The sequence below is a fragment of the Phymastichus coffea genome, unplaced genomic scaffold (assembly GCF_024137745.1).
Source record: "Phymastichus coffea isolate CEN01 unplaced genomic scaffold, Cenicafe_Pcof_1.1 PCOF00009, whole genome shotgun sequence".
NCBI lineage: Eukaryota > Metazoa > Arthropoda > Insecta > Hymenoptera > Eulophidae > Phymastichus > Phymastichus coffea.
In genome coordinates, this window is record NW_026706820.1 from 5,150,000 (window position 1) to 5,222,088 (window position 72,089).

A 72,089-nucleotide genomic window follows, 5' to 3' on the forward strand; every position below is an offset into this window, starting at 1 on the left:
CGGCGAATCCAGGTGGATTTCTCGGCGAATCCAGGTGGATTTCTCGGCGAATCCAGGTGGATTTCTCGACGAATCCAGGTGGATTTCTCGACGAATCCTTTTTCATCAGAAATCCAGGTGGATTTTTAAGCTAACCCCGGTGAATTTCTTGGATAATCCAGGTGCATATTGTATCGAGTTCAGGGAAAATCCAGGCGGATATATGACTACCCTAGACGAATTGTTTGATTAATCTATATAGATTTCACAATCATTCAGGTGTATCGTATGGTCGATAACCTGGATTATTTGCTTTGATATTCAGGTTGGGGTCTCTTTGAAATTAAGCGTCTCAAATAATATTTGTTGAGTTTTCCGAAATGTTAGATACATACTTTTAGATTATAAATTATTTGTAACTGATATTCTACCAAATTAAGTTAAATGTTCATGAGGATTTTAATGTAGATCCTTTCGTAAATCCACATAGTTTGTATGGAATTGAATATAATATAAAAATGAATGTTGAAGTCCACTATTAGAGAAAATTCTTTTGTCTATCTTGATCATTGAATGGATAATCATAATGCGATATGAAAAAGGGACATGATATCTTAGAGAAAATGTAACTTTGTAGAGTAATAAATATAACTATCATTCGCATGAAATCATAAAGGAAATGGTTCAATACTTACTTTATATTTAAGTGTGTGTGTGTGTAATATTCGGAAGTCAATATTATTTTAATTATAATTATTATTAAAGAAATTTATGATAGTGAAACCACAAGTTTGTAAAGCAATAAATAATTATGATGTGTACGAAATTATAAAAGGATTGGTTCAATATTACTTAATAATATAATATATATTAATTAATGTATTATAACATTTTTTAATTCCAATACATATTACAAACGCTAGAAATGTAATCGTTGCTATCAAACTTTAAGTACACACAAGTTTTATCAATATTTTCTGTAAATGTCATTTCGATGTTTTGATTTATTCCTATAACTTGCTTCGTACAGTGTAACTCATTACTGATTACATCATCACCGATCACTTCAATCTTTTTGTATGTCACATACTCTTGTCCATTTTCCATGTTTACAAGAAATTGTTGAATCTCTATATAATCCCCATTTTTTAAAGACGCAAAGGAATTGTCTGATCTGTATAACACTTTTTCAGATGATTTAAATGGACATCCGTTCTTTACCATTTTTTTATAAGCTCTTACTTTCTCTACAGGAAGTTGTAATTGCCTAACAATATCTTCATTGACTTTGGTTCGTCCAAAATATCTGTATGCAAATTTTACACTGTTCTGAGTAACATTATTATCTAAATACCTTACATATTCTAAACAAGGTGACTTTTTTTTCTTTTCTATGTGTTTTCGTATTTTTCTGATACTTTCGTCGAAAGATAAATATCGACACACTTGGCTCAAGACACCGTTAGCTGCATAAATAGTTTTTTTTATTCTTCCATTTCCTGATTCAAATACATATCCGCTATGTGCGTATAAGGGACCCCAGTCTGCAACACTCTGTGCTAAGTGCAATAATTGATGTACGTTGTACGTCATTGCATCAACAGTGTACAGCTTCTCTGTAGTATAAACGAAATCTTTCAAAAGCAAATCTGCTCTTTGTAATTCCATTACAGTTATTTTAGTTTGCAATAGTATATAATAGGCTTCTACTAACAATGACCAGTGATTCATATACTCCTCAAACGCTGGAATTTCTTCAGATATATATTTTAATACTGGTACGCTGTAATATAGAATCCAATTACGCCACTCTATTGCTTTCCAGTAAGCTCGATCACGTAACGAACGTGACAATCGAGTTAATTGTGTAGGCACTTTGATATTATTCAATAGTTGATCAATGTCTTTTATTTTATTTTTAGGAATTGAATAAGGTTTATTTGAAGAATTTAACCAATAATTAGTAAATTGATTGCCGAGGCCTCGATCAACACAGTGCAATGAACATGGAACGAATCCGTCAATTATATTGAAAGGATATAAAAGCAGCAAGGGACTAACATTCTTTACACCAAACTGGGGAGTATTTGATTCAACCGATCTCTGCATTAATATAAATGTAGCATCTGCCGTTCGTCTTTCAGGAAATTCATCTAGTATAGGATATTTCATAGAATAACCAGTATCATGACGAATCAACGAACCGGGATGCAAGCACCAATTACATCCGTAATAACCGTTAAACTGAACCAAACCTTGCATCGGTGCTCGTGCGACGGAATCCACACAACAGCACAATGCATATACATATAACTTTCTTGTTTCATTATGCAGTTGCACTTCAAATCCATTTTCTGAAAGTTTATTCATTTGGTCAGTAAAAGCACGTAGAAAATAGGTCATATTGGGTTTATTACGCCCGAACCACAATGCACATGTTATTGTTTGCGTGGCACGAAAATTTTGGGGAGTTTCATTTACAACTATTTGTATAGGCCATATTGAATATTTTGAACTTTTAAATACTGGGCTTCCGTCGCTATTGAAAGTTACAGTAACGTAAGATTCTTTCCGATCAACCGGCAATGATTCCACAAACTCATTATATTTCTGGCCATCATATATATCTTTATACATACCATAATTGAATTCCTTGTTTCGTCGGGAAACAATTTCGCTATAAAAGTCCTTATTACTTTCGATATGACATCGTAGTTCACTTTCTACATCAAGAAGAACGAAATAGTTACTGTACGAAGGATCTTTCAAGTTAATGTATTTATCACATGCCTCACAAAATATTGTTCGCTGTTGTTTAGTAAACGTTCCGAGATAGACCTGACATAGAGAACAAATAGCGTGATACTCCTTACAGCCTTTTGGACTGAAGATACTATGAATTTGATAATAATTGTCAGGAAAAATATCCTTATTTAAAAACATATTTAGCATTTTGAACAAATCAATTATTCCCTTTGTTGGTACATGATATTGGGTGCAAAATGTCATTACAGCTAACATAATTTCTATTTTACTAATGTTTACATGTGAATTAATACAGTCGTTACTATCTTTATCATTAATAATTTCATCTAATTTTATTTTTTTTCTCTTAGCGGGCTCGTTTATATCAACTGTTATATTAATAAAATCTTCTTCGTCACTGCTTTCATCAAAATAATCTCCATGTTCGTGTGAAATCCGACCAATTTCCTACATTAAACAAATTATTCTACATTAGTTTTCTAAGCAAGCGATATTTGCATGGTTCATACAAAATTTATTTATATTTTCACTTTCTAAATATATAAAACGATCAGATCTTATCCAAAAATATGTAGAAAATGTTCAAAAGTATGTAGAAAATTCTACAGCGAAATATGCAGAGAAACTTGCTGATACATTCTAAATATTGATTAGTAAAAAGTCTATGAAGCCGAGTTTTGCATAACAGTTTTTCCTTTATTAAAAGGTACGAAGAGGTGGGGGCGGGTCGAATTTGATTTTTCTACAAGTTTATTTGCGCAGTTTTATGCAGAAAATCCATGAACCTTTAGCAGACAACGTATCTGCATGTTTCGCTGCACAATTTTCTGTATACTTTTGTTCCAATTTTTTCTATAAGAGAAGTATAGGATTTTATTTTTGTGGCTAATTGAAATCGTTTTGTAATTTTTTTTAAAAGTAATATAAATATGAGCAATTCCACAGAAATAGGACTATTCCACTATTTTTCTCGTTTATCAATTTTGACGTTTCGAGTGAGATTTTGTCCGCATCACTCATTTTTTAATGAAGCAAGATATATTTAGCGTAAATTAGCAGAAGTTTGTTAGAAAAATAAAAAAAAAACAACAAATCTGTAACAAATTTTTGTTTCTAAGTGTATAAATAAATGTTTTCAATCATATTAGGAACAATTACGAATTTATGTAGCAAATAATTCAATAAAACATCATATAGGAATCTAATTTTGTTTAACTATCATCACCTTTCTAACAAAATTCACATGAATAATACAGTAATTTCTCAAATGAATTCATTAACTCGATATGGAATGCATGTGGATTTTCCATGTAAAATCGTAAATTTCATGTGGATTTTATACGTTGATTTATCAATTCCATTTTTATCAGGCATGGAAAAATTGATATGAAAACATGATGGGCGAATCTATACAGGTTTTTGTCGTATGGAAAATCCACTTAAAATTTTCTTTCGCATGCATTTTTTCATTACGGCACAAGACCACATGTGAAACAAAATATAAGTCAGTTATAATTAAAAGAATTTCATATAAAATTCATATATATTCCACATGGATTCTATCTGTTAATCAATTTATAAATGGAAATTAAATCATTATAAACTTCCATTCGACATGTACATCATATATATATATATATATATATATATATATATATATATATATATATATATATATATATATATATATATATATATATATATATAGCATATACATTGTACCCTAGTTATTATAGTTTCTGCGAATAGAATGTTATTGTAACGAGCGAGAAAAAACAGTAAATTAATATATCTGTGGCAGAAAACATACATAAATAAATATTCAATAATATTGCGATTTTTTTTTAATTCACGCTCATAACTTTATTATCTTCAAATAAGAAATCTACCTATACCTTTATTTTTATTGTTCAATTTTTGTAAATATCAATCCTAGTGAAAAGTGTGAAAAATAAGCAGATGATTACCATATTTTCTGAAACTGATTCAGTGTCATCAATATAGATGTCATTCACTTGACCTGGAATAAGTAACAAATAGATTATTATCAATTAAAAAAGTAGACTTACAATATCAGTACATTATATTATTACCTTCTGAATTTAATTTAACATTCTGATTACAATTTGATGTTGTATTTGACAGTGCAGCTGGGTTACTAGATCTAGTTAAGCTATTTGAAATACACCTTTGCATGTAATTATCTTGTGCTGAAAATTAGTAATATTTTAATAGAAATTTCATAGTTTTAGGTCAAGTTATCGTGGTTAAATTTCAAGTACAAAAGAAAACAATTGATCTAACATAAAAACAAAGTCACTGGTATATAAAATGTCAATACTACAAGAATAGCATCAGTGCAAGTACAAAAGTATACAGTAAAAACATGTGTATAAAACATAATATTAATTGTGATAAAATATAAATTAATACTGATAAACAAATAATTAAGTATATGGTTATAATTTTCTTACCATTATCTGAAGAGTTATATACTGATTGCAGTTCTGCATGATCAGAAAAAGAGGTATGTAATCTCCTGATAAAACTGTCGGTATCACTGATTGAACTCGATAAATTAATATTCGATTCGGTTGCAATTGAACTTTCAAACACTATGTCGTTATCGTTGCTATCACTACTAAGACTTCCCATTTTGTAAAATTGTAAATAGTTTGTAATACGTATGCTATAGCAAGTTAATTACTTTTTGTTGTAATTTACTCTCTTCTAATAAAATAAAGCAGAATGGTCTAATAAAATATTTAATAATTAAAGTGAATCAACGATTATGAGTGACCGTGAAACGGAATACCAAGTGATACTGCCTCGAAACTCAGTGAAGGTGAAGCAAATCGAAAAATATTTATGAAAAATTATTATAAATGATAGCTGAAACAGTTGTTCTTCCAGTGCTGACTGTAAAAATTATATTTTTTAGTTGTTACAATCCACAGGCAATTGAAAAAAAAACATTTCAAATGCACTACGCCTCTCTTGTGGCATTTGTTAATTAGAGAGCGAGACAAACAAAGAGGTACAATTCTCCCTCCAGAATTTTCTAGCAGAACGGTGAGACAAAGCAAGAGGCACAAATAGTTTTAAGATTTTACCGCGAGACAAAGGAAAAGTTCTCCTTCTTAATTTTTATTTTACACGGACACGGATTTAGATTTATATAGTTATTATTATTAATTATTATTATGATGGAGTCTGAGTACTACGCTAAAATCAAATATATTGAAGATAACGTTAAAGATATCATACCAGTAAAAAATATAGTGGAATTTCAAGAAAATCCTAATGATGCCATTATTCAATTTGACAAAAATGCCATTTATACGGTCCAGTGGATTGATCACACTAACAATTCTAAGCCATTAGCTATTCAAATTTGTAGTATTGAAAGTGAGTAAAAAAATATATATATATTTGTATATGTATGTAAATATATATGTAGTATTGAAAGTAGTAAAAAACATATATGTATACATCTAGAAATATATCTAAACTAAATATTCAAAAAAATATATTTTCATCGAATGACTTAATTGACAAAATTTATTGATTCAAGCTAACCGAATACTGAAATTTGCAAAAAAAAGTGTTCGATGAATCCTAATGTTGGATGTTGGATCCAAGAGTTGGATGTAGTATTATATATACCTTAAACATAATATTATTTTAAATTGAATTTGTTCAAAATCTGATTTATCTCAATACTGTATTCTCCATTATCACAGGAAAATTCAAGCTTTGATCCCATAATTTTTGTTTTGAAATTCTTTGGATGCATATCAAGTTCATTAATGCTTAAATAGAAGTATATTGTGACAAGATAATTAAAAAGAGTTAAAAATGAAACAGAAGAATCCAACATATATATGCAGTCATTTTTCAAATTTTTTCAATTTCTAATTAATAATTATTTTCAAATGTCTGCAAAATTCTTGGGATGTACGTATGATTATCTTGTTTCATTTTTCTTTTTATTTATTCCAACGAGCCTTATGTCACATTTGTAAGCATTATTATCATATGAACTTCATCATCATTTATTTATCAAAAATATTATCATAAGCATATCAATTAAGTTTGTTTTCAAATCTTTTTGATGCATATGAAGTTGACACGTTATGAAAATTTGATACAAAAAGATTTTCTCTAACAGTTAAATTATTAATTACAAGATAATTAAAAACTGTTAAAAGTGAAACAAATAGAGTTTCATACTTAATAACTAAACAGTTAATTGTTTTGTGTTCTAGTATTTAAATATATTTTTGCTTTTGTTTAACTTAATTCAATTTAAAACATGATTAAAATTTTGTTATCTATTCACATAAATACCTAGTCTCATTTACTTAAGTACTTGCACACTAGTTTAGTTTCAAACAATACAAATGAATTTGTGAATACGTTTTTGTTACTAATTTATACCATCTAGTCATTTACTCTTTTATTTAAAAACAAATATATAATCAAACTGTTATCCTATTGTTTTATTCACATTATTGCTTTTCATATTTGTCTGCATTTCGTAATTTATATTCTTCTGAATTTATAATCTTGTTATGTTTATAACTGTTCGATTGTTGAATGTTCAATTTTGGTATAATAAAATTTAACTTATATTTTTACTTGCCCATTGTCCAGTCCTATTTATTATTATATTATTATATTTTTTAGATTATATAAATATACTTTCATAAACTTGACCATCGTCGTAAGAATTTTGCAGACAATCCAAAATTATTATTAATTAGAAATCTTTATACAGCTCAATTACAAAATAAAAATAATAATAATTTTAATAAAGGTGGACACATCAAGTGTCATTTTTATTTGTTTATAATTAACTTGTTATTAATAATTTAACTGTTACTACTGTGTTCAATATATATATATATATATATATATATATATATACAATTATGAATACAATTTACCTCCAGTGAATCAAAATTGAGGTACTGTGGTTGGTGAAATAAAAAAAATTATTTTTGTGCCAGTTATAATATTTTGCACACCAATCGAATAAATAATATATTAACAAAGTTTTCAATTATCTTACTACATAAAGTTAAATCTCCCCCCTCCATAAGACATCTTTCAAGAAAGGTAAAAAACAACAGGAGAGTAGGTATTTATAATTATGTGTTTTGAATTTATTAATTCAAATTAATTAATTCAAATTAACAAGTAATTGTCATTGAATTTCTTAAAAACTATGAGGTTTAGGAGAAAGTTGTATGAAACAAAAATGTCTTAGAATTTGTCCAGAAATAGTCTTAAATTTTTTCAGATTTTTTGGAGAAAATTTTTGATTTTTCAAAAAACCACAAAATTGAAATTTCCAAAAAAATTTTCAAAAAAATCTGAAAAAATTTGGTAGCGCTCTTTGGCTTATTTTGAGACTTTTTTATTCTCATAAAATTTTCACCACAGTCTATAGTTTCCAAGAAAAAAAATAATCAAACATTGTGCAGATTTTTTGTTCAATTTCTTTTCTCGGAAACTATAGACTGTGGGGAAAATTTTATAAGAACAAAAAAGTCTCAAAATAAGCCAAAGAGCGCTACCAAATTTTTTCGAAAAATTTTTTGGAAAATTCGATTTTGTGGTTTTTTGAAAAATCAAAAATTTTCTCCAAAAAATCGGAAAAAATTGAAAAGTATTTCTGGACAAATTCTAAGACATTTTTGTTCTATACAACTTTTTCTTAAACCTCATAGTTTTTGAGAAAAAAAATGGTAACGAAAAACGCATTTTTTTTTCAGATTTTTTGCATTTTATCAGCTATTATAGAAAAAAAAGCTTAAGTACAAAAATTTTCTGTTAAAGTTCAACAATTCCGTGCACTCGTGGTTGAAGAGCGGTTCCAATATAGACGTTTTTTATGCAAGAAAAAAATTCACTAGTTTTCTTGTAAAAAATCCGCCATATTTAATTTCGTACGCAAAATCTTTAAATTTTCAGTCCGGATTCGAATTCGGCATACTCAGAAACGTAAGGACGGTACCCTAGATCAATTTATTGTTTCGTTTTACAAATGAATTTTGCGATCAAAAACATGCCCAAAAAATGAGGTCTTTGGTCGTTAATGTGTTAACCTGGAAGAAGCTCATTTATCCGTGGTATACATATTAAACTTTGAGAAAATATCATTTGAAGATTGATTTTTTTCTTGTTGCTTTTAAAATGACGCCAGTGATGTAAATCGTTTTTACAAAGTTTACACGAATTCTTTTAACAACTATAAGAACATTTTATCCCTAGCTATTTTTCTGTAAAGTTCATTGTTTCCGAGGAAAAAATTACAAAAGTACCAATGTCATTTCCAATGGAATTTCAATGTATTTTCCAATGTATTTCTGCCAATCCAGCTAGATTTCTCGGCCAATGTAGGTGGATTTTTGTGCCAATCCAGGTGGATTTCTCGGCAAATCCAGGTGGCAAGTGTTTGGCTCTCGTTGCGGTGCTTCGTTGATGTTGTTCACCTGAGTCAGCCACGGGAGACGCACTAACGAGGCTAAGGCACGTGCTACTCTTAGCTAGGGCCCGTGACTACTGGTGTCGGGTATAATTCTCGGGCGTGTGCGCTGTATTATCTTGCGTACACGGGTTTTGGTGCGAGGGTTAAGGTATCTCTATCGACCGTAACATTTTTGTTGAACAATTTAGTTATAATCAATCGTCTTACGATAATAATTAAAATTGTATTACGTTTGTAACGATTTCCAGTTATTACTGTTTTGATACAAATATTTATGAGCAACTGGGCTGGATCTGTGCATCTGCATACTGCCGTCGTTTGACTCGAAGCGTTTTGTAAAAAGGCATTCAATCCCCGAACGGTAGATAAAGAGCTAATTTGTTCTAAAATTGGCGCGTTATAGTAGTAGTCGAAATTAATTTATATGAACTTTTTTGTCATTTGTTGCTTTCTGAAAATTAATTTGTCAACAGTTTATGAAACCTACTCGTATAGCAGTTGTACCTTTCTTGAAAAGTGCGCTTACGCGGGTGAGGGGGTTAATAAATCATCAATTAAAATTGAAGAGAGGTGAAAAAAAATAATTACTTCATCTCTGAAAATTTTTTTAGAACTAAATTAATAGTAATCTAATAAATAATCATTTTTATTTAACCGAAACGCAAACGTATCTATACCATCCACATGCATCGATTACCACTTATAATAATATAATAATGTAGTCTATTTAATCCAGACAATAATTTCATTGGAGATTTTTATGATGTGACTTAATTGAATATATTTATAATGAATTGTTTTTAGTGATTCACACTGAAGAAGAACTTCAGAAATTTTGTAAAAAAAGAGGAGTATTTCCTCATCTACATGATTCTGTCATCGAACGCTATTACGAATCGGAAAGCAGTGAAGATGAGATCAATGTCCAAGCGAAAAAGTCTCAGCCAATAAAAAAAATTAGTAAGAGGACAATTAAGGAAAAGCCATTGGTGAGTCCTTCATTTACTATTAGAAACTAAAAAATTCTTAGCCTGTGGGTTCTAAAATAAAAATTTGCATACATAAACTTTGTAGAAAATTGATATTGGTGCACAAAGAGAAGTTATTGAGGCGAAGAAAAAATTCCTTCAATCTCAAACATTGGTTTTGAAACAGCCCCATGCGATCCATGATTCACAGTTGGATACGAGTAACAGTGAGAAAAATGACTCGCGTAAATCCGTAAACATGTCTGACCCGATAAAAAATGAAGAAAGTCGCTCAGCTGTCTATTTAAGAAAATTAGAAGAAGAATGTGAACAATTAAAAACTGAAAATTTAAGGCTGAGAAGCAATAACGCCGTTTTAAATGAGAGAATAGAAACCTATCGTATCCTCAATGAAAGATTACAAATAAATATTTTGAAGTACGATAAAGAATTCGAAGAGTTAGCTAAAATAGATGAGGAGAAGAAAAAATTGGATGCTATGGTAAGTACAAGATTTATATATATTTTTTCAGACTAACTAAAATGGGGAGACACAAACCTTAACCTTCATAGGGTACCCCTATATAGATCGCGAAAAATGGTAAACTGCTGTTTATTACGTATTGTTGAATAAACCCAGGTAAAAATCCATTTGAATTTTACATGAATTTCTATGTTGATTTCCATATAAATCCCCATTGAATCATTTAGATTGCATATGTAATTATATATTAAAATCTTATTCGTTTAGAAAATTCTATATCTTGAAATCATCAAAATCCATATGGAAAAAACATCTGGATTCAACTAGATTCACGTATATTTTCAAAAATCTATGTTTTAAAAAAAGTTATTTATGAAAAAGTGACTATTGTTTTTAGCTTGCTTGTACTAAAAAAATTTTAAATATATTGAAGCGAAAAACTTTGGGGGTATTTCTTAAATAATAAACATTCTTAAGGTCTTCATCAGAATTCGATATCTTATTTCGTTTATCCGGGAAAAATTATAAACTGAAAATTTGAAAAGTGTGGAACGTTTGGATGATATTCTTGATTATAAGACATATACTTCTTTGTACAAGTTTATTTTTTAAATAGTTGTTTTGACTTTCACTGTAGTCTTTGGAACACCCTTAGTGGTAATGATAAAATTAATAATAATGAAAGTAGTAATATTAATAATAAAATTAATATAAATAACATGAATTGTTTTTCAAGAGCCCATTGGCAAAGAGGTTGCAATGTTCCACCCCGCAGCACACGATTAATAATAGTAACCCAGAAGTGTCTCCAATAGTTAGTCATAAGGAAGATCCCAAAGAAGATATAAATAACTCGCTTGAAAACAGATCTTTCGAACGAACATCTCAAGCACAAAGTCCTTTCGATGATAGATCGCTCAATAATAGTAACAACATCGAAATTGATGACATTTCTCTTGAGGAATTGAAAAAGAAAATGCATCCCTCGAGCAAAAGTAATAATAACATACATTTCGAAAGTTATATTATTACTAGGTAGACATATGTGAATTAAAAATTCCTAACAAGTAAAATTTATTCTATTTTATTGCCTACGTTTCAAGCACATAGTTTATGCTCCGGTTCAAGGTAAGAACAAACATAAATATTACAATAAAATTTTTAAAGACGTTTTCTTTTTATACATATATTATTATCATCACTATGAATTTCCGCTTTCGGTCTTGCAAATTGACCTTGTTAAGATTTTTTGTTACTACGCCTTTTAAATTCTTAATATAATATTTATGTTTGTCCTTCCCTTGAACTGGAGCATAAACCATGTGCTCGAAATGTAGGCAATAAAATAGAATACATTTTACTCGCAGGGAATTTTTAATTCACATATGTCTACCTTGTAATTTGTGGATTGAACGAGTTTTAAATATGCAATACTAATGAAATTAATTCATTACTATATTTTCAATAAACATTTTTAGAGAAGTTAGATTTCCATTCTCAATTATCGCCGACGGTCCCATCAAAAAAACCTCGTTTTTATGATGAAGAAACTGAGGACTCAGGAATAGTTGACATTGCAAGCTCGAGCAATGTTCGTAAAACGAAACTGTCATCTCAAGAATTTCGGAAACTATCGGCTGGTCTCTTCAAGACAAAACATAAAGATAGTACAAACACTAATGGTAGTATAGACGATTCAGTTAACGACGAATCATCGTATTTTTGTAATTTTGGACACAAAGAGACTGGAACTAATTCAGATGATGTGACTGTGAGTGTAGCATTTTCATCATACCGCTTATTATTCATATGTTGTTGGAAATAATTATTGAATTATATATTTTTCATTTCAGACTACGCACGTATGGCTCAATAAAGAAAAAAAAATATTACTTGATGAATGGAAGAATGGCTTTAAATCGAAAGACCCAAGTAAATATGTTAAATATATGTTGCGCTTATTACATACGGACGAAAATGGTGGTTATGAGGAAAACCTTAGTAAAAAATGCGTTTCCAGTGACAAACCATCATATACGCCAAGAGGCATGAATCGAAGAGTTCCACTCACTTTGAATGAGCATTTAACCCTTGAAAGTACGTAATAATTTTTAGTTAACTTGCGAATTATGAAATGTTGTTGTCTAATTAATCACTATTTCATTGCAGAGTGTTTGAAAACTTATCTTAATAAAACATCAAAATTAACTTCGGAAGAAGCAAATAAGATTATAGCAAAAAAAAATGCCTTTATAACGGAAGAAATCAACACATGTGTAAAAAACCAGAAGAAAAAATTAAATATTTAATTAGAGTATAAAATATCTTTATAATGGCTTAATGGAAATGAAACATTGAGATTATATTTATTTTACTGTTAGTTTCTATTTATAATTTAATTAATATATAAAAAATAAATTATGTTTAGTTTTCATGTGTAAAAATCCAGAAGAAAAAATTAAATATTTAATTAGAGTATAAAATATCTTGATAATGGCTTAATGGAAATGAAACATTCCGATTATATTTATTTTACTATTAGTTTCTATTTATAATTCAATCAATATATAAAAAATGAATTATGTTTAGTTTTCATGTATCTAAAACGACTTCATTCTGTGATGAATAAAAATTTATATGATTTCCATGACATAATCAACCTGAATTTGATATAAAAAATCCACCTGAATTCACCCAGAATTCCGCCTGGGTTTCCATTGAAATCCTTTTCAATACGTCATAAAGTCCACCTTAATTCTATAAAAAATACACCTAGATTGGCCGATTATCCACCAAATTGTCCGTGACATTATTTGAACCAACCAGGATTTTCCGTAAACTCCACCTGGACTGATTCAGAAATCTACCTGGATTAACTCAAAAATCCATGTGGATTTACCAAAAAATCCACATGGATATATTCAGAAATGCACAAGCATTCGCCAGAAATCCATCTGAATTGCCGAAGAATCCATCTAGATTTGACTGAAAATCCATCTGGATTTAACTAAAAATCCATCTGGATTTACCGAGTAATCCGGCTGGATTTGTCGAGTGAGCCATCTGGATTTGACTAAAAATCCACCTGGATTTGCCGAGAAATCCACCTGGATTTGCCGAGAAATCCACCTGGATTTGCTAAGAAATCTACCTGGATTTGCTAAGAAATCCATCTGGATTCGATGAGAAATCCACCTGGATTTGCCAAGAAATTCACCTGGATATCCACCTAGATTCCAGCTGGATATCCATGATGAATATCCATGTGGAATCCATATGGAATCCATATGAATCCAGCTGGATATACAGATGGAAATTCATCATGGATTTCCAGCTGGATTTTTTAGATAGGGTGGGCTGGTGTGATTCGTGACCGAATTGTGGGTCCATTCCGTCTACCGCGAAACCTCAATGCTGGTGCGTACCTCGATTTTCTGCAACATGATCTGCCAGCTCTTCTAGATGACGTCCTCTCAGATCAAAATAACATCATCCTGATGCACGACGGAGCCCCAGCCCACTTTGCGCAGCCTGTCTGGGACCATCTCGACGAGGTAATTGATTACTGTTTGTTTTTTATTAATTTATAAAAAAAAGTATACTGATTTCTATGTTTTTCCAGTCTTACTCTGAGTGAATAGGCCGTGGTGGTACCGTAGAATGGCCAGCACGTTCCCCAGATCATAATCCATTGGATTATTATGTTTGGGGAACGTGCAAAGAGGCCATCTACTCTAACGGTCCACCTGGCAACGCAGATGGATGCTGGCAGGCTGTTCAAGAGTGGGCAGAAAATATGGCCCCCGATCAAATACATAGAGCGACGCTCCAAGTTTTACGAAGAGCTCGCCTATGTATACAAATGGATGGGGGCCACTTTGAACAATGCATGAAGGCAGGGGGGGATCCTGGTGATGGAGTAGGCGACGAGGAGCTTGAGAGGGATCCAGAAGATGATAACGATCCAGACTGGGAGATGGACGAATAGAAAGAGGTAAGTCGTAGAAAAGTCGTAAACAAAGTTGTTGGGTTATTGGGTTATTGGGTTCATAGAAAAGTCGTAAAAAAGTCGTAAAAAAGTCGTAGAAAAGTCGTAGAAAAGTCGTAGAAAAGTCGTAGAAAAGTCGTAGAAAAGTCGTAGAAAAGTCGTAGAAAAGTCGTAGAAAAGTCGTAGAAAAGTCGTAGAAAAGTCGTAAAAAAGTCGTAAAAAAGTCGTAAAAAAGTCGTAAAAAAGTCGTAAAAAAGTCGTAAAAAAGTCGTAAAAAAGTCGTAAAAAAGTCGTAGAAAAGTCGTAGAAAAGTCGTAAAAAAGTCGTAAAAAAGTCGTAAAAAAGTCGTAGAAAAGTCGTAAAAAAGTCGTAAAAAAGTCGTAAAAAAGTCGTAAAAAAGTCGTAAAAAAGTCGTAAAAAAGTCGTAAAAAAGTCGTAGAAAAGTCGTAGAAAAGTCGTAGAAAAGTCGTAGAAAAGTCGTAAAAAAGTCGTAAAAAAGTCGTAAAAAAGTCGTAAAAAAGTCGTAAAAAAGTCGTAAAAAATTCGTAAAAAAGTCGTAGAAAAGTCGTAGAAAAGTCGTAAAAAAGTCGTAGAAAAGTCGTAAAAAAGTCGTAAAAAAGTCGTAAAAAAGTCGTAAAAAAGTCGTAAAAAAGTCGTAAAAAAGTCGTAAAAAAGTCGTAAAAAAGTCGTAAAAAAGTCGTAAAAAAGTCGTAAAAAAGTCGTAAAAAAGTCGTAGAAAAGTCGTAAAAAAGTCGTAGAAAAGTCGTAGAAAAGTCGTAGAAAAGTCGTAAAAAAGTCGTAAAAAAGTCGTAGAAAAGTCGTAGAAAAGTCGTAGAAAAGTCGTAGAAAAGTCGTAGAAAAGTCGTAGAAAAGTCGTAAAAAAGTCGTAAAAAAGTCGTAAAAAAAGTCGTGCCCAAAAAATGAGGTCTTTGGTCGATAATGTGTTAACCTGGAAGAAGCTCATTTATCCGTGGTATACATATTGAACTTTGAGAAAATATCATTTGAAGATTGATTTTTTTCTTGTTGCTTTTAAAATGACGCCAGTGATGGAAATCGTTTTTACAAAGTTTACACGAATTCTTTTAACAACTATAAGAACATTTTATTTCTAGCTATTTTTCTGTAAAGTTCATTGTTTCCGAGGAAAAAATTACAAAAGTACCAAACCAGGGGGGGATCCTGGTGATGGAGTAGGCGACGAGGAGCTTGAGAGGGATCCAGAAGATGATAACGATCCAGACTGGGAGATGGACGAATAGAAAGAGGTAAGTCGTAGAAAAGTCGTAAACAAAGTTGTTGGGTTATTGGGTTATTGGGTTCATAGAAAAGTCGTAGAAAAGTCGTAAAAAAGTCGTAAAAAAGTCGTAAAAAAGTCGTAAAAAAGTCGTAAAAAAAGTCGTAGAAAAGTCGTAAAAAAGTCGTAAACAAAGTTGTTGGGTTATTGTGTTTATTGGGTTCGTAGAAAAGTCGTAAGCAAAGTTGTTGGGTTATTAGGTTAAAGAAAAAAGTAAAAAAAATATAATATTTTCTATTTATTTGCAGTGTTTGGCGGAATTGCGGTCCTGGCTGGAGATTTCGTTAAACTTTTTGTTATTGTTGTTAATTTTTTTTTTTTCATTATTTATTATTAATTTATCTTATTATTATGTTATTGTTATTATTATTTAAGTTATTGTGTTAAAAAATGTTATTGTTCAGAAATTGTTTATTATTAATAAGTTTTACAAATAAAAATTAATTTAAAAAATGTAAAATTATTTTTTAATTCGACGCGCGTTGTCGTGATTAGCTCTGGCACGAAACTGCCTTTGTCAGCGTAGGCGATACAGTCATCCCGCGCGAGAGTGTTACTACGCCGTCACCGCATTACTACGCGGCCGCCGAACCGCCCACGCGTGCTTAACGTGTACAATTAATACGCGCGGCGCAATTATACATAATACTAATACATATAAGTTTTACATTACATATATCAAGATTAAGTGAATTTTAAAAGTGGTCACTTAACAATCTACATACGAATATAAATATATATGTATAGATCTATAAATGATGATTAGACCTCGTGTTATTCTCGTGTTTATTTTTAAGAGATATTTCCCGCCATTTTGGTACTATTAAAATAAAATGTATAAAAAATATTTTTATTTGTCATAAATTATGTTTGAGCTACAGATATATTTTATAAAAAAAATGGGATACCTCACGTACGGTGTAGAAATCAATTATTTTAAGAAAAAGCAACTGATAAACTCAATTTTCCCAAAGTTAGGTCTATTAGCCTACATTTGGTTGGGTAAGGGTGGTTTATGGGAGTTTGGTGGGTTAGTGGCAGGTTGGTTAGTTGAGGTAGCTCGCTCAGGCGTAGGATTAAATTATTTCAGGAAATAACAAACGACTTAACTCGTGTTTGCCAGGGTTAGGAGGTTTAGCCTGCTTGTGTTTCAGTAAGGGTGGTTTATAAGGGTGGGGGGTTAGATAGGTTAGGGGTAGGTGGATAAGAGGTATGTTATGCAGCTGGGATAACTCGCTTATAGTGTAAAATTCAATTATTTCAAGAAATAACAAACGACTAAAGTTGCTTTTCACAGGATTAGGTGGGTTAGCCTGCATGTAGTTCGGTTAGGATGGTTTATGGGGGTTTGGTGGGTTAGAGGTAGGTTGGTTAGTTGAGGTAGCTCGCTCATGCATAGGATTAAATTATTTCAATAAATAACAAACGACTAAGCTTGTTTATCTCAGGGTTAGGTGGATTAACCTGCTGATAGTTTGACGGGGGTGGTTTCTAGGGGGTGAAACACCCCTTAAATATGATTTTTTTTAAATCCGGAAACACGACAATTTAATTTTGGTATTTTCTCATTATCAGTGCGATTTTTAAATCACCCGAGCTGATTTACTATATTACATGTCGTAAAACAGTACAAAAAATAGTTTATTTATCCCTATTAAAAAGGGGGTTGCAACCCTTCGGTATAAATGTTATGTCCTTAAAAGCGCCTTTTTATAAGAAATTTTTTAACGTTGAGTTTACTGAAAAATATTCATTTGATGCTGAGAAATATTAAAAAACTGATTTTAGGGGTTGATTTTCAGGGTGGATTTCACCCCTTAAAAGCCCTTATAAGCCGATAAAAAAAAACACGTATCTAATTTTTTTTCAAGTACTACAACATATCCCAAAATCATTCAAATCGGTGAGGTCGGGTTGGGGTGGTTCCCTTGTTAGTTTGATCTGAAGTACTGTACCTGCTATAATTTGGGAAATATGCACGCGGTTTTAATTAGTTTCTCGATTAATTAATTTTAATGAAGTTCAATTAGTTTATCGATCATCTTAAAACAAGTAATTTAACAAAGTGCCTTATTTTAGGAAAAAGCGAATGACTAGCACACTATCTCCTGGATGCTTTGAGAACTATCAATTTCTGCGCACGCGTATTATCAATTTATAGGCACCGATATTATTTGAAATAATTAGACAATTTTTTAAGCAATTTTTTTACATTTTCTCCAATAAGTTTTAAACATATAAAATAAGAAAATTACGAGCATTTGAATGATATATTTAAAGTTCTAAGTGAATGTTACGTATCGGAGATAAAAAATTTTTAAATTGAAATTTGCAACCACGTTGTTATTTAATATTTCCGCGAAAGGTAAACGAAAGAATTCTAGGGTAAGATCTTCAAAATGAGCATTAAAAGTTCCTTCAGTTTCTATATATTTTATGTTTTTGCCAAATTTTTAAGTATTAGATTAACGAAGCCATAGGTCAGACTATCAGAACCAATATTGGTTAGAACCAAACCTTTATATTACAATCTGCATGTTTTCTTTCCTCTGTTCACACCGCCGAAACGAAAATGGTGAGTCTTCTGATTGAACAATTTTTTTATAACAAATCCATAATTATCATAATAATCCCTTTTCGATTCATATGAATTTTTATTTTATACACGATATTATTAATTATTTAGTAAAAATGACAAGTTATTGGTCAATAGAAATCAAGACATGATTTAATAATACTGTTTCGGGTTAAAAATACTATCAATTCTACAGTAATATATATTCTTTACTGATACTGTTAAACTATTCAGGTCGTTTTTAATCTTTGAAATGTTTAACTTTGTATAGGGTCGAGTCAGAACAAAAACAGTTAAAAAGGCTGCCAGAGTTATCATAGAAAAGTATTACATGAGATTGACGTTGGATTTTCATACAAACAAAAGATTATGTGAAGAAATTGCTATAATTCCAAGCAAACCATTAAAGAATAAAATTGCTGGGTATGTAGTCAACTAATTAATTACTAACTTTATGAATAGAATGTCAATTTCAATAATTTTAAGGAAAGACAAATAATACGTTGTACATGTTACTTTGATTATCTTGCCGAATTTACAAAATGACTATTTACATGAAAAATATATTCTAAATTGAGTTGTACTATCTTCATATTAGAACTATGTGGGAAATGTTTAACATTGAAGGCTCTGCTTTATGAATAAGTCATCCCATTATACTTTTTTTTTAGAATAAATTGTAATACGAAATATTTATGAATTTATTTTAAATCACCGAAGTGTGATAAATTAAGTAAGCTTAATAAGTATATGTGAAAATTATCTATTTTTATGTGTCAAGTTTATAAATATAAGACTATTATACAACAGTTATATATATATATAAGTATTTCTTAATGTAATTACTAAATATGTTAAAGAAGTTTTGAGTATAGTAATATAGTAAAGTAGTTTTGAGACTCTTACATTATTATAAATTAATGATACATTAATCTAACAATAAATCTCTTTTTCTCTTGATTAATATTGGACATAACACATGCGAACTTAAAATAATTCGTGATCAAATAAAAAAATATATCATATTTATTTATTCAATTAAACCAATATATATGCAATTCAATCACATTAGAAATAGCTGTAAGCCTACTTAGAATCATATAGCTTTTGAGTAGTATTGGATACAAAAAATGATATAAACTAGTAAGGGAACATTCCCAACCATCCTCCTCCAATTTTACTGTAATTTTGATATGTTCCAGTTAATTGAGAAATAAAATGTGTTTTTTTTATCGATGAAAAAAGCTTTCTAAGGGATGAAAGCTACCCTTGAAAATCATCCCTCAGAGCAGTTCTTTATCAATATTTTTGGTTTCAATTAATATTTTTCAATAATACAAAGTAGAAGGTAGTTGCTTTTCATAAGTTAATTTTTTCCATTTTGTTTCATTGAAAAATATTAATTGAAACCAAAATATTGATAGAAAACTGCTCTAAGAGGTGATTTTCAATAGTGTCTTTCACCCCTTAGATGGCTTTTTTCACCAATAAAAAAAAGTATCTTTTATTTTTCAGTAAGCTGTAACATATCCAAATTCAATTCAAATAATTTAAATTGATCACAAAAAATTATACTAGATATATTGCTTTAAATATGTTTCAGTCTATTTGTTGAATTTTCTTTTAATATGTTCTTTTCTTCTGCTTAATATTCTCACTACATTGGCAATAACTTCAAATTATTAATTACAACAATGGTATTAGTTCTTTATATTATGCTTGAATAAACTCTTTGAAACTATGTTATCTGTACATTTTTTATTCAAGTTTTATTACTGATTTATAAATTGTTCTGTATGGTTCTATATGTTCTATATGGATATTATAAGTTCACTATGGTTATAACATAGTTGAATTAGTACAAATCATTGATCTACTCTTAATGAGTAATTGGTTTAAATCATTCTTTTTTTATTTATAATTTGTAATAATTTATTTTGTTCATTTTAACAATCCAATAACCTATAGTTCATAATTTGTTGGAAGTATGCAATGAATGTATAAATTATTACTTAGGACATGTATCTTTATAAATTTATATGTATCTCCTGATTTGCAGTTTCAACAATCGTCAAACCTCACAGTCACCCCACAGTTTTTTACATAGTATGCTATTAGGAAAATATCATGTTTTTTCTATAATAATTTGTTATTGTTTAAAAATTTATAGGATAAATATTGTACAATAACCTATAGTTCATTATTTCTTGAAAGTATGTTAGTATGTATAAGTTGTTAACTAGGAGGTGATTCTTTATAAAGTATACATATGTCCTGATTTATGCAATTTAGTTTATTTTTATTTATTGTATGCAATTGATTTATTGCAATTTAATACAATCACCAACCCTTACCATCACCTTTACAGCTTTTTATACAGTATACTATTGGGAAAATTTCATGTTTTTTCCTTTGTGATTTGTTATTAAGTAATAATTTAATTAAGTAGATATTTCTTCATAAAGTATATGTAGGTGCTAACAAGTGAAAGAAGTATTTATGATCCTTACCTTTGTGTCAGTACCCAACAATAGATGGTTATAGGAAAGATTCAGCCATTTATTTACAATTAATTATAAATAAAGTAAAAAGTTCAGTTACTAACTTAACTGTATTTTCTTATCAAATATATTGATACAGCAAATCTACAGTCCTACAATTCACCTTTTTTATAATCAGCCATATGCAATACAATCCTGAAAATAGAATATTTCTTGTCAAATTTTTATTATGCAAGAGTTACACAGCAAGGTTAATTTTGTATGCAAAATAATACATCAAGGTTTTGTTCTCTAAATTTCTGAGGACTCGAGACCTATGTATTAATGTATATAAATTTATTGCGATCTGACTGCATTTTTACAAATTTTATAATGTAATCTTGTCCCAAATTTCCTTCTCGAAATATTAATTATATCAAAACTTTAAAAAAAATGGTAAAATTTTTTTCAAAAAGTTATATTTGAATACTAAGAAATGTATCATAGTTCAACTTGTTTAAAAATATGTATAACATCTCCAACTTTTATAATAATTACAAGAATAAATATTAATTTTTTTCAAAAGTTATTAACTTTTATTTTAAACAATTGTAAAGAACTCAAGAGTAATCTGTATCTTTTTTTATTTTTGCTTCAATGGATTTTTGAGGATATTTTTTATAGAAATCAGTCATAAAATTCAAGTACTCAATATATCGGAAGACATACCTTTAGAAGACACATATAGTTGTGACGTGCAATAAAATACTCAGGCTTTTTTTCCTAAAAACTTAATAGAAATAGGAATTTGCAATCATTTTTGATATTTTGTTTAATACATGGTAAAAGTTGTACTTTCCAGCATTGAAATAATATCGATCAAAGTATTACATCTATTATGAACCCAACCCATTCTATCCAAACTAAATCTAGCCAACATAGCCCCAAACTAACTATTGCATCCATGGCGTAGGTACAAAAAAAATTATCCGTGATTTTTCTTTTAGCGATCCCAATTGTTAATCAAAAATTATTTAAACAAATTACCAATTTTTTTATTTCGAAAAACTAATAGCGGCAATCGATTCTACCGGAAAAATTACGAAAGAAACCTCTATAACACTTTTTTCTCGGAACTCAATTTGTTGTTGTAAAATCATGATAAGCAATTTCAACCTGAACGAGTGATGCCAAACCCATTATATTTAATTTGTTTAAATAATTTTTGATAAACAATTGGAATCGCTAAAAGAAAAAACACGGGTAACTTTTTTACCTACGTCATGGATGCAATAATTAGTTTGGGGCTATCTCGGCTAGGTTCGGCTTGGGTGTTAATGGGTTAATCAAAGACAGTAAATCTATAATTGTGGCAAACCAAAACAACTACCAAGGATCACGCACGTTTCTTATGGAAAATGGGTTCCAGCAAATTTTATTGATACTTCACCAAATGATAGTTCTCAACAGACTGATCAAAAGTCTCAATGGGCACGAAGATCTAAAACCACCCCTAACCATGAAGGATGGTTTTGGGGGATGGGGGTGGGTTTAGAGGAACATGTGACAGATTATATTGATGCGATGCTTAGCCGAAATATTTTATTAGTGTAATGGGATCTATAACTACCTAAACCATTATTTGCTCTAGGTTTACATCCTCTACCACTTCTCACTCTCCCCCTTCCACCCTCACCCACCTACAAACGCGAGCCATGTAGTTTATTAGTTCTCACTAGTTGTAGCCTAGCTTGTTCTGCAGTTCAGCCTATAGTCACTTGGTCCATTATCTTCAAACCCCGATAATTATATCCCTCTTTCCTACCTTACAACATTACCTTCTACTAATGGCCGCGCAGTACAGAATTTGTCATTTAACGGATTATCTATTATTCGAACTATCAGTATGGCTCCTTTACTTAGCTAGGACTAGTACTCCTTTAGCCTTAGAACCTTATAAAATACAATAAAGCCTTAAGTCTGTGACAAAACTCTCTCCTTGTCACCAATTCTTTTGCGGGGTAAGTGAGGCACTTTCGCTCACGGCAATTGAGGGAGAAAAGAGAGAGGAGGTCAATAAATAAAATATGTAAAGACAGAAATCAAATCACACTTACAACTTATTATTATTAATACCTATTTACATAAACATATGCGCGCATAACATAATCTAAATTATTGACCAACTAACTACAAAATAGAACAGTAAACTACTTAAGATAATCACAAATGAATATTTCGCATTTCATCCTAACTAATACCTAATCGCGCACTTAACCTATTACAAATTTACTTAAAAATTACGCAAACCTATACCGGATGAATTGCCCGGCACGTGGGCGCCTGGACAATTCGCCGGTCGCAATTTACACTACTACGAATTAAACTTAAGCGCGAACCTTTAGATAGCCGGCACGTGAATGCCTGGCTATCTTATTCAACGCGCACCGGTCGTCGCATCACCAGAGAGAGAGAGAGAGTGTAGAGAGAAAGAAGAAAAGAAGGTTTGACCTTTTTTTTTTTGTTAATGTTCCTCGCAACGTAGAGAACCTCTAACGAAGCACTGCTGCAGGGAGTGTCGGTTGTCGCTGCTGGTCAGACTGCTACCGAACGATGCTGGCTGTAGTTGTTGGCCAAGATCTGCAGGACACATCGGTTGAGGTTGTAGACCCAAAATCTGCAAATGACGTCGGTTCTCCTTGCAAGCGGGACTGGCCGTAATCGAGGATAAAGCTGTTGCTGGTAGAGCTGGCCTTCCTTCCAACTATCCCAAAACCTGCACTCTCTGCACTCTAACTAGACTGGACTCGCGCACGCATTTTTTTTCTCTCGCTCGTTTCGCGGCCGCTCAGGCGCTCGTTTTTATCCCTTCCTGACGTATTAATTAGGCGGCACGCGACGCGCCGCTTATCAGTCACGCGTCGCGCGCCTGCCTATCCCTGCATAGGCCTAATGCTCTCTCTCTCTCTCTCTTTCTCTCTCTCTCTCTCTCTCTCTCTCTTTCTCTCTCTCTCTCTCTCTCTCTCTCTCTCTCTCTCTCTCTCTCTCTCTCTCTTTCTCTCTCTCTTTCTCTCTCTCTCTCTCTCTCACCCTCTCTCTCCGCGCTCTTCAACTTTTCTGCACTCAATTGCGCTGGCCCGTCCTTGGCGTTAAAACAAAAAGGCCAAGTGTTAGGCGCATACTCTAATGCGCCCAACGTTGGTCACCACGCCTTGCCGAGTGGAGAAGGAGGGAGAAAAGCAGACGAGAAACCGGCACACGGCCAGCTCTCGTCACAAGCCTGTAAAATACAATACCGTACAAAGCCTATCAAAATGGTTTAGCATATCTCATGGCTTGTGCAAACTCACTGCACTATCTGCCTGACAAAAGCTAAGATATTCGTTAATAATGTTGTAAATACATGCTGATTTTACGTAGACATATATATTTGTATATTTTGTGACGGAGAATCTCGGCTAGGCCGATCTCGTCCGTTTAGCTCTCGCAAATGTCCGTGCGCCGCGCCAGGCTGAGAGTGTGTACGTTTGGCACACACACTCATGCTTGGACCTTTTGTTTGCGAGGTGCTGAACACGGGCTGAGCTGACGACTGGAGCGATAGAGATGGCGCAGAAGAAGAGGAAAAGAGAGAAAGAGAGAGAGAGAGAGGGAGCGCTCGAATTGCGGATCGCCGCGGAAAATTCGGGGAGTCTCTGCTAGGCTTTGAGCAGAGAAAGTCGTGCGCGCGGATTAACCGAAAGGTCGCGGTTTTTCCAAGTTGGCCCCGCGACCTCGTCGACGTCTCGTTCGCTTTCGGGGACATGCCCGGTGCGCGGACGAGCATTTTTACGTGTGAGGCTGGGTCGCGCCCAGCCGTGTTTTGAAGGATACCCGGCACCGGTGCGAGTGGGTAATCGGCGAGGCGCGTGGGTGCACGCGCGAGCAATTTGGACGTACTACAGCACCGAGCAACAGGGAGGAGGCGGAGACAACAACAGCAGTAATCAACGAGCGAGTTCCGGATTGAGAGAGCAGCATCGTAGAGCAAGCGAGAGAACGAGCGAGGAGATAAATAGCGACAACAACAAACATCAGCGAGACGGTCAGCGAGGAGCGCACCAGTGACGTCACGCGGTGGAGCGTTCTAGCCGTCAGAAAGGCTGAAGGTCGAGGTCGGTGCCGTGTTTTCCTCTTATCTCTCTCTCTCTCTTGCATGTTTGGGCGCCAGCTTATAGGTGGTAGCACGGGAGACCTGCTGGCTATCCCGTTGGTAGTTTAACAGCGGAAAGTATTTTGTCGGGCATTATTGTAGCGATTTAATTTATAAAGAGAATCGGCAGGCTGATCAGCCACCGATTCACCTTTCGCGTTCGGATTCATTGTTGTGCCGCTCGTAGTGTATAAGCGCGAGATCGCTGTCTTGTAACTCATTGTTGACGATTAAAGGATTAGTGTTAATCCGCTGTTGTGTTTATTCGCCGCTGTATCACTCCTCATCCCGACTTCGAATCTGTGCGTTTAACGTATTTATGCTCGACGCGTTATTCAGTCGTGGGAACGTCTTTTGCTTCCCGAATCCCCGAAAAAATAATTTGTGCGGACGGTCGCGAGCAGCCCAGACGGGTACGGCCGGAATTCTCCGTTACAATTTCTTATATTGTAACTGCATTAACTCAAAAAAAACGTCTTTAAATCAGAAGCACCAGCACTCTCGTTCTTAGCATTACTTAGATACGTGGACGGGGCGAGTTTTCAATCTTTCGGGGTGCTTGTTTTATAAGTTCCCGTGTTTCTCACATATGCTGTTATGGATGTGTGCCCGCGCAAATACATGTCACTAATCATTTCTTACATTTTCTATGTATTCAATTAGGAAAGTTTTGGGTAGGTTCTATTCTATAGGTGATTAGCATATCCAAGGAACCATACTACAGCTGCTCCACGAGCACAACATTCTAATGTCCGTGCTCCAACTTTACATATGCAATAATAATGTTAGATTAGTTCTTCATGTACATCGATTTGAATGATTTCTTCATATAGTGGGTATGATACGAGGGTGGATTGATAAGTTTCCGGCCTGACCAAGAGATGCCGCCAGTCGGCCTACCGTCAGGTGGCATTCTGTAGTACCATCCTTAGATAGCTTGTAGCTATAGTTTCTCCCCGATCGCCATGTTAGTTTAGGTTTGAGAGCACACTGAACAAGACGCCTCTGTGTTTTTCTTAAAAATGGAAAAGCTGGAAAATCGTGCTGTCATCAAATACTTCTATTTGAAGGGTTTAAAGCCGAAGGAAATCAAAGAAGAGATGGAATCAACACTGGGGACATCCTCCCCATCATATTCAACCATTAAGCAGTGGGTATCCAAGTTTAAAAAGGGTCGTGTGAGCACCTCTGATGAGCCTCGCTCAGGACGCCCTGTTGAGGTCACAACTCCAGATATGATCGAAAAAATCCATCAAATAGTGCTGGAAGACCGCATATTAAAAGTGCGTGAGATAGCTGAGACCTGTAAGATGTCATATCAACGTGTGCAAAATATTTTGCACCAACATTTGCACATGGAAAAGCTCTGTGCCAGATGAGTGCCGCGTTTGCTAACAGTCGACCAAAAATTGATTCGAAAAAACATTTCTACCGCTAATTTGGCGTTGTATAAGCGTAATCCAAGCGAATTTTTGCGTCGATTCGTAACCGTTGACGAAACTTGGGTCCACCACTATACTCCTGAAACCAAAGAACAGTCTAAACAGCGGATTGGACCAGGGAAACCAACTCCAAAGAAGGCAAAAACAATTTTTTCGGCGAACAAGGTTATGGCTACTGTTTTTGGGGATGCAGGAGGTATTATATACATTGATTATCTTGAAAAGGGTAAAACTATCACTGATCAATACTACGCAGACTTATTGCAACGTTTGAGCCACGAGATGAAAATTAAACGATCTCATCTGGCGAAGAAAAGAATCTTGTTTCATCACGATAACGCACCAGCGCACAAGTCAATCGTTGCGATGGCTAAAATCAACGATCTGAAGTTTGAATTGTTGCCGCACCCTCCCTACTCTCCAGACCTAGCCCCGAGTGACTATTATCTGATTCCTAACCTCAAAAAATGGCTTGGCGGTAAGAGATTTGCGGACAATAAAGAAGTAATCGAAGCTGTAAATGGGTATTTTGAGGAGCTTGACGAATCAGTCTATAGAGATGGCATTACTAGACTAGTACACCGCTATGAGAAATGTATCAGCCTTGAAGGAGATTATGTTGAGAAATAAAAAAAAAATTCTTAAAAACGTTGTTTTTTTTGGTCAGGCCGGAAACTTATCAATCCACCCTCGTATACACATTGGTGTTTGGTACTTCTCGAAAATCGTCAGTAGAGCCTTACTCTAATAATTTCTGGTTCTGTGATTCGGTGATCAAATTGAAAACAGTCTTTGTCATCCCTTGCAATCTTGTCTTGAATTAATGCTAGAGCTAACCCAAGTTGGTAAATTCCAACAGTAAGGTTTTCTAGGTAACCTATATCAAAATAAGGAAAATTAGGAAATGTATTTTCGTCTTAAAGTCCCCATCCAGAAATTCTTGACAGCAATGTATTGTCTACTTGAACTCTAGCTTACGTTATATTCATTTCTAAGGTTAAAATAAGCAAGTTTTGGGCATATTGCACATTAATACCATACATATAAATCAATCCTTTTTACCTGTTAATAAATGCTACAGAAACCTTTCAAAATTATCTCAAGTTTTTGGCATGATCATGTGTGATAGATAAAAAACTTGAATATATCTTTTACATGTTCATTTCGTGGTTATTAACGAATATTTCATGGTTAATTGCTTGTAAACTAACGTTTTCAAAAACAAACCGTTATATTGAAGATGTATGTACAAAAGATATAATCAAACTTACAGCCTGCCTACTGCTATATCTAAATATACTAGCAAGAAAGTCGTCAGTTGTTCCTTATCGCAATTTACGAAGAAAAAATTAATAAATCACGTTTAGAAATATGTCTGAAAGAGAATCCCGTCATATATTGGATTACAATAAATATAGAGCTCTCTAAATTGTTAAAGATATTAAAATCTTTTTCAGGGATATTATTTTCGTTATCGAACTTTGTATTAAATTGTTTATTTGAAACTGATCGAAGTTTCGTAAGAAATAAATTTAGTTGATTTCCGTTAAAGCGATAAGGTCTGTAAACGGAATTTAGTCTGTCATAAAAATTGTCGAGTAAACAATCCGATTCATCTAAATGTATTACACAGGCTCTTGTATTTTCAGAAGCATGGATATTTCTTTTCAAATAAATGTTCACCCGACTTTCAATTTTCAATCTTGTTATATTTCCATTATTACCGCAAATGAAACAAGTATACAATGAAGACTGACGTAGTACATTTAGCTTTAATGCTATAGGATCTTCTTGAAGTGCCGTAATTTCATTTACAATTGATAAATTGTAATTGTTGCACAATCAAGTATTTGTATTAAAGACTAGACGACCTCTATTATCAGCATTTCGTCTTGATATATTCTATTCTTGATATACCTATAAAATATGCACGATTGTAACAATACGAACTTTAATTAGCTGTACGCTTCGGGAATTATATAACAGTCTCTAATTGCTGAGGAGACATTGGCTCAATTTCAACATTCAAAACAATACTGTTAATGTCGCTGTACGTGATTATTGTTAAAGCACCTGTAATAATATAAAAATGCATGTATAATTTAATGTAATCTTCATTACATTTTGTAAGCATTTAGTGCTACATAAAAAAGTTTTACCATTGACACATAACTCCCCAGTAATTGTAACATTAGCCCCAAGAACGTAGGTTGGTGGAACTTCTGTAAAGTTTGTTATATTTATATTTATTTTAGTTTTAGCATCACATACTGATCCACTTCCATAGCTCATATTATTCCAGTGACTTCGTATGACCCGGAAAGTTTGCTTGATAAATCCAGTAATAACTGAAAGAAATTAATGAGTTTATACAACATACTTTTTAATTATATATTTTAAGTTATACAGTAGTAAAAATGAAATGCTTACCAACAGTACCAATCTGGTAATCTTTAATGTTATCAAACGTAATTTGTATTGGATTTTTGTCATTTCGTCCATCGAAAAGTCTATGCGCATACCTAGATGTTCGACACCAAAACTTCGCAAAATGGACGAAACCCATAAGGAACGCAACCCTCGTTCACTCTGAAATAAGTAGGCTGAACTGATCTAGCTTGGCATCCAGTTATGTATAACACCTGCAATGGCTCGGTCGGTAGGGCGACGGACTCGCACCCGGTAGGCCCGGGTTCGATTCCCAGTTCCTGCTGATACAAGCACCTCTGAAAAAAGTTTCATGTGCTTTGTTCTCAAACACATTGCAAGCCTCCGTCGCTAATTAGCACTGATGGAGCATAAATAGAGCGACGTTAAAATAAAAAAAAAAAAAAAAAAAAAATTATGTATAACACCTGTTCAAGTAAAGAATATGTACATTATACATGTATGAATACTATGAAAACTATATGATAATCATCATAAAAATATAAATCCATTGTTACAAGAATTGTAATTAAAATGTATGATACTACAGCAAGAAGTTTTTAAAACATTCAAATAAAAAAAATTAATCACGTAATTTATACATACTTTACCATTTACCAACTTGGACTTCTGGAGAATAAATTGAGACCAATGGCTCATTCCAAATACATACTGCAACTTTCTTGATACCATTGATCAACACAAATTTAAAAAGTTTCAACTTTTTCTGTGATCCTACTCCCTTGGGAGAGTTTAGCTGATCAACGTAGGCCGTTATTTCACTATAAAAAAACCAAACAAAATTATAACTTACAATAAAAGAAATAGGTAAGATAAAATATAAAAAGAAAGAATAATAATATTCTTACACAGTACTATCTTTGTCTACAAAATGATCAAAGACTGCATTATTTGATAATCTATATGTTACATCTTGTTCCATGGGTAATGGCAATGGCCCTTGAACTTGATTTTGCTCACCTTGAACTTGCTCAGCAGCGACATCAGGTGGATTTTGTGCTACTTCTTTTTTTTTTTTTTTTTTTTTATTTAGGCAATTTCAATCCTATTTAAGGATTATTTTGCTATGTGCTACTTCTTGATTCTATCCATTATTTAGTCGATTTTGCGCTTCTGCCGTCTAAAATTAGTTAGTTTGAGTGAAGAAAATAAAGAAGTATATATATTTTTATTGCAAATGTAGCAATAAAAACAGTAGAATAATCTTTATAAAAGCCGTCGACTAAGGCCTAATTTCATTTGAATTTTATTGAATTATCGTTTCTTTCTGCATAATCGAACTCTTGACAGGGCTATGGCTTGCTCGATCTAAATACGTGCAACATACGATGATAGCCACCTCGTAAGAGCCGCGCACTGTCTATTCAGCGTGTTGCAACATCTCTATGACCACGCGCAAAGCCAGACAGCGCAGACCACCTGCAGCAGCAGCAGCCGAGTAGAGAGTTGCGAACAATAGACGCGCGCGCGCGCAAACAGGCAGACGCACATGTGTAAAATTGGACCCGTTTACTCGCACAATTGGCACGTCAAAGACTCGAGGATCGTGCGAACGTTTTACCGGAATGTAATTAATTCTCGCTGATAGCGAGCGTTTCTTGTTAGGCATTCGTCGAACGCAAGTGTTCTTTTTTTTTCCTTTTGAAATGAGTGACGCAATAAAATTCAAATCAAATTAGGCCTTAGTCGACGGCCTAATTTCATTAAAATTTATAATGTTTCAAAAAAAACATGTGATTTTGATGAATATGCTAAAAAGAGAATTATCAATATATTATATTTATATTTATATTTATATTATATACATATATATATTAAGTTTATATTTATGTATTATATACATATAAATCATATATATATATATATATATAATTCCCTTGCAAAATTATAATAAAAATCACTAATGATTGATTTAAAATACCACGCATTTTTGCAAATGTAACTACATATTTCAAATCGGTTAAAATTCTCTATTAACCTAATTAACCTAATCTTAAGCAATATACAGAATTATATTCTAGGAAACTTCAATGAATAAAAATATATAACCTATAAACAATTAGATTACATTACTGTTTAATATAATTACTAAAATATACGATGTATTAACAAAGGGATGTCGGCGGATCATGCTTCGTAGTCAGGAGGAAAATAACAAAATGGCGGACAAAAAACGAAAAATTGCTTAAAAATCGATTTCTTTTTCACTATTTTTCCAAAAAAAATAGTTAAAATTAAAATATTTTTGCAGATTTTGGAGCCTTAAGTTGAAGCATTTTATGTAAAGAATGTATGATTTAAATTTCATAAGAATTACTTCATTAGTTTCGGAGATACGATGGAGTTAGATTTGAAAAACGATGTTTTGAGAAAAACGTGTTTAAAGTTGTAACGGGGGTTCTGACTTCCCCGTGATGGGTGAAGCTAAATAGCTACTCGGCTCGTTGCAGGCTTGGTATGGGGTTACGCGGAACCCAGTCCAGTGGCTCAGCTATGCCACTTGAAGGCGTCCTTGCCTTCGGCCCGCGGAGTGCGTCGCAGGTCAGGTAATTGCTGGCGGTGCGAGTCAGCACGTGTATAGCGCGGGAGGGGAGAGCGCCGAAAGGAAAGACACAGTGGTTAAAAGAAATAGCATTTACTAAAATGAAGGAAATAAGGAAGCGTACACATGATATGCGCCGTGAGAGAGACAAGCAGGAAGCGAGCGAGAGAGAGATGGACAATCGAGCAAGTACTTACACGTCGGCTTCGCAGTAGCCTAGAGCTCGCTTCCGAAACACACGAATATTCGGCCTCGGGGCAGCCTTCTTGACACGATAAGCAGCTTGTCAGCACGCACGCACAGCACACAGTCCGCAGGATGCACTTCGGTGCCATGGTCTTCCACGCGATCACGCACACTCTGCACTTTCGGTACCTAATCGACAAAAACGCAGGCTACGTAGCACAAAGGCCTCTACCGATCGCGCGTTGACGGCTACGCTTGCGTTCCTCGTAGAAGCGGGTAGCTAATTGTTCTTTGCACGCGGAAGAGGTCCCCCCTCTCTCCTTGGCTATTCGGCAGCGGCGCGCCTCAGCCAATTAGGCAACGCGCGAAACACTCATGCGTCCACGCACTCTCGCATACACGCGGTTCTCTCTCTCTCTCTCTGCTCGGCGCTCTCTCACTTACCTCGTGCAGCGTCAGCAGCTGCGGCTAGGTAGGGAAGGATACATAAGAGAGTTATTAATAAATTACAATTGACTTAAGGGAAGAGAGAGAGACATAACGAGACTCAACTCGTTATAAAGTTTTATTTAGTAAAAAAAGCATGAAAATTCTTACCTAAAGATTCTGCTCCAACCTCGTTCGCGTATTGATTGCCGGTAAAATTTCGCTTTTTATTTCTTCCTGGATGGTTTTTAGTTTTTTTCGCCATAATCTACGCCACCGATGTTAGTCCTACGCAGTTGAAACGAAAATTGATGCTTAACTAGCAGTAGAGCTCCTTCAAAGTTCGTTTTGCTTCAAAAATTTACTTATAACCATCATTTAATTTCAAGAAACAATAAATATATCTGATAATACAAAGAATTATACTATTTATAATATAAAATAGCTGATTGAATACAAAGGCAAGGGATTGAACAAGAGATGCTCTCTAAAAATTACTTACAACCATCATTTCATTTTAAGAAACAATAAATATACCTGGCAATACAAAGAATTATACTATTTATAATATAAAGCAGCTGATTGAATACAAAGACAAGTGATTAAATGAGAGATGGGTCAGCCGAGCGTGCTAGCCTACTCCTAGCTCGGCTAGCACGCTAAGCGTAGAAGTAGGCTTAGGTAGCGACGTTTAGATAAAGAAACAATACACTTAAACAGCTCTGATCATCATAAAATTTTAATACAATACTTTTGAATATATATACATTTTAAAAATGCAACAACAAAAAAATCGATTTTTTAATATTCGTCAGGTGGAATGATCCCTTAACTAACCTAACTACAACCGAGGATACAGATATTATTCACCCTTGAAAGCAACTAAAAAAATAAATCAACTACAAAATTTTTGTCCACTTATCTTAAAAAATGATATGACTTGGACTAAAACAGATATTGATAAAGCTAATACATATGCTAAACATTTACAAAATGTGTTCAGTCCACTACAGCGTAAAGTAAAAAAAAAAGTATAAAATCTACTAAACAGCGCGTAAAGTAATATAGATAATAACGAATCATTTAACAATATAAAAGTAAAAGATTTAACCAACATAATTAATCATTTGAAAAATAAGAGCTTTGGACACGATAATTTAAACGAATAGTTACTATCAGAATTATCCATAAAAGCGATAAGACATATAACTATCGTGATAAATTCAATATTTCGTTTACACTATTTTCCTGCGATATGGAAAACAGCAACAATAATACTCATGCCAAATTCGGGTAAACCACTCCAGCATGCTACATCTAACAGACCAATTAATCTACGGTTCACTATCTAAACTTGAACAAAAAAAGCCTCTTTCTTCAAGACAATGCTCGAGTTCACACGTGTGCAGTTTCAATGGCAAAAATTAACAATTTGAAGTTCGAATTAATTGACCATCCACCATATTTGCCTGATTTGGCTTCCAGTGACTTTTTCTTATTTCCTAACCTCAAAAAATGGCTTGCTGGACAACGATTCACGTCGAATGAAGAAGTCATCGCCGAAACAAATGCCTATTTTGAGAGTTTTTAGAAATCATACATTTCTGATGGCTTAAAAAAACTGGAAGGCCATTTAATAAAATGTATCGACCTTCAAGGAGATTATGTTAAAAAATAAAAAAAAATTACATACGCAAAACTTTTTTTCCTTCTTTTTGTAAAGATTTATTGACCCCCCTCGTATATAGGAAGATGAAAAAAAAATAAACGAAATGGAGAATATTAGGCTAAGAGAAAAGCAAGGAGAAGGAAGGATAAAAGGGCTGCATGTGAGAGAAAGATTTAGATTTGGAAACAAGACAAAAACAAGCAATACTGGAAAAAGAAGCAAAAAAAAATGTGCAAATTATGTTAAAAACAGAGAAAAATTGGGAAAATATTGTGGAAAAATGTGAAATAAGTGGAAGAAAAGATAAAAAATAGAAACAAACAATAATAGGGGGGGGGGGAGAAAAATCTAACATGGATACTAGAGGTAATCTGGAAAAGGAAGAGAAAGGAAAAAGAAAGAGAGGAAAGAGAAGAGTGGCAGGAGCCTAAGGAGAGAAGATTGGCAGGAGGTAGAGGACGAGAGACAAGAAGTGAAAAGAGGAAAAAGGTATGCAAGGCCTAAGATAAGAAGGAAGAGGATGGGATAGGAGAAGTGAAAATAAGCGATAGTTGATAATCAAAGTGAGAGCAGTGCAAAGATAAATAGACACGAGAAATGGAAGTGGAAAGATTGGAGAGGAAAGTTAAGAGAATGGAGAAAGGCTGGGAAAAGGAAATTGGGGAAGAAAAAGAGAAAAAAGAAAGGAACTAAAAACAAATATTGAAGAGCTAGAAGAGTGGAAAAAGAAGAAGGAAAAAAACTTGAAAAACCAGGAAATTAAATTAAGAATGTTAGAGATAAGGAAAAAGAAGAAAAGGTAGAAGAGGAAAGATAAGATAGCAAAAAGGAAAAAGCAGGAGGCGGTAAAAAAAAGAAAATAACGCATGGAAGAGGACTCAAGAGAAATAGGCAGCAGGGATTAGAGAGAGGTGGTGCTCTTCCTAACGAAAGGACCAAAATGGGAAGGAGAGGTCAGAGAATGGGCGAAGAGAGAGGTAAGAGCAAAGCTTAAGGAAGTTAAGCAGATAAAAGAAGATTTTTGATTTTTTTGTAGCGTTATGTTGGTACTCATATCCCTTACTTATGCTGACAAGGTCGGCCATTTTGAATGTGTATTTAATTTTTGTCAGCTGTTTTGCTTGGATGTGTTTTGGCTCGTCTTCGATTTTTGCCTATTTTAAAAAATCGATCAAAGAATCTGTATCAAATTTTGTGTGAAAAACAAAATAAAGTGCGCGGGCGCATTCCGATGTTGACTGTGGCATATGGTGAAGCTACCTTCGACCAAAGAAACGTTTATCGGTGGTACAAAATGTTCTCAGAGGGCCAAGAAAATTTGAACGACGAACTATGTGCCGAACGCTCGAGCACGTCAATAACAGACGAAAATATTGATAAAGTGAAGAAAATAGTATTGGCCAATCGTCGAATCACCGTTAGACAAGTTTCTGGGGATCTAAACATATCGATTGGCTCGTGCCATTCAATTTTAACCAATGATTTGGGCGTGAATCTGGTCACCGTGAAATTCGTGCCAAAACTGCTCAATTTCGACCAAAAACAGCATCGCGTTAACATTACTCAGGACATGTTGGACTCGGTCTGTGACGACCCAAATGTGCTCCAGAGGATCATAACTGATGATGAATCATGGGTTTATAGTTATAATGTGGAAACCAAAGCTCAATCATCCCAATGGAAGCTGTCGCATGAGCCAAGACCGAAAAAAGCGCGCCAAGTTCGGTCGAACGTGAAGGTTTTGCTCACGTTTTTTTCGATTAGAGGGGCGTGGTGTATCATGGAGTCTTTGCCACAGTATAGTACGATCAATAAGGAATATTACCTGCAAGTTATACGCAATTTGCGCCAAGCAACGTCCGAGTTTGTGAAAGAACAAAAACTGACTTTTGCACCATGATAACGCCCCTGCTCACACATCGTTGCTCGGCCAAGAACAACACAGTAATGGTGCCGTAGCCACCGTATTCCCCAGACATGACTCCCTGTGACTTTTTCCTATTCCCAAAACTAAAGAAAAAAACGTTGGCACAAGTGCATTCTATCCGAGGGGGATTACTTTGAAGGAGATAAAATAGATATTCATGAATAAATAAATATTTTTTGAAAATACAAAATTCGCGATACTTTTTGAACAGAACCGTATAATGCTTTGTTGTTATTATTCAACATTTTAATACAATATTTAAAGTTTTAATTCATAGTTTAATTTCATTAATAGAAATAATGTCGTTAAGAATAAGTTGTGTTAATGATTCGTATAAATCGTGCTACGTATACGGAGAATATTTCGCAGGAAACGGAATCCGTAGTATCACATAATTAACAGAAGTAGCTTATAAATATTACTTTAATTTTCCAATTGCAAATCAAGACAAACCATGGTTACCTCAATTCAATGTTTATTTCATGTAATACTATTTAGACTCATTACAAAGAGGATACTGAAACTACAAGAAACTACAAGAACAGAATTTGCTTGTTTCTGAAGTTACTTTTTCTTGGTATAAAAATACAGAAAAAGAATACCTGCATTTTTTCGCAGAAATCGATGGTCTTACATATCGTATTGATATTTTAGGTTTAATGACAAAATGGGGTTTATCGTATAATCGAAATCAATGACGTCTTTTTATAGACTCTTCCAAGCAAAGCTTAAAAATAGTCTTTTTGCACAATGGTAATGAGTATGCTTCTATTCTAGTTGCCCATTCAGTGTCTATGAAGGAATCATATAAGAGTATGAAGGGATAAGATTAAATATCATAAACATAATTGGCTTATATATGGAGATTTAAAAGTCCGAGGTATCTTGCTTGAGTAACAATCAGGTTATACTAAAAATCCGTGTTATATTTTTATGTAAGATAGTCGCGACAGACAGAACAATTAGAAGCAAACCAGCTAGATCTTAAGTAAATCTTTAGAGCCAAGATCATGTAATATTTTTAATGAACCTCTTGTCGATCAAAAAAAATTCCACTTCCACCCTTACACATCAAACTAGGATTAATAAGGCAATTATAAAAGCTCTTGATCAGAGCAAACCATGTTTTCAGTACTTGTCGTGACATTTCTCATTTTTATCAGATGCTAAAATTATAGAGGGAATCTTTACTGGTCCAAACATAAAAAGTCTAATGAAATCTGCTGATTCTTTATTTTATTTCTATTTCTAATTCTATTTCTTTATTTTATCAAATAAAGAAAAATCCATTTAGCTAGATTTCAAAAAAGTTACTGAGGAATTTTTAGGAAACAAAAATGCTAATTATAAGACTCTCGTGATCAATATGCTTAAAAGTTTCGAACAATTAGGTGGCAATATGAGTCAAAAAATCCATTTTTTTAAATCGTATTTGGATAAATTTCCTGAAAATCTTGATGATTTCAATGAGAAACAAAGAGAAAGATTGCATTAGGATATAAAAAAAATGGAAAGAAGGTACCAAGGCCGGTGGAACACAAATATGTTAGCTGGCTATTGGTGGAATTTGACAAAAACACAAAAGGATATCAGGGACTAAAAGCTTTGAAGAAACAAACAAACGACCTCGTAAGTCATAAAAGATGAAGATACCTTCCGTAATCGTGAGAGACCGGGGGCCTCATGTTAATCAAGTACCCGATCGTGAGAGGCAAGGGACCTCGCTTTAATCAATCATCCCGATCGTGAGAGGCAAGGAGCCTCGCGTTAGTCAAGCATCTCGATCATGAGTGGCAAGGGAGACTCACATTAATCAAGTGACTCGATTGTGAGAGGCAAGGGACCTCGCGTTAATCAAGCATCCTGATCGTGAGAGGTAGGGACCTCACGTTAATCAAGCACCCGAATTGTGATTTTGAAAAATTTAACTTCTAATAGTAGATTCGTATTTAGCGACCTCAAAAAACATTACATACAGTTACAAAAACTTTACTATTTCTAGTTCATAATCCAGTACAACCTCTTATCAGTGCTACTTTGGTAAAACAGAGCGCACTATTAGTCATCAACAGGTAACAAGCTTACAACGGATAACAGACCGATCAAGACTAACAAGTAGTCCATCATTGTCGTCTTTATCATCGCAAAGTCCATCAAATAATACACCAATTAACAGGAACAAATATGGAAAGTGTTGATGTAAATATTAATAATGAAACAATTATTGATGATACATGCACTTTAAATAAATATTTAAAACAAGAAAAAGAAAATGTAACATGCATAAATATTAGAAGTATTAATGTTAATTATAACAAACTACTACTTTTCACACAGAAACTTGGAATGTTGATTATCTTCCGATATTCAACATTGTAGGCTACAATATTTACTACAATAACAGTAGAATAAATAAATCCGATGGAGCAGTAACATATATCAGTTATTATATAAAAGAAAACACAGAAGTGGTACAATATAACAATCTTAAAATATTAACCTCTAAGATTACCATGTAAAATAATAAGAAGCTACTACTCTCAGTCATATACAGATCACATAACATGCATAAGATTGAATTTTTGATGAACTTAGAAATCATTTCTAATAAATAATACAATAAACAATAATACAATTATTGCTGGTGATTTCAACTTCAACATCCTAAATGATGATATAATTGGTCAAGAATTTCTACAAATCCTATTAGAAAATGGATATAGTCCAGGATTTAGTAGCATTACTCGACTGTCCTTAGATCATAATAACAACGGTACTTATCCGTTATATCCGCTTTAAATGTCTCTAGACTGCTTTAGTAAAAATATTGACCCATCACAACGCAAGAACAATATTAATTTTCAAAAACTAATAACTACCGCCAAGACTATACGAGGGTCGTGTGAAAAGTCCGTGCAAAAATAAAAACTGCTTGATTTTTTTTAATAAATCTTTTTTATTTTTCAACATAGTCTCCTTTTAGGCTTATACATTTCATCCAACGCTGCTCTAGTTTGTTAATCCCTTCCAAATAATAAGATTTGTCCAAGTCTGTAAAATAGGCATTCGTTTCTGCAATGAACCTCCTCGTTTGAATAAAATCTTTCCCCCGCCAGCCATTTTTTCATATTAGGGAACAAATAGTAGTCCGACGGAGCCAAGTCTGGAGAATAGGGGGGATGTGAAACGAGTTGGAATCTTTTGTGCTCATATGGCCACTCCGAAAATTTTGAAATCACTTATAAAACATTCTAATCGAAGGTGCACAATCACCATAATGTTTATCAAGCTTCTGCTTAATCTCCTGAGGCGTTTTGCCTTTAAAAAAGTAATGTTTAATCAATACACGAAATTCTGTTTCGTCCATTTTTTTACAACCACTCGATTTCTTTGATTGAAACGAATGTAAAACGCAAAGTAATTGGCCGATCTGGCTGAAATTTGGTGTGTGCTCTTCCAAGATATGCCACTAAATGAAAATAACCTTGATACGCACTAGTAGCGCCATCTCTCTGACTTTGCACGGACTTCTCAAACGACCCTCGTACGTTGGAATGATAGTTTATCTAAAACTGATCACAACATAGCAACCAATAAATTAATAGACAACATACAACATTGTATTAAAAAAGCCCGAATAAACAGCACCACTCCAAAAAATGACAAGCAGATGAAACCAAGAAAATCATGGATAACTAAAGCAATACTTTTTTCGTGTAAAACTAAAGAAAAAATTGTGGCATTACGACCCCATAACATAAATAAAAAAGAAAATTATAAATAGTATGTCAAACTCCTGGACAAAATTATCAACAAAGCTAAAATAAATTTTCATAAAAAAACTGATTGAATCATCTGTAAATAACCCGAGAAGTCTATGGTCAATAATAAATAATAAATTAGGTAAAAATACGGTGATAACCAAAATTATTGATCATAACATTCATAAGACAAAAATTACAAATTCAAAAAAATTTGTAGATAAAATGAACAAATTTTTCTGCAATATAGGTAAGTAATATGTAAGCAATAGAATTTCGGCTCCACAAAATAACAATATTACCATGTCTACTATGAACCCTCCAAGTTTATTTCCGTATCCAACAAACAACTATGAAATTGGTAAAATAATTAGTAAAATGAATAAAAAAGTAGAGTAATAGATAACACCAATACCACTGTCCTAAAAACTTTAATAAACTTTATTACTCGACCAATTGTTAATATAATAAATACTAGCATTGAAACAAATTTGGCCAGACGCATTAAAAGAGGCAGTAATTATACCCATCCACAAAGCAAAAGAAAAATACCTACCAATAAACTATAGACCAATATCTCTCATCTCTAACTTTGATAAGATTTTTGAAAAAATCATTCATAAAATACTTACGAAATTTATATACTATTGCAATTTAACATTAAGCACACAATTTGGTTTCCAAAACAATAAATGAACCAAAGATGCTCTCCAGTATATATCAAATTTGATTTATAAACAACTGGACTCTAGTGATCTCATACTTACTACTGTGGGCAAAAAGTAAGGTGAATTTGTTTGTAAAATGAAAAATCTTTATTTATTCTTCTACATCAATGTCATCCCCTCCCGATAAAATACACTTATGCCAACGTTTTTTCCAATCCTTGAAACATGCCAAATAGTCCCTTTCCGGTATAGCCATCAGCGCCTTCTTCGATTCAGCTCTTATCTCCTCAATCGACTCGAAACGCGTTCCCCGGAGTGGTCTCTTGAGTTTTGGGAATAGCCAGAAGTCACACGGAGCCAAATCAGGCGAATACGGTGGTTGCGGAACGATATGCGTCGAATTTTTGGCGAAATGGTCACGAAGAACGAGTGCAGTGTGAGATGGTGCATTATCGTGATGCAAAAACCAAGAGTTGTTGGCCCATAATTCTGGTCTTTTTAGATGAATTGCTTCACGCAAACGACGCATAACGCTCAAATAATATTCCTTATTAACAGTTTGGCCGGGTGGAAGGAATTCATAGTGCACCACACCACGAAAATCGAAGAAAACTGTCATCATGACCTTGATTTTTGAACGACTTTGACGTGCTCTTTTCGGTCTGGCCTTGCCTTTAGCACGATATTCGCTTGATTGGTCGGTTGTTTCAGGGTCGTAAGCATAAATCCAAGTCTCATCTCCCGTAATCATGCATTTGAGCTTGTCCTGATAGTCAGAAAGCATTGTTTCACACACATCAACGCGGCGAATTTTTTGCAAGAAATTGAGCGTTTTCGGTACTAAACGAGATTTGACTTTTCGTAGGCCCAAATGGTCTTTCAAAATTGTTTTCACAGATCCTTCTGATATTCCGATCATATCAGTAAGGTCTCTAACAGTCAACCGACGATTTTCGAGCACTAATTCCTTCACTTTATTGACGTGTTGGTCATCTGTTGACGTCGATGGTCGTCCGGAGCGCTCCAAGTCATCAACACGTTCTCGACCCTCTTTGAAGTCTTTGTACCACTTATAAACATTTTTCTGCGACATGGTAGAATCACCAAAGGCCTTCCGCAACATCTTCAACGTTTCCGCAGCCGAAATTTCATTCCGCAAACAAAATTTGATGGCACTTCTTTGCTCAATTAAATCAGACATTGTAAAAATCGAAACATGCACTCTTGGTCGTTTGGTAAACACAAGCGTAAATATATTACTGATGATGACATTGACATGAAATGTGTCCCAGATGTCATTCGCAGTCCTACCAACTCAAGAAAAAAAGAACTAGCCCGAAATGTTAAGCCCGCGAAGTTTAAATTGAAAATTCACCTTACTTTTTGCCCACAGTAGTATTACCTTTCTCGATATAGCCAAAACTTTCGACACGGTTGATCATAAAATTTTACTGAACAAATTATATAATTATAGGATAAGAGGAATTGTCCACAATCTAATTAAATGCAATTTAAGCAAACGAAGAAATAGAATCAAAATCAACAATATACTCAGCAACACTAAGGAAATTCAGATAGGAGTTCCCCAAGGTATAATTCTAGGACCACTGCTCTTCATAATGTATATAAATGATATCTTACAAGCCTTACCAGATAATATAATCCTCTCTTTTGCTGATGATACAGCAGTCATCTCAACTGGTAAAAATTGGAAAGAAACATAAATAAATATGAACAATCAATTAGATATAATGGGAAAATGGTTAGCCCTTAATAAGCTGGTCACTTAATATTGATAAAACAGCTTATATATATATAACAACTACTCTAATAGCACACTTAAAAATCTGAAAATAATACAAGGTATGATAATATACAGAGTTGAATACATTAAGTATCTAGGAGTGATTTTTTATAGTAACATGAAATTGGAACTTCACTTGCATGATATCTACAAAAGGACAAAATAACTGTTATCTTTTACAAATTATCTAGAGTAATGAATTCCGACATACTAAGGATCCTTTACTATGCACTATTTCAGAGCATTTGCTTGTATGAGATAATTGGATTGGGAGGAGCTTATTCAAGATCAATTAAAGGATTACAGAACCTATAACTAGATTACTGAGAATAGTGAACCAAAACCATTTAATAACGAAAAAACAGACTTTAAAATTGACCACACCTTCTCTCTTAAATCACTATTATTCCATTATGAAGTTTTATCTCATGTGTATAGCTTAAAAGATTAATAAACTAGATATAATAGTATAAAACTATCTAAAAGAATAAAATGAATTACTATAAAAAACAGCCTTAACAAAGCTATTAAACTCTTAAATCCACCAAGTCATCTTAACACAATGGTCAACAAAAATAGTATTAAAAAAACATTAAAATAATGGATAAAAAAAATGCCTGAAACTAGAGTCTTCAAAAACCATTCTGCGTAAAATCGATTGTAAAGGAATCAATCAGTCATTAATCACCATGTTAAAAGATTTTTTGTATCTAATACGTAACATACTGTCTTGATTCCCTTATAGTTTTTTTAAATGATAAATTTTGTAATAATGGAAAGAAGGGAAATAGTGAGAGCTGGAAATTCACTTAATTTTAATTATATTCAGCAACGTTTCATCAGCACATTTGCTGACCTCTTCAGGCGTTATTAACTGAAAAACAACAAATTAACAACAAAGTTGCAAATGTAATTTTAATGGCATATAATTATATGTGTATGTATGTACCTGCTTTCTCTCGTAGTCAAATTATTATAAGCTAAAACGAATAGTTCGTAGCCAGTCACGTTACAATATAGTAAGAAATGAATTATTTCAACATATGAGGATGGTCCGATAAGTACTTAGCCTCACCGCCCGATGGTGCCACTCTCGCAAAAGAAATATTCTATCACGTAGTACAACCTTCTCGATGATTACTGTCAAGATTTCAGCCGGATCGGAGTTGTAGTTTATTTTTGAGAGCGTGTGAAAGCAAGTGTGTCCGTTGATTTTTGAAAAATGGAAAAAGAGCAGTATCGGTCGGTGATTCGATTCTTGTTTTTGGAAGGGAAATCGCGCAGCGAAATCAAAAAGCGCTTGGATGCTGTGTACGGTGACTCTTCTCCTTCGATGGCGACCGTCAAAAATTGGTTTAACGAGTTTCAACGTGGTCGCACGTCGATTTTTGAAGAGCCACGTCTAGGTGCTCCGAAAACGGCTACCACGGAGGATAACGTGACAAAAATTCACGATCTCGTATTGGCATATCGGCGATTGAAGGTGCGCGAGATAGCTAAGATCGTAGGCATCTCAAAAGACCGCGTGAGTCATGTCCTTTATGAAATTTTGGGCATGAGAAAGCTGTCGGCGCGATAGGTGCCACGTTTGCTCACTCCGGACAACAAGCGCAACCGTGAGACAACTTCAGAGCAATGTCTGACGCTGTTTAAACGCAATCCGAAGGAGTTTCTGCGTCGTTTCGTGACAGTCAACGAAACATGGATCCACTGGTATACACCAGAGACCAAGAAACAGTCGAAACAGTGGACTTTACCCGGCGAAAGTTTCCGAAGAAGGCGAAGACTGCCCCATCGGCCGGAAAGGTGATGGCCACGATTTTCTGGGATTCACAAGGTATGATCTACATCGACTACCTGGAGAGGGGCAAAACGGTCATAGGGCTGCACTATGCCGAATTATTGGGCCGATTCGACGTCGAATTGCAGAAAAAACAGCCCCATTTGGCGAACAAAAAAGTGCTCTTCCAACATGACAACGCACCGGCTCACACCTCCGCCGTCGCCATGGCCAAATTGGTCGAATTCGGCTACGAACTGCTGTCCCATCCACCGTATTCTCCAGATTTAGCCCCGTGCGACTTCTTTTTGTTTCCAAACTTGAAAAAGTCACTTGCCGGGCAGAAATTTGAGTCGAATAAGGAGGTAATCGCTGCCACGGAAGGCTACTTTTCAGACCTTGAGGAAACGTATTTTTCAGACGAGTTAAAGAAGTTGGAGCATCGCTGGGCCAAGTGTATCGAACTAAAAGGAGACTATGTTGAAAAATAAAACGCCACTTTTCCAAAATTTTCGTTTTTCTTTTGTAGGCTAAGCAATTATCGGACCACCCTCGTATATACAGGGTGTCCCATTTTAAAGGAACCACCCCGAAATTTTCGACGGTTGGCGTTGTACAAAAAAATTATTCAGATCACAGTGGTTTGGGACAATGGGGGCAACCTTTCTGTGAAATCCGATTTGACCTTGAGATTTATTTTCATGGTCATTTGAAGGTCAAAGTCATTTTTTGAATAGGAACTCATATTTTTTTATCCCGGATTCGAAAAGAGCAGGAAATTCTACGTTTAGATAAAGTATTATGTTGGGGGAGCGGTTCACCCCCCCATCCCACCGAAGCAAGGGTGAGGTTAATAAGGTATTGATTACCCAGCCAGTGAAGGCAAGGTATTGATTACCCAGCCAATGAAGGTAAGGTATCGATTACCCAGCCAATGAAGGCAAGGTATCGATTACCCGGCCACTGAAGACAAGGTATTGTATTAAGGCTTTGAATACATGAAGTCGACTTTGAAAATCAACCTGAAGTTTAAGCTCAAGGTCACTATTGTTTGACCCTACAATTTTTTGGGATATTGGGGTTATTGAATTATTGGGGTTATCGGGTTATTGGATTATTGGGTTATTTGGGTTATCGAGTTATTGGGTTATTACAATTAACCTTACTCTTGCCCGATCATCCTTGTGCATAGATGAAGAAAAGCATAAATTTGACCCCTACATGACCTTAGACGAGGGGGGAGTTAACCGTACCCCACACATAATACGTTATCTGAACGTAGAATTTTCCGCTCTTTCCGAATCCGGGATCAAAAATATGGGTTCCTATTCAAAAAATGACTGACCTCCAAATGACCTTGAAAATGAATCTCAAGGTCAAGTCGGATTTTACAGAAAGGTTGCTCCTATTGTCCCAAACAACTGTTGTCTGAACAATTTGTTTGTACAACGCCAACCGTCGGAGATTTCGGGGTGGTTCCTTTAAAATGGGACACCCTGTATATATAAACATGGTGTCCCAGTATTTCATCTATCACCCCTTCCTCATCGATCTTAATAAAGGATTATAAATATGACTGAGATATTTTATATCCTCTTTTCTATCTAAAGTGTTTTTATGTAAGTCGATGTGCAACATTTAAAATTAAAATTAAGTGAATTTGCAGCTCTCACTGTTTCCCTTCTTTCCATTATTAAAAATTTTATCATTTAAGATTTTTTGTATCCTACTTTGGATGTCCATGAGGATACAAATCTCCTTAACAAGATTTTCTGGACGTTAGAACATATTTATGTGCCCATGGTTTTTGCAACTTATACAATAGAGCCCATAATAGATTAACTTCGTACAACGATACTAAAATGCAACTAAAGAGTGATGAAGTACTAAAAGTTATAACAGACTTAGCTAATAAATTTTTGGAGTCACGGACTAACTTAATGGATACTGTAAAAATCGATCTAAAACTAGATACATTAAGGGTATTAAATATATGTAATTTATGAAAGCCACAACTTCAAAATCAGAATCTGAAGAATCCAATCATAAGGCAAAATACAAACCTATCGAAATTGTTTTTGACACTATTGGTAACATAGCTGTTGAAAACACTAACAAGATTTTAATGCAAAAAGCATTACCAGTCCTTGAGAAATCATTAGCCTGGAAACTGTATCAGACATGCAACTCTTCTCTATTTTGATAGAGGAATTCAAGAAACGCAAGCTTTCACACACGCAAGAAACATTCAAAATGCAGTGAGTGGAAAAAACTTTTCCGGCAAAAAAACTGTACCTATGTCTCTGCTTGCTCCTCATTTAAAACAACTTGACTTTCGGTTTGGATAACCCGTTACTTTATTATTCAAACAATCAAAGGTGACCTTGAAATAACCTTAAAATGATCTTGAAGGTCATAAATAAGGTCACTGTAACATGCTCCCAGTAGAATTTAAAAAATTTAGCCCGTAACATTTTGTAAATGTTTCGCGAATAATATTGGATCTAAATTTCACATGACCTTAGGGATGAACGTCGTGGATCAATCGAAACTCAACATAATACCATATCCAAACGTCGGATTTCGCGCTATGTGCGAATCCGGGGTCAAAAAGAGGGGTTTTCATTACAAAAAACACTTCGACCTTGAAATGACCTTCAAAATGAGGTTAAAGGTCAAAGGTTTTTGGTGCATTGAGTGGCCCACTCTGTTCTGAACAAATTTTGTAGAGATCTTTTTTCGATATCTTAAAAATTAAAAAAACGCTTTCAGCCAGTTTTTCAAGCATTTGACCTTAAATCGACCTTCTCAAAGCCATGAAAAAAAATTTTAAATTACCGTTTTGGACGTAAAATTTCCCGCTCTTTCGATTACCGTTGTCAAAAATAGGGGTTCCCATTTGAAAAAAAAAAGTTGACATTGAAATGTCCTTGAAGGTCAAGATCAAGGTCAAAACCAAGGTCACCGCTGGATTCCTCGTTCAAAGTTACTACAGGAATGACCTTAATCTCCTCGGAAATAGTTATATCTCAGGACTTACTAGGGTGTCCCAGAACTTTTTGGACACCCTGTATATAAATTTATGATTTGAAAAAATTTTCATTCAATCATTTTGAATTTACCATTTTGGATTTTGAAAAAATGAAATTCCCTTGCAGATTCGCATTCTGCGACCCTAAAACACCTCGAGTAAAATGCTTCGTGCAAAAAAGCTAACAGAAAAATGTGTGCTTCAAAGTGTAATTGGATTTTCAACTCTGACAATAGTCATTTAAAGAACAACTCTCGCCCTTCAAATGCACTACTCATTTTTTCAATATCATTTTTTTCGACACAGCATGATAAACTGGCATTTTCGCAAATGTCGTTTAAGCAGAGGAAGGTTTCGCTTAAAGATAATCTTCGTTAAAAAATAAAATAGAAGCCCAAATTTCTGAATTAAAGAACTCCGTAGCCTGCTAGGTAATAGCCTCAGTCCCCTACATCCTAAGTATCTCAATCAGGATCCCTGTAGCCTTCAATAAGCCCTGATCACTACATCCCAAGTTCTTTAGTCTACTAATCTTGTACCCTGCGAGGCTTACCACTGTTATCTTTCAGACAAACTTTCCTTTCCTTGAAAATTTGGCATATATTATGTAAACTTGCAACCAGCTTTCATTAGAATGAGTTGTTCATCCACTGTGATATTTGGTTGTGGCTTATAACAAGCCTGGCAGATTTATAAATCTGTTTCATGTTTCAGATATCAGTGCAACTTTTTCGGTTTGTAACATTTCGGATCGTTCGCTTCTTTTGTCAAAGCGTATAAATTTCAGAATTTCTATAAATCTATCTCTGGGTATTGTATCTCAGAAAAAACATCCCCTATTTTTTTGACCATAGATAAGATACTTTCAGTGCTCTTATTTCGTACGTACCCCGGGCAAATAGTATTGCTTGAAAACTACGTCATTCGGAGACTGTGATTGTCACGTCATTTCTCAAAACTTGACGTGCCTCGATTTCGGTGCAGTCTTTTATGTGTTTCATAATGTGAGTGTCAATTATCAGTCCAAAAGCATTAGTAGCATAATATTTCATTTTGCATAACCAGTAGGCCCTGCAATATCCTTAAATATCATATGTACAGGCAGTCTACCTCTAGATTTTTTTGCTTGTAGTTTCGTCCATCGTGTCCCGGATTTAGAATATTCACGAAAATCTTCACTTTCACCTAATTCATATTGATCTTCTTTGGAGCTACTCTCAGAATAAACCTCATTGGTGTTGGTAATTTTGGTCAATTTCTTATTATATCTCTTGTTTCTATTCATGATTGCTAGACAAGAGTGATCGGCGAAAATTACAAAAATACTGTGCCCAAATCACCCTATTGTAAATACTTACAATAAGCGGAGACTGCAATAACCGAAACTTTTCACATTGTTATCGAAAAATGTTATTATCACTGTCACTGCAGCAACTATACTGAAAATCGGCTCATGCCTTAGAGATATACTCGGATATCGTTACAAACCGATACCCGCAGCATAGGAAACTCAAACCATATCACAGCCTAACGTCGCACTATGAACCATTTTTTTAAGTGTAAAAAAATCAAATATCTCGGCTCAGCGTGAAGCCAAAAATATGAGCCGGGAAGTAAATAAAATCGAGACTGACGTACAATCTGAGAAAAATACTATAGAGATGATAGTTCTATTATATGACCTTCAAATGACCTTCGAAACTTAATACAACCACATTTTTACGATTTTTTTTTACTTTTACCAGTTAAAGTGTTCATGTATCGTGCATATACTTTCACGTTTGTTATGTTTATTTATGTTGAGTTGCGACTGGATAACTTAACCGTTTCAAAATTAATTTCAATTCAATTTGCTAACATTCTTCTAACGCTGAAGGAACGCCTACAAAGCCCAGCTTCTACTTACACTGATTTCGATATTGCTGACTACGGAAATTTTAGAAAATTAAAGGATTCTTTGTTGAATAAATAAATGACCCTTTTCATACTCGTGACAATTCAATTTTGAGAAAATGCAAAAAGTACAAAGTGCAGTAAAATGCAGAAAACGTTATTTTCTCTCCAAATAAAAATATATATATATATGTATATATGATTATATACAGGGTGGACCATTTTAATCGAAGCATCCAGAAATCTTTTTCCAGGTAAGGATGCGTGAAAAATGTTTCAAACAAAAGTTGCTGGACTCCAAGGGGGACATAATCGGGTGACCTTGACTCTGACCTTGCGGGTCATTTTCAAGGTCATCCGAAGGTCAACTTTGTTTTTTTAAATAGAAACCCTCATTTTTGACCTCGGATTCAGAAAGAGCGGGAAATTCTACGTTCAGATGACCTATTATACTTGGGGTTTGGGTGACCACCAAGGTCGCCCCCAACATCACGTAAATGAAAAATAAAAACATCATTCAATGTTATTTTTTTCTTAATCTTTCCACCTAACTAACCTAAGATCGGTATGGTTTAGAGAAAAATGATGTTGACAAAAGTTATTGCATTTTGAGAGGGGCATCTTGTGGTGACCTTAACTTCGACCTTGAGGGTCATTTTTAAGGTCATTTTCAAGGTCATTTGAAGGTCAACTTTCTGTTTCTCGGAATAGCCTACTTTTTTATCACGGATTCGGAAACAACAAAGAATTCGACGTTCTTGAATCATAACACATGTAGTATCTAGGTGACCCTTCCTGTAAGCTTTTTTTGTTGTAAGCTTTTTCATAAACCCGTTCGTAATTCTAACTTGAGTAACAATATTTTGAAACGACATTTTTTGTAATTATTAAAATTTCTTCACAATGCTTTGTGATTCCTGATTAATTATTAATAAAAAAGATAATAAATATGATAATTTTTTCATGATAAATAAGATCAATTTGTATACTGTACACTTGGTGTGATTTATTTACCCTATCCAAGACACTCCCAAAACAAGTATTGTAGAAATTACTACTACTGTTACTACTAATAGAAAAGTAGAAATAAATTTGATTTTCAAATGACCTTGAAAATGACCTTCAAGGTCGAAGTTAAGTTAAGGTCACCACAAGATGCCCCTCTCAAAATGCAATAACTTTTGTCTACATCATTTTTCTCTAAATCATACCGATCTTAGGTTAGTTAGGTGAAAAGATTAAGAAAAAAATAACATTGAACTTTAGGTGATGTTGGGGGCGACCTTGGTGGTCACCCAGACCCCACTTATAATAGGTCATCTAAACGTAGAATTTCCCGCTCTTTCTGAATCCGAGGTCAAAAATGGGGGTTTCTATTTAAAAAAACAAAGTTGACCTTCGGATGACCTTGAAAATGACCCTCAAGGTCAGAGTCAAGGTCACCCGATTATGTCCCCCTCGAAGTCCAGCAACTTTTGTCTGAAACATGTTTCACGCATCCTTACCTGGAAAAAGATTTCTGGGTGCTTCGATTAAAATGGTCCACCCTGTATATATATATATATATATAGTGTCCCAGACCACCCGTCCACTCCTTCTAGTATTTCAAAAACGCATTTTCAGAAAATATAAAAGATACAAAATTTTAGTAAATCAGTCAAGGATTTCAGCGGTGACCTTTAATTTGACCTTGTAAATTATTTTCAAGGGTATCTTAAGGTCAATTTGATTTTTTTAAATAGGAACCCCTACTTTTGACCTTCAATTCTTAACCTGTTAACCGAGCGGGACGTATAAATACGTCAAAAGTAAATAATATCGGGTACAGGTAGGACATATGAATTCGTCCTCGATATTTATATTGCGCCCTGGAACGGGCGGGACGTATATTTTACTACTACTATGGTAATACGTCATTCATGCATGTCTTAGGGGAAAAGGAGGCGCTCGTTATATGTTGCGTAATTAGAAAGAAATTTTTCCCCGGTTAACAGGTTAAAGAGTACGAAATTTTGAATCAAGTGTTTTTCTAATTTTTTTCATTAGGGCACAGTTTCCGAGAAAAAAATTCATTAACATTTGTAATTTAACATGTGAAGCCTTTCAGATAATTGCAAGCCATCGGTTTCACAAGTTAAATTGCAAATGTTAATGAATTTTTTTCTCGGAAGCTGTGCCCTAATAAAAAAAATTATAAAAACACTTTTAACTCAAAATTTCGTGCTCTTTAAGAATTCAAGGTCAAAAGTAGGGGTTCCTATTTAAAAAAACCAAGTTGGCCTTGAGATGCCCTTGAAAATCATTTCCAAAGTCAAATTAAAGGTCACCGCTGAAATCCTTAACAGATTTACTGAAATTTTGTTTCGCGCGCGCGCGCGTGTGTGTGTGTGTTTTTTTTTTCTGCGGGCGTCAACTACCCTCCCGCCCAGGTAGCTGAGTGGTCCGTGCGACACCAAGAGCCCACCGGGACTCCTTTTCAGTATTACTTCGGTGGGGCGTGTTCTGATCCTACGATCCCTCGGCGTATGCTGTAGCTTCCTTATGTCCCCCGTCCCCCCGATAGGGGATTAGGGGTTCAGGTTTACTTCTTAGCCTATGTCAGTCTTGAAGTCTCTTCAGTCTCTTCTTCCTTCTTCTCTCTCCTTTTCTTCTTTGGTTTGGATGGCCTCCCTTATAAAGGTAGCTATCCTTTCCTAGTTCTCGGGCGATGTAAGCATGCCTGAAACTAAGTTGTCTTTCGACAACCGTGCTCCGATTTGCGATGCTAGCTCCGTCCTAGCCTGGTCGTATGCAGGGCAGACGAACAGCGTGTGCTCTGCGTCGTCGTCTTCTTGGGTACACAGTCGGCAGGGTGTATTAGGTTTATGCCCTCTCTTCGCGAGGTATCCTCCAAAACAGCCGTGGCCACTTAGCCCCTGCGTCAGTTGATAGTCGATCTCTCCATGTGTTCTCGACATCCATTCTCTGATGCGCGGAATGAGCGCATAGGACCATCGCCCATCTGACGATGAGTCCCATTCGTTCTGCCACCTTGTCATAAGGGTCTCCCTTGCAATCTTTTTGATGCGATCCTTCTCTTCTTCAGTCACCTGTCCTCGAAATCTTCTGCACTCTTCTTGCTCGTCCCATATCTCTTTCTTCTCGATGGTCAGCAGCCATATAGGAGGTACTCCCGCGAGTATGTTAGCGGCATCTCGCGATATTGACTGCCATCCACTGATGATTCTCAGATTAATTTTCCGCTGTACGGAGCCCATATTTTGGTTCACAAAATATGTCGGGACGATATTCGCCCACGTCGAGGCCCCGTATAGTAGGATCGACTCGACTACTGTCGACAAAAGCTTTCGTCTCATTGGTCGTGGCCCTCCTATATTCGGCATGAGTCGCGACAGCGACGTGCCGACTATTGATGCCTTCGTAGCCGTTTCCCTAACGTGATGCTTAAAAGACCACTTGTTGTCCAGCCAGACTCCTAGGTACTTCAGCTCCTTCCTGAGGGGAATTACTTTTCCGTTGATCTTGAAGCATGGGTCGTTGTATGCTCTGCGTCGGGTCACTAGTATCGCTTCGCATTTGTGCACTGCCAAGCGAAGGCGTCTACTATCCAGCCATGCCGCTATAAGCTCTAAGGCTTGGTTCGCAATCATTTCTGTATGCTCTGCGGTCTGTGCCACTACAATCAAGAGCAGGTCATCTGCGTACCCAACTAGAGTTGCTCCTTTTGGTAGCTGTAGTCTTAACAGCCCATCATACATGCAGATCCACAAAAAGGGACCTTTTATCGACCCTTGGGGGACTCCGGCCGAAAGATCGATGGTTATCAGGCCCGTTTCCGTTACTACTACGAGTTTCCTATCCTTGAGATAGCTATCCATAATTCTCAAAAAATATTCAGGCATCTTCTTTTCTTCTGCCAGGGACTGATAAATGCGTTCCCAGCTAGCCGAATTGAACGCATTCTTTACGTCCAACGCTGTGATGGCGCAAAATCTGCCCCTATCTGATAGTTGGTACAGGGCTTCATGAACCTTTTCTTGGACTTGTCTGAGTGCATGGTGAGTAGACAAGCCCTTGCGGAATCCGAATTGCGCTGGGGAAAATCCCTCGTTCCCTTCCTCATCCAGCGTCTTATCCATTCTATTAAGGATCATTCGCTCAAACAGTTTGCCTGAAGAATCCAGCATCCCTAGTGGCCTAAAGGATGATGGGTCTTCTTTCGTGCCTCCTTTCCCCTTGGGTATCAAGACCAGTTTTTGTCTCTTCCAACGATTTGGAAAGGTCCCCTCTGTTATGCATTTATTAAATACATTCAGGAGCATTTGTGGATTCTCCTGTGCTGTTATGCGCAAGATCTCAATGAGAATGCCATCTAGGCCTGGACTCTTCCCGGGGGTTAGTCTGGCCACCGCGGCTTTTAGCTCTTGGAGGGTGAACGGTTCGAGCGTTACGTCGTCTTCTTGGTTAAGGGAACTAACACGTGCTTCTCCTTGCAGGAAGAGAACTTCTATGATTCTCCGCAGGCTCGGTTCATCCTGTGGTATGCTGCCTCCATGTGGTTTCCGGAGTTTACCCATCACAATCTTATAGGGCAGGCCCCATGGATCTCTATTAATGGATTCAACGAGCTTCTTCCAGCACTTGTTCTTACTCATTCGAATCGCAATCTTGAAGACTCTCCTCGCTTCTTTGTATGCCTCGTGCTTCTCTTCCGCATCCGGTTTGTTGGCTCTCATGGCCCGCTGTGACTTCCTTCGCCGTCTGTTACATTCTCTTCTTAGTTCTGCTAGCTCTTCGTTCCACCAATACGTCGCTTTCCTATGATAGGCCGATGGTCTTCGAGGCATCGATGCATTGCAAGCCCCGGTAAGTGCTTGCATGAGTGCCTCCACCGCCTCTTCTGTCGAAGTCACTCCTACTATATTGTCCGCAGTTTTGATCTTTTCTCAGAAGATGTCTCGATTTATCTTCCGGAGTGACCAGCCTCGTCCCGTGAGGTGTTTCTGCCGCTCTTCCTGCTTTCCCTTGATCTTTGTCATTACATAACGATGATCGCTGGACGATTCCTCATCCAGTACCTCCCAAGACGCTATGCTCTTTTCTACCTCCGGTGATATGAACGTCACATCCAGCACGGATCTGCATCCCCCCTTCTCGTAGGTATGCACGCCAGGTCGGTTGGCTGCTATCAGGTTATAAGTAGCCATTATTTCTTCCAGTAAATCACCTCTTCGATCTCGAGGCCCCCCAGTCCATGCCCTGGCCTTGGCGTTGAAGTCGCCCGCAACAATGAGTGGCCCTTTCCATTTACCAATCTGATGCTCTAATGCAGCGATGTCCAGTTCCGCAGCCGCGCTAGGTGCATTAGGGGAAAAGTAGTGTCTAAATATAGCTAGCTGTCCTATTACGACTCCCACGTACCCCTCTCCAGATGCCAATTCTTTGACGTTGTACCATTCGCTATTGCAGACGTAGATTGCTGCATCGCCTCTTCCATCTCTGTACCACATACTGTCGAGCATACTCCGGTTTTGCTCCGAAATTAGGAGAATATCCGCTCCTCTTTCCCTCGCGGTCTGAATGGCCAGATCTTGTGCCTCTCTAGATCGATTGAGGTTAATCTGCAGGATATCGACTTTAGGAGCGTTTGCCATCTCCTTGCTTTCGATCCAGCTTCTCCCTAGCTATTCGAAGCCCGACGCATTTAGCATCCCCCGTCCTATGATCGTAAGGTTCTCCGATCTCCTCGCAGGGTCGGCACTTGTACTGCTTTTCACACCCAGCAGCTAAATGGCCAGGTTCTCCGCATCTGTAGCACAGGTTTTCCTGAATCTCGTTCCTTTTTGGACACTCCGATGCGATATGTCCAAATGCTAAGCATTTATAGCATCTCGAGATTATCCTCTTTTCTCGGACGGAGGCATTCACCCATCCCACTCTAATCCTGCCTGATTTTAATATCTTTTCAGCAGCAGTAGCTCTTGGCGCTGTCGCTATAGCTATTCTTGATCCTCTGGGTCCTGCTCTAAGGCTCTTCACCTCAACTTGCTCTGGTGTGGCTGCTTCAAGAGCTGTCAAGATGGCTCCTTTAACCTCGCTTTCTGTGATTCCGGCTTCAAGGTCTCGGATTTCGAGCGTAACTGATGGTACTAAGGCCTTCACAGTTAGCTGATCACCGACAGCCGTACGTACGGCACCGCTCACGTCTTCTAGCTTGGAACCTTTTATGAGCTCCAAGAGCACGTTCCCATCTCTGGTTTCTCGTATCTTTCCTATTTTGGACCCGACTTCCTCGTTATTAGCATTCTTCTTTAACAGCTTCAGCATTTCAGCATAGCTTGTATCGCTGTCCTTAGGCTTCCTTATAAGGACCGCCTCTGCTTTGGGCCTTGGAAGCCTTCTCCTTGGCGGTGACACCCTTGGCGTTGTCGACTCGCGTCGTGCCGATCGGCTGCTGCTGGGTGGTTGGGGTTCCAGCATCCTTGTTTTGGACCTCCGATACTCTTTGTGATGTGCCATTTGTTGGTTGAGTCTTCTCAAGGCTAGCTTGGCGCATCGCTTCTGGTTCAACTATCATTCGTTTACCTCGGTTGCCGGTGATGATCACTTTCGATGTTCTATTCGCAATGGGTGGGCTAGCTGCTGCCCTCTTCTGTCCCTTATTTCCTTCAGGTTGTTGAGCTGTCTTCTCTAGTTCAATTCTGAACTGAGCTTTATCTTCCTGGTTCTTCTTGCGGCTACTTTTTAGCCTTTATCGTGACATATCGCCTTTATAGTGACATTGCGGCTTCCTGTCCATTCTTCACCGCTTTATAGATATTATTCGCATTTTTCGTAATCTCGTGGATTTCTGTCATCTTCCTTTCTAGCTGGTCAAACAGGTTCTGTTCAGCCCTTTCACTCTGCTCTATATCCTTCCAGCGTTTCAGCCAGATTAGTTCCTTCTGTGTTACACTTGTAGCATTTACTGTCAGCCCAGCCAAGCTTGCCACTGCGCTGGTAGGGTTTCGCTCCTCTATTGCCTCCTCGAGTTGCTGAAGCTTGCCAGCAGAGCCATTCTCTACGTCACTTGTAGCATTAGATACTACAGGGGCCGAGTGACCAACCCCTGCAGCACTGCGGTCATGGGATGACGACGTCGGGGAGCCCGCTTGCTCACTCTCACCAGGCGCCGGTACTAGGGTATCCCTCCCTTGCATCGTAAACGGTTCTCTTCGAGTTGTACTCGCCATGATTGGTTTATATTCGGAGCTCCTACTCCTAGTCCGTAACCCTGGACAGGGTTTGTGTTTGGTCTGCGAGAGGTATTTTATTTCCCTCAAATCCTCCCACTATTGGCAAGCCAATAGCAAGCGAGCCTCCCTATCCGCCACCTGGGACGCGCCACATCGGGGTTCACCTCCCCGCCCACTTAGACTACTATGTAGGTCCGTGTGTGTGTGTGTGTGTGTGTGTGTGTGTGTGTGTGTGTGTGTGTATGTGTGTGTGTGTGTGTGTGTGTGTGTGTGTGTGTGTGTGTGTGTATGTGTGTGTGTGTGTGTGTGTGTGTGTGTGTGTGTGTGTGTGTGTGTGTGTGTGTGTGTGTGTGTGTGTGTGTGTGTGTGTGTGTGTGTGTGTGTGTGTGTGTGTTTATAGAGGTGAAGGGTAAAATCTGTCCGTTTATTGCGAACGCACCGACCTTAACGGGTTGGCTATGACGTGGGTTTAGGATGTGACCGTGTAAGCGTTCACCTCCCCGACCTCCTCACCCCCAGCACCACCGTGTGTCATACTGACTAAAACCCCTTCATTCTCCGACCAAGGCCGAAGCCTGAAGTCCTCTTTCTCCTGATCCTTTGATCCCTCGGGGAACTGCCGTTAGGTACTACTTCCCGGGGGAGGTGTTAGCTATTTATCCGCTATTCCTTCCTTATCACTTCTTCTTTATGATTTTTATTCCGTCATTTCCTTCTTCTTATCTTCTGTCTAATCTGATGTCCTCAGTCTCGTCCTCTTCTGCTCTTTGCATCGTAGTTCTTGGAGAACTTCCATTGCGAAGGTTGTCACTGCTGCTCATGTTTTCTCCGAGGAAAGCATCAGCTCTACTATGCTATATTTGGTGTAACAGCTGCGTTCACCGTGAGTTCCAATTCTTTCCGTCGTGTATCATACCTCTGGCATGCAAAAAAGACATGCTCGGCGTCTTCACTTACTCCTTTGCAGGTCGGACACTCTGGCGTGTCCTCATACCTGTATTTGTACAGGTATGCTCGAAAGCATCCATGGCCAGTCAGCATCTGAGTTAGATGATAGTTTACCTGGCCGTGTGTGCGATGTATCCACTTTTCGATACTCGGGATAAGGCGATAAGTCGACCTACCTTTCTTTGTTCTATCACAAGCGATTTGCCAACGTTCAATGCTTCTTTTCCTCTCTTCCTTCTTGCTCGGGTTCGCTTTGACATCCTTCTCCCTTCGGTAATAAATGCGCCTTCTCTCCTCGGCTAGCTCAATTAATGGTAGCAGTCGCGCGATAACCTCTGCCGTCTCTCTGGAGACCGTCCGAAATGCGCTGATTACTCGCAGTGCGCTGTATCTGTACGCTGCTTCGATTTTTCTGCGAGAATCCTTGTTCTTCAGCGCCTCTGACCACAATGCAATAGCATACGTGATGATCGATGTGATCTCCGTCGTCAGTAGAGCCCTTCTTCTTTGCTTGGGACCTCCTATATTCCGCATCAGTCTCGCTAGTGCTCTTCCAGTATTTGATGCCTTTTCTGCTACGCTCTCTACTTGCTGTTTAAAATTCAATCGAGCATCTATCATCATCCCCAGATATCGGATGGCCGATCGGGAGACAATCTGGTGTCTACCGGCTTGTAAGGTGACCGTTCCTATCACCTTCCTGCCTGTTATCAGGACTGCCTCTGTCTTGTGTTCCGCTAATGTCAAACCTAAATACTCTAAATATTTCTGGTACCTTGCGATCGTCACTCCAAAAAGGATATCGAGGTCCTCTTTATGTTTTCCTATAATAACCAAGGCGATATCGTCTGCGAACGCCCCCGGTGTTACTACTCTCGGCAGTGTCTGTCGCAACAAACCGTCGTATAGGATGATCCACAAGAGCGGTCCAAGAACCGAACCCTGAGGTACCCCCCCCCCGTCACCCGGTACTCCTTAGTGTCCTCTTCTGTCTCGTACTTCAGAATTCTATTGGTGAAGTAGCTAGCCACCATCTTTTGCAGGTACCCTGGTACATTCATTGTCACTAGCCCGTCCATTATGCGATCCCATTTCGCTGTGTTGAACGCATTCTTGATGTCGAGGGCAGCAATAAGACAGTACTTCTTGTCTCCCCCTTTCCACCTCTTACTAGAAATAGCGGACCTAGCGATACTGGTCACCCGCTCGATAACGTCGAGTGTAGATCGGCCTTTCCGGAAGTCGTATTGGTTACCTGTTAGGTAGGTCTCCGATATCACCTCAATCCTTCTGTGAATGATGATCTTTCCTGCCGTATCAAGCATAGAGAGCGGTCGATATGATGATGGTTCATCCGCTGGATTTTTCCCTTTGAGGAGAAGTACCAGCTTCTGCTTCTTCCATCTGTTTGGGAATGATCCCTCCCGTATGCACCTGCCATACATGTTCAGGAACATGTTTGGGGCAGTTTTGATAGCCACCTTCAGTGCTATATTCCGTATACCATCCGGGCCTGGTGCCTTCAGGTTTCCCACCTTTTTGCAGGCCCTCGTCAGTTCATCTATCGTCATTGATGGTATCTCCTGGTCCACGTCCATAACCACATGTAAATGAACGAAATCATAAATGAAAATAACTATTGTTGGTTATTCAAATTTTTTTTGCCAAATTTCGTGCATAAATAACTGAGATATAGTTATTTTTATATAAATTAATGTTTCCTGGTTGCCGCGTTTCATAGGCATGGTTATGTGTTTGATTAAAAGCGCAAGTGTGCGCGTGTGTATGTACGTAGATGCGAAATAGTGATGTTCGTAAGTCCTCGTACTGCAGTTTTTTCGATTCCGAATGTTCACTTAAAGATTGGTAGAATAAGAAAGCTCTAAAATCTGTTGCAGTGTACTCAAAATGTAGTCAATTGGATTATTTTTTTAGCCAAAAATTTTTTAAGCATCTAACATAGAATTGTACTTTTCTTAGAAAAAAAAATTTAAGGGTTGAATGTTATTCGCCGATTCTTTGTAAAAGGTTGAATAGGAAAAATTTACTCAATAAAATTAAATAAGGTTGAAAAATCTTTGATTAAATGACGTTTCCATAGACTAGCTTCAAGAAACACTAAACATTATAATATTTCACCATAATATAGTAATTATTTGTATAAAGTTGATATCAAAATAATGCTAGTAATTTTCTTTTCAGATTTGTTACCTTACTAATGAAGAGACTTCGCCATAGCCAAGTTCGTGGAATTTCCATAAAATTACAAGAAGAAGAAAGAGAACGCAGAGATAATTATGTCCCAGAAGTTTCAGCCTTAGAGCATGATATTATTGAAGTTGACGCAGAAACTAAAGAAATGTTGAAAATGTTAGAATTCACTAATATCCCAGGACTTCAAATTACTCAGCCTACAACTCATGGATTCAGGCGGTCCTAATTTGTAACACTATTATTATATTACGTTGTGTTACTAATTTTATATAAAATAAAAATGTAGACATAATATTTTATGCAAAATACCATCATTTTTTGAGTCTTCGTTTTATTAATTACACATTAAGAAATTTTTAACCCTTTGCGACACATTTTTGAAACAATAATCGTCATTTTGGTGCACTTTTCAGCCATTTTTTAAAAAATGGCGACTAAAAATCGATAATTTGATATAGTTATACATTCATTAACATATTAGAAGGATAAAATATTAAAAATCCCCGTGAGCAACGATTTATTAGAGCCCTTCATACATGAAAATCTCATTTCAAAAAGGTGGTAAGTATACTTACTACTATGCCGCAAAGGGTTAAAGAGAGTGTGAGTCGAGTTAAACAAAATGTGGTATGGACTTAATTTAAGTATGACTCGTAACTTTATCGTTAAAGTGACTTTATAATTGATTGAAACCTTATAGATGTATAGAATTTATAGAATTTACATTATAGTATGATGAAAATCAGCAATACACGTTGAACATCTGTTCTTTATAATGAAAACAACACTATTCTATTTTCTTAGTGAAGATATTACATTGCCTTCGAATATAACTATTATTTAACTTGTGAGAGAAAAACTTTGTCTTGGATGCTTTTCTCAAAGAAAACGTTAAAATACGAGCAAATCGTATCTAAAGCAAATTCTCTAGAGTCACTTTTTCTATTTTTCACGCATCATTTCCAAAGTACAAAAGCATTAAAGATTGATGACTCTATGAGTCATAAAAATACATACTAAGCTCACTTTCGACTTCTTATACGTATTTGAAGATCCTTGCAATGTTAATTATGAAGATCAACTTTATCTTTTTCTATGTAGTCCACCTATGTTGATGAGAGAAGTAACGCATGCAACACATGATAGAAGAGAAACAACTTTTGAATCCTTGATAGTGATATAATTCAAATTACTATTTTGATCATGTTTTAATTCATAAGAACCCCGATCATTTTTCTTTTTTAGCTCAACTATTACTGAACACCTATGTTTTCTTATTTGTGGTCTTTATTTCATAAACAAGATTTTGTCTAACTGTACCAGTTGCTCTTATTTTTAGTTTATGAAGTTGTATCAAAAAATCTGGACTTGTAAAAAAATTATTAAAAGTTACGTGATATTTTTTTCACTCATCAATAGTAACTGTTTTTAAAAAATGTCCTAGCATTCTTATAAATACTCTGGATATAAGACTACAAGCACCTAATTCTTCATTACTCTTTTTGTTTCTTTACCATAGTAAATTTGAAAATTCAACAAATATCCAAACGACGTACATAAACATCATAATTTTATTCCTAAAGGGGTGAATTTGTCTTTCATACGAGGTCTGTCCGGAAAGTATCGGGTTTACCTTTATTGTTCGTGCTAGCGTTATTCTTTATCATCTGGAGGGTGGCATCCTTCAAAGTATTCCCCACTTGATTGAATAACACGGTTCCATCGATGTTTCCACTTTTCAAAACAGTCCTGGAACTCACTTTTAGGGATAGCCTTAAGTACACTCGTCGCATTGTTTTCAACCGTTCTTTTGTCATCGAATCGGTGTCCTTTGAGTGGTTTTTTTAGTTTTGGAAACAGCCAAAAGTCACAAGGGGCTATGTTGGGACTGTATGGAGGTTGTCGAAGCAATGCGATATTGTGTTTGCTCAAAAACTGCTGCACAAGATTGGATGAATGCGCTGGCGCATTATCGTGATGGAGAAGCCAGTCACCACTTTCCCAAAAGTGCGGCCGTTTTGTTCTTACTGCATCATGCAAACGTTTTAAAATTTGAACGTAGTATTCTTTATTGATTGTCTGACCTGTTGGTGCATATTCGTGATGTACAACACCTTCGCAATCGAAAAAAACAATCAACATTGACTTAATGTTGCTCCGACTTTGACGTGCTTTTTTTGCTCTTGGCGATTCAGAATACTTCCACTGTGAAGATTGTTATTTTGTTTCAGGATCATAACCACAAACCCATGATTCATCACCTGTAATAACTTTTCTAAGCACATTATCATCATTATTGACCATTTCCAGATTGTCCAGAGCGATTTCTAAGCGAATGTCCTTCTGCTCTGCTGTGAGCAATTTTGGGATGAATTTCGCACACACGCGTTTCATTCCGAAATTTTCGGTTAAAGTTTCTGAAATTATAGTTTTTGGTATCCCAAGGTATTCTTCTAGTTCTCGCACAGTCATACGACGACCTTGTTCGATTGCAAGTCGCACCCGCTCAATATTATCTGCGGTTTTTGTCGTCGAAGGTCGGCCGGAACGAGAATCACTATCGACAGAAGTGCGACCAGCCTTGAACCGTTTATACCACTCTTTTATTCGTGTTTTGCTCATACACTCGCTTCCGAAGGCCTTTTGCATCATTTCAATAGTTTCCGAACTCGTTTTTCCGAGTTGAAAGCAAAATTTGATGCAAATTCGTTGACCTTGTTTTTCAATCATTTTTGACAATATCAAAATCCGACGAACGCGGAAAAGGCACTGTAAACAAAGACACGCTGCGCATGAACTATACGTCCGGCAGGTGTCAGTAAGTAACCAATAGATTCGTGTGGCTTTACTGTTAACATTTCTGTCCGGTAGAGATCGCTCGAACACTATGGCGCGAAGATATAAACGTAGGCCCGATACTTTCCGGACAGACCTCGTATTTTTTGCGAACAGCGAGATTTTTTTATTTCGACGCGGAATAACACGTAGATGATTGGAAAAATAGTTTTGATTTCCAAAAGTTTCCGGAACATTATTTTATTAACGATTTATTGCAAAAAAGGCAGTTTTTAGTTATTCCCTTATATCTTTTTTCCTAATTATCCTATCGATATAAGCTCAAAGAAATTCGATTCCTAAGATAATTCTACATAAGGATAAGCATATTCGAAAATTAAATTTTTTTTATTAATAACAATGTCTTGGGTTGTTTCCAAGATTGCAAAAAAAAATACAAACGCTTATATCTTCTTTAATTTTCAATAAATTTTGTCTAAACTTTCAGTAAAAAAAAAAAAATTTTTTTTTCTTTAAAAAACGTATAATAAGAAGCCAGTCTGATTTTTTGAAAGTTAATTGCTTACGAGCTAGAGCGCGACAAACTTTCAACTCTGACGGTGTACCGCGGCCGTCCTGACCAGATTTCGTAAAAAAGACCAACTTTAACCTAAGAAGGACGATAAAATCTATCGGTAGAAAAAATTTGATAATTTTTCGATAATTATTTTGCGAGAAAAAGACGAAAGACTAAAATTGCTTCATTGTAAAATAGAATTTAACAATGAAGGAATAAACATAATGGAATCTAATAAAATTTATTCGATTGGTAATTGAAAGAACTTTCATTAAAAAAAAAAGGATCTTTCTTCTCCTTCTCACGGCTTCGAGGCTTTCGAGCTACCTTAGTTGTATAATTAATTTACACCACTTCTAAATATGGTAGAATTTTTTTTTTTTTTTGTAGTATTTTTTCTCTACAGTCTGATTCTTTCATGAGAATTTCATTGAATATCGTCTATCCTCCCCAATTTGCACAATAAAATATGGAAATTAATATTTATTGAAATTTCGTATTTTTTAATATGAATCCCAAACAATTTACACCAATTTTATGTAATTTATAAAAAAAAATTAGTTTATAAGACGAAAAAAATCACAATTTCCACTTTAATTTATAGTAAAAAAAAATCTTTTCTATCTCAAAGGTATTTTCGTATGCTACTTGAATCTATAATAATATATATATTATTTTATTTCAACTTTTTTTACATTTTGCTTTACATTTCGTACTTCACTATTTGTGTCTCGTGTCCAGTTCGTGTGGTTGCTAATGTGTGTGTTTTGTGTGTGCGTGTTTTATATATATGTGTGCGTATGTAGGTGTGTCTGCAAATCTTGTGTCTCTGTCTTCTGTTCTCGTCCGTTCTGCCTTCCTTCTTACTTTTCTCTCTACCTTTCTTTTCCTCAGCCTCACTTGTTTTCCTTAGGGTCTTGTAATTTCGTCTTTTTGTTTTTCTTTTTCTCTCTCCTCTTTGTTTCTTGTTCTTTTCCATTTCAGCTCCATCATCCACGCTATCTTTTCTTTACTTCCTATTATTATTTTTTCCCATTCATCCCCTTCCTTTTTGCATTTTTCACATTTTTCTACTATGTGCTTCCAATTTTCTTCCTCTTTCATACACATTCCGTGTCTCTTATTTTCTTATTTTTCCCAATACCTGCTTCCTATCGTATCATTGTCTAACCTAAACCTTTCCCTTATTTGTAGGCCTTTTATTCTTCCCTCTCCTTGAATTTCCTTTAATCTATACTTTTTCAATCTTCTTCCAGTTCTTTCCACTCCTTTATGTATTTTGACTTTTCAAGCTTTTCTTCTAGATCCTTTTTTTTTTCTTTATCGCCTCTTATTTCTTCTCAAAACTCTTATCTCATTTCGTCTCCCTCTTCCCTCTCTCTGTATATTTTACTTTTTTCTAAATATATATATATATTTTACTTTTTTTTTTGCCTTTCCTCTCTCTCCTACTTACCCTTTTTATCTTTTTCATTTCTTTCCCTTTCCTTTAGTTCTCTCCATGCTTCTTTTTTTATTGAGCCATCTCTTTCTTCTCTTATTTTGTTTTCATACCTCATTGCTCTTTCTAATGCTGTTTCTTTCATCTCTTGTCTTCCTGTTTCCCATCGTAGTAAGTAACTTAACGTGTTTCTATCTAATCAATACCCACTTTATGTATTTTAGTTGAAATCTCTCTATTTCATCATATCTCTTCCATCTCCAAATTTCTACTACATACATAATCACCCTTTTCGCTATTGCGTCGAACAGGTTCGTCCTTAACTCCCAATTTTCCGAGTCCCATATTTATTTTCCCCTATCTTCTTTATCTGCTTTTCATTTCCGTTATTTCTGCTTATCATATATCCCAAGTAGTTATATTCTTTAACCATCTCTATCTTCTCACCTTCCCATTCGAATTCTTCTTCCTTCCCCCGTCCTCCTCCTCTCCTGCATTTCATCATCTTAGATTTTCCTACATTTAGCTCTAATCCCCTTTCTTCCAGGTATCTTTTTAATTTTTTCAGCATCGCTTTCATTCCACTTTCACTCTTTGCCATCATCACTATATCATCTACATATCCTAATGTCCATATTTTCTTCCTTCCTATCACTACCTCTCCATCTTGCACCTGTTTGATCTTGACTTCCAAATCAGCGAACTTGAACTCCCCAATTATTTCTCATCCAACTTTTACCTTACTCCCTCTTTTCTTATATATTTCTTCTATACTTTTCCTGATTTTCCCATTTATCCCGTTCTCTTTCATGATTTCCCATATTTTTTTCCTTTTTATCTTATCAAAAGCGGCCTTCATGTCGGCAAAGAATACATACAGTTTTCCTCCTTTTTCTCTTATTTCCTTCCCTATTATTGTTTTTAATATATATATTGCGTCCATTATTCCTCTTTTCTTCCTGAATCCCATCTGCGTATCGCTTAGTGTCTCTTTTGCTTCTAGTTGTCTTTCCAGCTTTTTCCTCAGTATTTCCGCGTATATTTTATATCCCGTGTCCATTAACGTTATTTCTCTGTAGTTTTCTACTTCTTCTTTCCTCCCTTTCTTATATATTGGTATTATTATTCCCTTCCTCCATTCTTCCGGATATCCTTCTCCGTTCCATATTCCATTTAAGCATTTTGTCATATCTTTTAACAAGCCTTCCCTGCCTTCCATCCATGCTTCATTTGCTATAACATCTTCTCCTGTCGTCTTTTGCTTTTTCATTCTTCTTATTTCCTCTGCTACTTCTTTTACTTTGATTTCTTCACCTTCCTCTCCTTCGCTGTCTTCGGTTTCTTCCCCTTTGCTTTCTTCCTTTTCTTTCTCTCCCAGTTGTCCCTTGAAGTGCTTCAACCATTCTTCTTTTCTTATAATTTAATCTAATCCAATTATTTTCTTCCTATTGCAATTCACTTTATCCCAGAATTTTCTTCTCGTCTTATCTTTTCTTATTTCTTCTACCACTCTTCCCCTCAGCTTCTTTCGCTTTTCTTATTTCCTCTCTGTATTCTCTCTTGGCTTCTTGGTATTTGCCTCTGTCTCCTTCCACTTTTCTTACCTTATTTAACTCTGCCATCACCCTAGCCCTTTTTATCATACATTCTTCTCTCCATCAGCTTTTTTTCGATCCTTTTTTTTCCTTATCTTCTTTTTACGACTGAGTAGTATAGTAATGTATATTCACACCTGCGGGGGGTCCGTAACCCTTTGGTCCCCTCTGGCTTAACCCTTTCATGTTAATAATAATTGTTATTAACAATATTCGTGGGGGTCCCTGACCTAACCCTTCCATGTTAATTATTATTAAATTTAATAATTGTTTATAATTTTTTGAGGAAGGTTTCTAGGGCTCCTAGTCTCGAGGGACCCTATACCTAGTGCTTTCTGTCTAGTTTAATTTAAATGTATTTTTTAAAAAGTTATAAATATATTAATGACAATTTACTTGCTACATTGAAAATGAAACGAATAGAAAATAGTGACGATTTTTTAAAAAAATGAAGAGACAGACCAGAGAATCGAACTGGAGTCCTCTGGGTTGACAGGCTAGCGCTCTACCACTAGAGTCAATACCACATGTACCTTAGAGGATGCATATTGTGTATATTATCTACACGCGCATACATTTGGTATAGTGCCCGAACGTGCGGAGGAGGGGGGAGCGCATGCTGTCTATCGTTCTGGCCTGATGGGGATGCGCTACTATAGTAGTAGTAAACGTGTGCTCTGTCTCTCTCTCTCTCTATCCCTCCTACGCTCTGACTCAGCGTGGACCACAGCGTGCGGAGGAGGGGAGCGCATGCTGTCTATAGTTCTGGCCTGATGGGGATGCGCTACTATAGTAGTAGTAAACGTGTGCTCTGTCTCTCTCTCTCTCTATCCCTCCTACGCTCTGACTCAGCGTGGACCACAGCGTGCGGAGGAGGGGAGCGCATGCTGTCTATAGTTCTAGCCTGATGGGGATGCGCTACTATAGTAGTAGTAAACGCATGCTCTCTCTCTAGCTCTGACTCAGCGTGGACCAGAGAGCGAGGAGGAGGGGAGCGCATGAGCAGCTATGCTTACCACCTACCCTCTTATCTTAAGTTGAGTATGTCTATCATAAATGTAGATCACAGCTGGTTTGAGGGTGATCAAGCTTCTCCACTACTTTCAGAAAGAGAGAGCATCTATGCTTACTATTTACCTTCTTATCTTATGTTGTCTATGACAATCACAAATGTAGATCACAGTTTAAGGATGATCAAATTAACTCATTAGCGTGGACGCGTGACCATCTGCGTTTAATGCGTTTGTTGCGGATGACCATAAAGTCACCAGCACGTCGCTCAAGATTTATGAAGTTTTTAGAAAGTGGCAAACTTTTTAGCCCACATGGGGAGGGAAAGGGCACACCAAACGTCCTATCTCACTCAAAGAATGTCTACGTTTGTCTGTAGCGTTACGTATATTGTAGAAAAAATCGTACCTGATAATAGTGTGAGCGTTCGATAGGACTTTCATTGGTCAGTCTTAAAGGAAACTTTAAGCTGTTCAGAGTGAAGTGGTGATCCATTATTATTTAAATATTTAGTAAGTTTTTTTTATATTCTTTATAAATTTATTTAATAAAAAAAAATAAAATGGACAACATCATCAAAGCGTGTCAATTTTTAGAAAATGTAAGTATAATTTTTAAATAATTTACACTAAATGAATGAATGACACTAAGTAAAGTATTATTATTTGGTTTCAGGCTAAACGATATACCTTTAGGTGCTAATGGTTCTTTGAGAAAGCTTTCAATATCTTTTATTTCGTAGCTACCAGTCGGTAAAGTGATAGCTTCTTGACCTTCAATGTAAAATTTATTATAACCAACGTCAATGTTTGGTATTGAATTAAATATTAATAGGTCAACTAGACCAAGAACGTATTTTTTGTTTGGTATCAATTCGATCGGTGGAAAATAATATGATTCGAGTACGGATGATGTTCCCGAGAGACTCGATGTCAGTGTATTCTCCATGACAGATTCATGTCAAATGATAGTCATTCTTTGAATGAGTATTTTATATACTAGTCGTCTTTTCTATAGTTTGTTTAAAAGAAATTTGAGACAAAGATGGCCGCTATTATATGTATTAAAATCTTTTTATAAATATCCTCTACCTCGTTTCTTACTACCTTTCTTCATATTAACATCCATACCAAGCTTACTTTTAACGTTCATAATGTTAGCTACAGTGAAGGCAGCTGCTTTCTCACGAAAACTGCTGTCTTTAGCTTGCACTCTTTCCCAAGCTTTGTTAGCTACAATTTCGTCAGCTTTATTTCTTGTCGCAATATCCTCAAGATTTTGCGCATAAGCAATATCATGTTCTTTACAAGCAACGTCTAGTGGATTTTTACCAGGATCTCCACGTGCCAATTGTTTGTTCAATTTTGTACCAGGACCACAATACTGATATCCAGGTAAGTGAGCTTCAATAGGCAAGTTATTTATAATCTTGTTCACTGATCACCACTAGTTTTTCTTTTATAGTATGTGATGATACTTCTTCGAAAGACAGCATATTAATGAAATAAAAGATATATAAACAGACTTTTTATACCTAATAAACTCAAATCAGCATGAGACAGTTGTTTCACCAGATAAAACACGACTAAATTCTATCATGATTTTTGACGATATAGCTACTGAGAAGCAAGATAACGTAAGAGCATTCTTATGTAAAGTAGATAGTTTCTATCTCTATCAATCGTACGCTCGCATTCCGAAGCATCTCATTCGAGATCATGTGAATTTACTTGTTTTGTTTCAACAAAATGACGTGAATATTAAGCACATTTACAATGATCATGTTAACTCAGATATGTCGTTTGAGAAGTTTAAAGCAATTTGTTCAAAATGTTGGAGAGCCGATAATCATGGGTTTTTGGTTATCGACAGAGACAGACCAATAAATCATGGACGACATAGAAAAAGGGATTTGATTCTTTTGCTATAAATATAGAGGAGTGAGTGGATGAAGATTATTTAACTTTAGAAATTACAAGCGTAAACATGGCTGACTTTGAAAGAGAAGAGAAGGTGCTCGAGCAATTATCCATGACTTGTGATGCCATAAGACGCAAGTATCAACTAATAAAACGCGGTAAAGCTGATTTAGAAAAGTATATAAATACTACTACTACTACTACTACTGCTATTACTGCTACTACTGCTACTACTGCTACTACTGCTACTACTGCTACTACTGCTACTACTGCTACTACTGCTACTACTAGTACTGCTGAACAGCCAACGAAAAAGAAAAAGAAAATCGCGTTCGATAATGTTTTCAAGTCAGAAGTAGCAGCTGAAACTCTCTACAAATCTAGATATTTCAATAGTACTGCTAATGAATTAAATTCTACATTACAACCGCTTGATACTACATTTGAGTCTGCTATTTCTATTGATGATAATGATGATGATCATGATGAATCATCACTTGATACAACTGCTATAAATTTGAACAAAAGTAGTTCAAATGTAACTACAGAACAGAGACAACAGCTATTGGATGATTCGATTGTAGGAAACTATGTTCGACTATTGCATGAACCTCAGCAGAAACATGGGATATTAGTTACACTGCGATAAAGTACGCGTGAGCAAGTCTAAACACGTTTTCGAAAAAGAATACACTCCTAACTGATCTACTAAGATTTTTACTATTCAACGAGTTGCAAAGACAAAGCCTATCAATTATCATTTAAGAGATTACAAAGGCAATCCAATTGATGGAGGTTTTTACGAGCATGAATTACAGAAAGCTATGTATCCTGATGTTTATCTCATTGAAAAAGTTTTAAGGAAACGTGGTAATCAAGTATACGTCAAATGGTTGGGATTCGACAACTCGCACAATTCATGAATAGATAAGACTTTATAGGTATGAAAGAATAAAGACTTATGTAAAGTAACTTTTATTCAAATAAATATCATAATAATAATATATAATTTTTGATTTATTTTAATGGTAAGAGCCCCAATCTTCGCTCTCACCTGTGAGGTACTTCAATTTGAGCATCATCACTTGTAAGTCCATTAGAACAAGTCGAAACCTGCTTTAGTAAAAATACCTGTGACTCATTTATCTTTCCACAATATATTTTATAATAAATTTATTGTACATACTTTATTGAAATAAAAATACATTTTTGTTACATTAAATAATAAATTGAAATCTACCAGCGCTATGATATTCAATCTGTAAACAATATTTTTGTACATGATCTGAAAGTAATATATAAAGATTATAATGTTTCATGATGGCCCTTGAAATTCAATCTGGTAAAATAAGTTGGAATTCAGCATCGAGATCGAGAATGATTCGATTGTTATTTTCTTCAAGTTCATAATGATTTTTCTCCGGTAGTGGATCAAAGGGCTTCATAACTATTTTATTTAACATTTGCAAGTCCATCTTGCTATCGAATACTTGAGAATAGTGGAGAAGGAAGTGGATACTACTGGTGATGATTCTTCTAACAGAATGACGTTTTCCGAGCTCTTCTCTCTCTCTTAAGACTTTTACCCCACTACTACACTTTTTTCTAGCCGCCACGACCGCCTCCCTCCACTTGTTACTTCTTCCACCTCCACTTAGATTTTTAGTTTATTAAGTGTATATACTATACAATGATTTTTTAGTATAGGTTCAAGAATATGATTCATCATTATTATACGTTTTTTAAACAGTGCTCGCGATATTATACCACTTAGTTGCATAATACGACGTTAGTAGCGTTCTCGATCTCGTACAAGCTGCTCCCACACTCCTTTCCTCGAGTCTTTGTCTTCAATAGGAAGATGATGAATTTGAATATTATCCGAGAACCATACATACTTCGAAGCACGAATGCTCTTCTAGCTTCTTCTAATAGGCGCCATGATGAATGACAAGAGGATAGTCTTGCTATAGCTATTTCTTCTCACTGAATGATGGTAATGCAAGCTATGCATCCTTCTTATAAATATATTAGAACTCAAATGACTGCCCTCTGTCGGAACTTAAGGTTAATTATAGGAATAGTGAGAGCCCCAACCTTCGCTCTCACCTGTGAGGTACTTCCTTTCGAATCATCGCTCATGAGTCATCGTTACAATAAGATAAAATTCATTGGAAAGGGCTACATTATGAACTCTTTTTTTACCTCTCCATAAAAGGAAATAAGAGGATAGTTAAATAAAGGGAAAAAAAGACTACTTGATTAGATATATCTTTTTTATTATTCATCGTGCAGCTATTTACATTAGTATTATAATACATTTAATTATTATTCCTTGAAGATACAATTATGTTTAAATTCGAAGTTTGAACCGACAATATGGTAAATAAATAGCTCCTCCTTCTCACTAGTCTGATGTAGGTATTTCAACATTTCTTCATTTTTTTCGAGTACTATATTAACCCTTTTGAGCAGGAACACATCAAATTCGTTATCTATAGTAGTAACAACGCTAAATCCATATTTCGTTGTTAATGATCTAACTTTAGTAACTTGATATAATGTATTCGATGTAAGTTGGGACATCGCCTTCCGAGGAAGGAAAGTCGTCTTGGAAATCTTATTTATTGCCGAGAAATCCATTCTGTAAAATAAAAAATCAAAGAATTAATTATTTATTTATTAAAATTAACTATACATATTATAAACTAAAATTATTTAAATATCTTACTTGTTTCAATGGTTAGTGGAAGATGTATCAGAGGTTGAGGTAAGACTGTTGCTTGAGTGAGAGCTGAGCAACTGTTTGGAACAAGAGTGAGCTCTCAGTTTTATAAGTGTCAACCCCACTCTTAAAGCTCAAGCCGCCGTCGCCGCTTCCCTCTCTTTCAGTCTCCCCTCTCTCATGATTTTTCATCTAAAACCATTCTCCCACTCTATAGACTCAGGTATCCATTGTTTCTCCCTCTCCATTACTAGTCATCAGCGCCATCTAGTAACTGTGGAAGGAGTAGAATTCTTTCGCTAGTGCTGCCCTCTAGAATTATTTTTTTCAATTCTGGATCTTTTCATATTACTATTTTCTTCTATCACTTCGTCTTCTTCTCTATACCTCTTTCTTCGTAGCTGTTCAACTCTTTCTTTCATTTCGGCAATTTCGAGAGTTTTATAATGCCCCCATGGAAATGTGTCCGAATTATTATCAAAAATACAACGTTTATCATCATGAGGGCTTAGTGCTGTCTTTTCCTCTCCCTCTGTTATTACTTGATGTAATTTAGATCGAATATTACATTGGGTACGTTTAATAATTTCCATTTCGTTTAAACACTTCCGATAATTTGAGTGAGTGATTGTATTTGTTACTGTATGTTTTTTCACTCCTTTTACCTTTCTCAAGGGCTCCTTATTTATTATTTCGACACTGTATAGTTTACTTCGTAACCCAATGTACTTTCTCATAATAGCAGCATTGCACTCATCCTTCATAACACCAAGAACTTTTTTGTTAGCTAGAGGCATTCCAAATTGATTATCAGCAGGATAGTCCGATGTGTCCAATTTATCAATGT

The 72,089-nt window shown here is 35.6% G+C and overlaps 4 protein-coding genes across 5 annotated transcripts; 2 read left to right on the forward strand and 2 right to left on the reverse strand.

The window, feature by feature from the left end:
• Positions 1 to 873: 873 nt before the first annotated feature.
• Positions 874 to 5,689, reverse strand: LOC131670810 (uncharacterized). The gene is made up of 5 exons (XM_058946756.1): positions 5,220 to 5,689; positions 4,839 to 4,955; positions 4,713 to 4,765; positions 2,619 to 3,192; positions 874 to 2,333 (listed from the first exon to the last, which is right to left on the reverse strand). The coding sequence occupies exons 1-5, from the start codon at positions 5,398 to 5,400 to the stop codon at positions 874 to 876; spliced, it is 2,385 nt and encodes a 794-aa protein (XP_058802739.1). The 5' UTR covers positions 5,401 to 5,689.
• Positions 5,690 to 5,930: 241 nt separating this feature from the next.
• Positions 5,931 to 13,207, forward strand: LOC131670997 (uncharacterized). Its single transcript, XM_058947091.1, has 7 exons — positions 5,931 to 6,153; positions 10,046 to 10,230; positions 10,316 to 10,711; positions 11,430 to 11,688; positions 12,172 to 12,464; positions 12,547 to 12,790; positions 12,863 to 13,207. Exons 1-7 carry the CDS (start codon positions 5,949 to 5,951, stop codon positions 13,000 to 13,002), a joined length of 1,722 nt encoding a protein of 573 aa, XP_058803074.1. The 5' UTR covers positions 5,931 to 5,948; the 3' UTR covers positions 13,003 to 13,207.
• A 5,209-nt stretch (positions 13,208 to 18,416) lies between these two features.
• LOC131670989 (small ribosomal subunit protein eS17) lies at positions 18,417 to 59,513 on the forward strand. Its single transcript, XM_058947079.1, has 3 exons — positions 18,417 to 18,553; positions 18,825 to 18,976; positions 59,188 to 59,513. Exons 1-3 carry the CDS (start codon positions 18,551 to 18,553, stop codon positions 59,423 to 59,425), a joined length of 393 nt encoding a protein of 130 aa, XP_058803062.1. The 5' UTR covers positions 18,417 to 18,550; the 3' UTR covers positions 59,426 to 59,513.
• On the reverse strand, positions 28,420 to 30,401 carry LOC131670975 (uncharacterized). 2 transcript variants are annotated; one of them, XM_058947068.1, is made up of 5 exons: positions 29,964 to 30,401; positions 29,706 to 29,876; positions 29,098 to 29,393; positions 28,827 to 29,015; positions 28,420 to 28,740 (listed from the first exon to the last, which is right to left on the reverse strand). In XM_058947068.1, the coding sequence occupies exons 3-5, from the start codon at positions 29,231 to 29,233 to the stop codon at positions 28,643 to 28,645; spliced, it is 423 nt and encodes a 140-aa protein (XP_058803051.1). In that variant the 5' UTR covers positions 29,234 to 29,393; positions 29,706 to 29,876; positions 29,964 to 30,401; the 3' UTR covers positions 28,420 to 28,642. The 2 variants fall into 2 exon arrangements, with proteins under 2 accessions (XP_058803051.1, XP_058803043.1); XM_058947060.1 differs by having other exon boundaries at positions 29,701 to 29,876.
• Positions 59,514 to 72,089: the final 12,576 nt, after the last annotated feature.

Bases quoted from the DNA above. Each gene is read 5' to 3' on its own strand.
- LOC131670810 (XM_058946756.1), bottom strand. From the start codon at position 5,400: ATGGGAAGTCTTAGTAGTGATAGCAACGATAACGACATAGTGTTTGAA. The intron at 4,766-4,838 runs GTAATAATATAA...TACTTATTCCAG, and splicing joins TGTTAAATTAAATTCAGAAG to GTCAAGTGAATGACATCTAT. The intron at 2,334-2,618 runs GTATGTATAAAG...ATAAACTTTCAG, and splicing joins AAACAAGGAATTCAATTATG to AAAATGGATTTGAAGTGCAA.
- LOC131670997 (XM_058947091.1), top strand. From the start codon at position 5,949: ATGATGGAGTCTGAGTACTACGCTAAAATCAAATATATTGAAGATAAC. The intron at 10,231-10,315 runs GTGAGTCCTTCA...TAAACTTTGTAG, and splicing joins CAATTAAGGAAAAGCCATTG to AAAATTGATATTGGTGCACA. The intron at 12,791-12,862 runs GTACGTAATAAT...ATTTCATTGCAG, and splicing joins TGAGCATTTAACCCTTGAAA to AGTGTTTGAAAACTTATCTT.
- LOC131670989 (XM_058947079.1), top strand. The intron at 18,977-59,187 runs GTATGTAGTCAA...TTTTCTTTTCAG, and splicing joins TTAAAGAATAAAATTGCTGG to ATTTGTTACCTTACTAATGA.
- LOC131670975 (XM_058947068.1), bottom strand. From the start codon at position 29,233: ATGGGTTTCGTCCATTTTGCGAAGTTTTGGTGTCGAACATCTAGGTAT. The intron at 29,016-29,097 runs GTAAGCATTTCA...AATTTCTTTCAG, and splicing joins TTACCAGATTGGTACTGTTG to TTATTACTGGATTTATCAAG. The intron at 28,741-28,826 runs GTAAAACTTTTT...ATATTATTACAG, and splicing joins TGGGGAGTTATGTGTCAATG to GTGCTTTAACAATAATCACG.